The sequence below is a fragment of the Nerophis ophidion genome, linkage group LG17 (assembly GCF_033978795.1).
Source record: "Nerophis ophidion isolate RoL-2023_Sa linkage group LG17, RoL_Noph_v1.0, whole genome shotgun sequence".
In the NCBI taxonomy this organism is placed as follows: domain Eukaryota; kingdom Metazoa; phylum Chordata; class Actinopteri; order Syngnathiformes; family Syngnathidae; genus Nerophis; species Nerophis ophidion.
The window spans coordinates 10,417,016-10,489,104 of NC_084627.1; the positions used below are offsets into that span (position 1 = coordinate 10,417,016).

At 42.9% G+C, this 72,089-nt stretch overlaps 5 protein-coding genes and 1 long non-coding RNA gene across 7 annotated transcripts in view; 3 read left to right on the forward strand and 3 right to left on the reverse strand.

Annotated features, from left to right (window-relative positions):
* Positions 1-254: 254 nt before the first annotated feature.
* Positions 255-19,005, forward strand: wdr45 (WD repeat domain 45). The gene is made up of 10 exons (XM_061876199.1): positions 255-510; positions 11,727-11,801; positions 11,869-11,973; positions 12,034-12,139; positions 12,199-12,293; positions 12,369-12,448; positions 16,891-17,099; positions 17,158-17,259; positions 17,322-17,467; positions 17,544-19,005. Exons 1-10 carry the CDS (start codon positions 462-464, stop codon positions 17,651-17,653), a joined length of 1,077 nt encoding a protein of 358 aa, XP_061732183.1. The 5' UTR covers positions 255-461; the 3' UTR covers positions 17,654-19,005.
* LOC133536024 (EKC/KEOPS complex subunit Lage3) lies at positions 18,908-23,889 on the reverse strand. The gene is made up of 3 exons (XM_061876200.1): positions 23,738-23,889; positions 20,129-20,257; positions 18,908-20,055 (listed from the first exon to the last, which is right to left on the reverse strand). The coding sequence occupies exons 1-3, from the start codon at positions 23,779-23,781 to the stop codon at positions 19,947-19,949; spliced, it is 282 nt and encodes a 93-aa protein (XP_061732184.1). The 5' UTR covers positions 23,782-23,889; the 3' UTR covers positions 18,908-19,946.
* A 3,638-nt stretch (positions 23,890-27,527) lies between these two features.
* On the forward strand, positions 27,528-42,930 carry LOC133536028 (cGMP-dependent protein kinase 1-like). 2 transcript variants are annotated; one of them, XM_061876203.1, is made up of 20 exons: positions 27,531-27,846; positions 27,918-28,053; positions 28,817-28,883; positions 28,945-29,044; positions 31,774-31,887; positions 32,011-32,116; positions 33,919-33,982; positions 34,067-34,144; positions 34,221-34,315; positions 36,189-36,254; positions 36,316-36,390; positions 36,451-36,547; positions 36,611-36,750; positions 36,821-36,910; positions 39,499-39,640; positions 39,705-39,868; positions 39,937-40,059; positions 42,477-42,539; positions 42,613-42,679; positions 42,748-42,930. In XM_061876203.1, exons 1-20 carry the CDS (start codon positions 27,549-27,551, stop codon positions 42,841-42,843), a joined length of 2,181 nt encoding a protein of 726 aa, XP_061732187.1. In that variant the 5' UTR covers positions 27,531-27,548; the 3' UTR covers positions 42,844-42,930. The 2 variants fall into 2 exon arrangements, with proteins under 2 accessions (XP_061732188.1, XP_061732187.1); XM_061876204.1 differs by lacking the exons at positions 36,189-36,254; positions 36,316-36,390; positions 36,451-36,547; ... (6 more) ...; positions 42,613-42,679; positions 42,748-42,930 and having other exon boundaries at positions 27,528-27,846; positions 27,942-28,053; positions 34,221-34,319.
* Positions 30,954-36,387, reverse strand: LOC133536030 (uncharacterized). The gene is made up of 4 exons (XR_009802371.1): positions 36,127-36,387; positions 33,892-34,307; positions 32,018-32,133; positions 30,954-31,895 (listed from the first exon to the last, which is right to left on the reverse strand). It is a non-coding gene; the product is annotated as an uncharacterized LOC133536030 (long non-coding RNA).
* A 6,233-nt stretch (positions 42,931-49,163) lies between the features above and the next one.
* stc1l (stanniocalcin 1, like) lies at positions 49,164-52,833 on the forward strand. Its single transcript, XM_061876205.1, has 5 exons — positions 49,164-49,287; positions 50,841-50,983; positions 52,114-52,221; positions 52,300-52,403; positions 52,471-52,833. The coding sequence occupies exons 1-5, from the start codon at positions 49,164-49,166 to the stop codon at positions 52,763-52,765; spliced, it is 774 nt and encodes a 257-aa protein (XP_061732189.1). The 3' UTR covers positions 52,766-52,833.
* Positions 51,479-72,089, reverse strand: part of fgfr1b (fibroblast growth factor receptor 1b) — a 29,232-nt gene continuing 8,621 nt past the window's right edge. Inside the window, exons 5-17 of the mRNA XM_061876201.1 lie at positions 71,212-71,335; positions 70,979-71,151; positions 70,766-70,910; positions 68,199-68,389; positions 68,026-68,123; positions 67,832-67,953; positions 67,652-67,762; positions 67,408-67,589; positions 63,641-63,763; positions 63,504-63,574; positions 56,053-56,190; positions 54,622-54,727; positions 51,479-53,064 (exon numbers count right to left, since the gene is read on the reverse strand). Coding sequence (XP_061732185.1) covers positions 52,996-53,064; positions 54,622-54,727; positions 56,053-56,190; positions 63,504-63,574; positions 63,641-63,763; positions 67,408-67,589; positions 67,652-67,762; positions 67,832-67,953; positions 68,026-68,123; positions 68,199-68,389; positions 70,766-70,910; positions 70,979-71,151; positions 71,212-71,335 — 1,653 coding nt within the window. The 3' untranslated portion in view covers positions 51,479-52,995. The remainder of the gene's footprint in view (positions 53,065-54,621; positions 54,728-56,052; positions 56,191-63,503; positions 63,575-63,640; positions 63,764-67,407; positions 67,590-67,651; positions 67,763-67,831; positions 67,954-68,025; positions 68,124-68,198; positions 68,390-70,765; positions 70,911-70,978; positions 71,152-71,211; positions 71,336-72,089) is intronic.

Genomic DNA, 72,089 nt, shown 5'->3' on the forward strand with positions numbered 1-72,089 from the left:
TGAAATCAAATATTGAAAACTAATTTTACCTTTGAAACATCATTATACTATTGGCTATTGTCATGTGTTTTTAAAATGTATCGTTAGATAAACCATATTGGAAATTCAGTACAAAAACGCAAATGTATCAAAGTTGGTGGCCTAATGGTCGTACTAGACATATAAATTTTTATCAATTTAATACGTAATCATGATAGTATTAAAAACGAGAAAACTTTTTATTTGTATTTTTATTTTATTTTTTTCGCAAAATTAACCGGAAACAGAAGTGAACCGGAAGTACTGTGACGTCACCTCGCATAAACAAAACAACGCGTCGAGTTGCAACATCTTTGTTGCTTTCGCTGCTGGTCTTCACTTCGATACCAACAAAGGCCGTCTTTCGAGCCCTTAATCTATTTTCAACTGTCACAGCGAACAAGTTCGACGTCAAAAGGATTTCTAGAAGCTTGGAAGCAGACATGGCCCAGCAGCGAGGCGTCAACAGTCTGCACTTCAACCAGGACCAGAGTGAGTTGCCAGACGCTCATCGTCACTAAAGATGAATGTAACCCAGCATGTTTGCTTGAATGTAAGGACCAGAGTGAGTTGCCAGACGCTCATCGTCACTAAAGCTGAATGCAACCCAGCATGTTTGCTTGAATGTAAGGACCAGAGTGAGTTGCCAGACGCTGGTCGTCACTAAAGCTGAATGTAACCCAGTTTGTTTGTTTTAATGTAAGGACCAGAGTGAGTTGCCAGACGCTCATCGTCACTAAAACTGAATGTAACCCGGCATGTTTGCTTGAAAGTAAGGACCAGAGTGAGTTGCCAGACGCTCATCGTCACTAAAGCTGAATGTAACCCAGCATGTTTGCTTGAATGTAAGGACCAGAGTGAGTTGCCAGACGCTCATCGTCACTAAAGATGAATGTAACCCAGCATGATTGCTTGAATGTAAGGACCAGAGTGAGTTGCCAGACGCTCATCGTCACTAAAACTGAATGTAACCCAGTTTGTTTGTTTTAATGTAAGGACCAGAGTGAGTTGCCAGACGCTCATCGTCACTAAAACTGAATGTAACCCAGCATGTTTGCTTGAATGTAAGGACCAGAGTGAGTTGCCAGACACTCATCGTCACTAAAGATGAATGTAACCCGGCATGTTTGCTTGAATGTAAGGACCAGAGTGAGTTGCCAGACACTCATCGTCACTAAAGATGAATGTAACCCAGCATGTTTGCTTGAATGTAAGGACCAGAGTGAGTTGCCAGACACTCATCGTCACTAAAGATGAATGTAACCCGGCATGTTTGCTTGAATGTAAGGACCAGAGTGAGTTGCCAGACACTCATCGTCACTAAAGATAAATGTAACCCAGCATGTTTGCTTGAATGTAAGGACCAGAGTGAGTTGCCAGACGCTCGTCGTCACTAAAACTGAATGTAACCCGGCATGTTTGCTTGAAAGTAAACACCAGAGTGAGTTGCCAGACGCTCATCGTCACTAAAACTGAATGTAACCCAGCATGTTTGCTTGAATGTAAGGACCAGAGTGAGTTGCCAGACGCTCATCGTCACTAAAACTGAATGTAACCCGGCATGTTTGCTTGAAAGTAAGGACCAGAGTGAGTTGCCAGACGCTCATCGTCACTAAAGCTGAATGTAACCCAGCATGTTTGCTTGAATGTAAGGACCAGAGTGAGTTGCCAGATGCTCATCGTCACTAAAACTGAATGTAACCCAGCATGTTTGCTTGAATGTAAGGACCAGAGTGAGTTGCCAGACGCTCATCGTCACTAAAACTGAATGTAACCCGGCATGTTTGCTTGAAAGTAAGGACCAGAGTGAGTTGCCAGACGCTCATCGTCACTAAAACTGAATGTAACCCAGCATGTTTGCTTGAATGTAAGGACCAGAGTGAGTTGCCAGACGCTCGTCGTCACTAAAACTGAATGTAACCCAGCATGCTTGCTTGAATGTAAGGACCAGAGTGAGTTGCCAGACGCTCATCATCACTAAAACTGAATGTAACCCAGCATGTTTGCTTGAATGTAAGGACCAGAGTGAGTTGCCAGACGCTCATCGTCACTAAAACTGAATGTAACCCAGCATGTTTGCTTGAATGTAAGGACCAGAGTGAGTTGCCAGACGCTCATCGTCACTAAAACTGAATGTAACCCAGCATGTTTGCTTGAATGTAAGGACCAGAGTGAGTTGCCAGACGCTCATCGTCACTAAAACTGAATGTAACCCAGCATGTTTGCTTGAATGTAAGGACCAGAGTGAGTTGCCAGACGCTCATCGTCACTAAAACTGAATGTAACCCAGCATGTTTGCTTGAATGTAAGGACCAGAGTGAGTTGCCAGACGCTCATCGTCACTAAAACTGAATGTAACCCAGCATGATTGCTTGAATGTAAGGACCAGAGTGAGTTGCCAGACGCTCATCGTCACTAAAACTGAATGTAACCCAGCATGTTTGCTTGAATGTAAGGACCAGAGTGAGTTGCCAGACGCTCATCGTCACTAAAACTGAATGTAACCCAGCATGTTTGCTTGAATGTAAGGACCAGAGTGAGTTGCCAGACGCTCATCGTCACTAAAGATGAATGTAACCCAGCATGTTTGCTTGAATGTAAGGACCAGAGTGAGTTGCCAGACGCTCATCGTCACTAAAGATGAATGTAACCCAGCATGTTTGCTTGAATGTAAGGACCAGAGTGAGTTGCCAGACGCTCATCGTCACTAAAGATGAATGTAACCCAGCATGTTTGCTTGAATGTAAGGACCAGAGTGAGTTGCCAGACACTCATCGTCACTAAAACTGAATGTAACCCAGCATGTTTGCTTGAATGTAAGGACCAGAGTGAGTTGCCAGACGCTCATCGTCACTAAAACTGAATGTAACCCAGCATGTTTGCTTGAATGTAAGGACCAGAGTGAGTTGCCAGACGCTCATCGTCACTAAAGATGAATGTAACCCAGCATGTTTGCTTGAATGTAAGGACCAGAGTGAGTTGCCAGACGCTCATCGTCACTAAAACTGAATGTAACCCAGCATGATTGCTTGAATGTAAGGACCAGAGTGAGTTGCCAGACGCTCATCGTCACTAAAGATGAATGTAACCCAGCATGTTTGCTTGAATGTAAGGACCAGAGTGAGTTGCCAGACGCTCATCGTCACTAAAACTGAATGTAACCCAGCATGTTTGCTTGAATGTAAGGACCAGAGTGAGTTGCCAGACGCTCATCGTCACTAAAACTGAATGTAACCCTGCATGTTTGCTTGAATGTAAGCACCAGAGTGAGTTGCCAGACGCTCATCGTCACTAAAACTGAATGTAACCCGGCATGTTTGCTTGAAAGTAAGGACCAGAGTGAGTTGCCAGACGCTCATCGTCACTAAAACTGAATGTAACCCAGCATGTTTGCTTGAATGTAAGGACCAGAGTGAGTTGCCAGACGCTCGTCGTCACTAAAACTGAATGTAACCCAGCATGTTTGCTTGAATGTAAGGACCAGAGTGAGTTGCCAGACGCTCATCGTCACTAAAACTGAATGTAACCCGGCATGTTTGCTTGAAAGTAAGGACCAGAGTGAGTTGCCAGACGCTCATCGTCACTAAAACTGAATGTAACCCAGCATGTTTGCTTGAATGTAAGGACCAGAGTGAGTTGCCAGACGCTCATTGTCACTAAAACTGAATGTAACCCAGCATGTTTGCTTGAATGTAAGGACCAGAGTGAGTTGCCAGATGCTCATCGTCACTAAAACTGAATGTAACCCAGCATGTTTGCTTGAATGTAAGGACCAGAGTGAGTTGCCAGACGCTCGTCGTCACTAAAGCTGAATGTAATCCAGCATGTTTGCTTGAATGTAAGGACCAGAGTGAGTTGCCAGACGCTCGTCGTCACTAAAGCTGAATGTAATCCAGCATGTTTGCTTGAATGTAAGGACCAGAGTGAGTTGCCAGACGCTCGTCGTCACTAAAGCTGAATGTAACCCAGCATGTTTGCTTGAATGTAAGGACCAGAGTGAGTTGCCAGACGCTCATCGTCACTAAAACTGAATGTAACCCAGCATGTTTGCTTGAATGTAAGCACCAGAGTGAGTTGCCAGACGTTCATCGTCACTAAAGCTGAATGCAACCCAGCATGTTTGCTTGAATGTAAGGACCAGAGTGAGTTGCCAGACGCTGGTCGTCACTAAAGATGAATGTAACCCGGCATGTTTGCTTGAATGTAAGGACCAGAGTGAGTTGCCAGACGCTCATCGTCACTAAAACTGAATGTAACCCAGCATGTTTGCTTGAATGTAAGGACCAGAGTGAGTTGCCAGACGCTCATCGTCACTAAAACTGAATGTAACCCAGCATGTTTGCTTGAATGTAAGGACCAGAGTGAGTTGCCAGACGCTCATCGTCACTAAAACTGAATGTAACCCAGCATGTTTGCTTGAATGTAAGGACCAGAGTGAGTTGCCAGACGCTCATCATCACTAAAACTGAATGTAACCCAGCATGTTTGCTTGAATGTAAGGACCAGAGTGAGTTGCCAGACGCTCGTCGTCACTAAAACTGAATGTAACCCAGCATGTTTGCTTGAATGTAAGGACCAGAGTGAGTTGCCAGACGTTCATCGTCACTAAAGATAAATGTAACCCAGCATGTTTGCTTGAAAGTAAGGACCAGAGTGAGTTGCCAGACGCTCGTCGTCACTAAAACTGAATGTAATCCAGCATGTTTGCTTGAATGTAAGGACCAGAGTGAGTTGCCAGACGCTCGTCGTCACTAAAACTGAATGTAACCCAGCATGTTTGCTTGAATGTAAGGACCAGAGTGAGTTGCCAGACGCTCGTCGTCACTAAAGCTGAATGTAATCCAGCATGTTTGCTTGAATGTAAGGACCAGAGTGAGTTGCCAGACGCTCGTCGTCACTAAAACTGAATGTAACCCAGCATGTTTGCTTGAATGTAAGGACCAGAGTGAGTTGCCAGACGTTCATCGTCACTAAAAATGAATGTAACCCAGCATGTTTGCTTGAATGTAAGGACCAGAGTGAGTTGCCAGACGTTCGTCGTCACTAAAGATAAATGTAACCCAGCATGTTTGCTTGAAAGTAAGGACCAGAGTGAGTTGCCAGACGCTCGTCGTCACTAAAACTGAATGTAACCCAGCATGTTTGCTTGAATGTAAGGACCAGAGTGAGTTGCCAGACGCTCATCGTCACTAAAACTGAATGTAACCCAGCATGTTTGCTTGAATGTAAGGACCAGAGTGAGTTGCCAGACGCTCATCGTCACTAAAACTGAATGTAACCCTGCATGTTTGCTTGAATGTAAGCACCAGAGTGAGTTGCCAGACGTTCATCGTCACTAAAGCTGAATGCAACCCAGCATGTTTGCTTGAATGTAAGGACCAGAGTGAGTTGCCAGACGCTCATCGTCACTAAAACTGAATGTAACCCGGCATGTTTGCTTGAATGTAAGGACCAGAGTGAGTTGCCAGACGCTCATCGTCACTAAAACTGAATGTAACCCAGCATGTTTGCTTGAATGTAAGGACCAGAGTGAGTTGCCAGACGTTCATCGTCACTAAAGATAAATGTAACCCAGCATGTTTGCTTGAAAGTAAGGACCAGAGTGAGTTGCCAGACGCTCGTCGTCACTAAAACTGAATGTAATCCAGCATGTTTGCTTGAATGTAAGGACCAGAGTGAGTTGCCAGACGCTCGTCGTCACTAAAACTGAATGTAACCCAGCATGTTTGCTTGAATGTAAGGACCAGAGTGAGTTGCCAGACGCTCGTCGTCACTAAAGCTGAATGTAATCCAGCATGTTTGCTTGAATGTAAGGACCAGAGTGAGTTGCCAGACGCTCGTCGTCACTAAAACTGAATGTAACCCAGCATGTTTGCTTGAATGTAAGGACCAGAGTGAGTTGCCAGACGTTCATCGTCACTAAAAATGAATGTAACCCAGCATGTTTGCTTGAATGTAAGGACCAGAGTGAGTTGCCAGACGTTCGTCGTCACTAAAGATAAATGTAACCCAGCATGTTTGCTTGAAAGTAAGGACCAGAGTGAGTTGCCAGACGCTCGTCGTCACTAAAACTGAATGTAACCCAGCATGTTTGCTTGAATGTAAGGACCAGAGTGAGTTGCCAGACGCTCATCGTCACTAAAACTGAATGTAACCCAGCATGTTTGCTTGAATGTAAGGACCAGAGTGAGTTGCCAGACGCTCATCGTCACTAAAACTGAATGTAACCCTGCATGTTTGCTTGAATGTAAGCACCAGAGTGAGTTGCCAGACGTTCATCGTCACTAAAGCTGAATGCAACCCAGCATGTTTGCTTGAATGTAAGGACCAGAGTGAGTTGCCAGACGCTCATCGTCACTAAAACTGAATGTAACCCGGCATGTTTGCTTGAATGTAAGGACCAGAGTGAGTTGCCAGACGCTCATCGTCACTAAAACTGAATGTAACCCGGCATGTTTGCTTGAATGTAAGGACCAGAGTGAGTTGCCAGACGCTCGTCATCACTAAAACTGAATGTAACCCGGCATGTTTGCTTGAATGTAAGGACCAGAGTGAGTTGCCAGACGCTCGTCGTCACTAAAACTGAATGTAACCCGGCATGTTTGCTTGAATGTAAGGACCAGAGTGAGTTGCCAGACGCTCATCGTCACTAAAACTGAATGTAACCCAGCATGTTTGCTTGAATGTAAGGACCAGAGTGAGTTGCCAGACGCTCATCGTCACTAAAACTGAATGTAACCCGGCATGTTTGCTTGAATGTAAGGACCAGAGTGAGTTGCCAGACGCTCGTCGTCACTAAAACTGAATGTAACCCAGCATGTTTGCTTGAATGTAAGGACCAGAGTGAGTTGCCAGACGCTCATTGTCACTAAAACTGAATGTAACCCGGCATGTTTGCTTGAATGTAAGGACCAGAGTGAGTTGCCAGACGTTCATCGTCACTAAAGATAAATGTAACCCAGCATGTTTGCTTGAATGTAAGGACCAGAGTGAGTTGCCAGACGTTCATCGTCACTAAAACTGAATGTAACCCAGCATGTTTGCTTGAATGTAAGGACCAGAGTGAGTTGCCAGACGCTCATCGTCACTAAAACTGAATGTAACCCAGCATGTTTGCTTGAATGTAAGGACCAGAGTGAGTTGCCAGACGCTCGTCGTCACTAAAACTGAATGTAACCCAGCATGTTTGCTTGAATGTAAGGACCAGAGTGAGTTGCCAGACGTTCATCGTCACTAAAGATGAATGCAACCCAGCATGTTTGCTTGAAAGTAAGGACCAGAGTGAGTTGCCAGACCCTCGTCGTCACTAAAGCTGAATGCAACCCAGCATGTTTGCTTGAATGTAAGGACCAGAGTGAGTTGCCAGACGTTCATCGTCACTAAAGATAAATGTAACCCAGCATGTTTGCTTGAATGTAAGGACCAGAGTGAGTTGCCAGACCCTCGTCGTCACTAAAGCTGAATGCAACCCAGTATGTTTGCTTGAAAGTACAAGGGAACCTGGAAGGACAAGCGGTAGAAAATGGATGGGTTTCTAAAGTTCTCAAAGTCAAAGACTCCCAAACCGATGGAGAGAAGTAGCAGGCATCCTCTTTTTGTGTTTCATGTATGAAATTAATCACTAGCTGATATTAAACTGGTCCTAAAGGCACCTTGTTATTGTGGAATACTAACTATATGTCCCCATAGCAGTATTGGGCCGCTAATTGCAACTAATGTGCTAATCACTAGATGACTACTCGGGCATTAAAGGCCTACTGAAATGAGATGTTCTTATTTAAACGGGGATAGCAGGTCCATTCTATGTGTCATACTTGATCATTTCGCGATATTGCCATATTTTTGCTGAAAGGATTTAGTAGAGAACATCCACGATAAAGGTCGCAACTTTTGGTCGCTAATAGAAAAGCCTTCCCTGTACCGGAAGTAGCAGACGATGTGTGCGTGACGTCACGGGTTGTGGAGCTCCTCACATCTGAACATTGTTTACAATCATAGCCGCCAGCAGCTAGAGCTATTCGGACCGAGAAAGCGACAATTTCCCCATTAATTTGAGCGAGGATGAAAGATTCGTGGATGAGGAAATTTAGAGTGAAGGACTAGGAAAAAAAAAAAAGGCGATTGCAGTGGGAGCGATTCAGATGTTTTTAGACACATTTACTAGGGTAATTCTGGAAAATCCCTTATCTGCTATTGTGTTGCTAGTGTTTTAGTGAGATTAAACGCCAGAGTCTCTGAGGGAAGTCACGCAGCTGCAGCAGGACAGAAGCTCCGCTGATGTCTTCGGTAAGAGGCGACTTATTACCATAATTTTCTCACAGAAAACTGCCGGTCGACATGTAGTCGGGGTCCATGTTCGCTTGACCGCTCTGATCCATAGTAAAGTTTCATCTTCGGGAATTTAAAACAAGGAAACACCGGCTTTGTTTTTGTGGCTAAAGGCTAAAAGCTTCCCACCTACATCTTTCTTCTTTGACGTCTCCATTATTAATTGAACAAATTGCAAAAGATTCAGCAACACAGATGTCCAGAATACTGTGTAATTATGTGATTAAAGCAGACTACTTATAGCTTGGATCAGGCTGGAAAATAATGTCCGCTACAACCGGTGATATCAAACGCAGGCGTCATCATACCGCGACCTTTTCAACACGACACTTCGCGGGAAATTTAAAATTGCAATAGTGTAAACTAAAGCGGCCGTATTGGCATGTGTTGCAATGTTAATATTTCATCATTGATATATAAACTATCAGACTGCGTGGTCGCTAGTAGTGGCTTTCAGTAGGCCTTTAATCGCTAGCTAACTAGGGTGTTAATTGCTAGCTGGCAACTAGTGTGCTAATCACTAGCTGACAACCAATGTGCTATTCGCTATCTGAAAACTAGGTCACTAATTGCAAGCTAACAACTAGGGTGTTAATTGCTAGCTGGCAACTAGTGTGCTAAGCACTAGCTGACAACTTGGGCACTAATCGCTAGCTAACAACTAGGGTGTTAATTGCTAGCTGGCAACTGGTGTGCTAATCGCTAGCTAACAACTAGGGTGTTAATTGCTAGCTGGCAACTGGTGTGCTAATCGCTAGCTAACAACTAGGGTATTAATTGCTAGCTGGCAACTGGTGTGCTAATCAGTAGCTGACAACTCGGGCACTAAATGCTACCTAACAACTAAGGTGTTAATTGCTAGCTGACAACTAGTGTGCTAATCACTAGCTGACAACTTGGGCACTAATCGCTAGCTAACAACTAGGGTGTTAATTGCTAGCTGGCAGCTAGTGTGCTAATCACTAGCTGACAACTCGGGCACTAATTGCTTGCTAACAACTAGGGTGTTAATTGCTAGCTGGCAACTCGGGCGCTAATCGCTAGCTAACAACTAGGGTGTTAATTGCTAGCTGGCAACTAGGGTGTTAATTACTAGCTAACAACTAGGATGTTAATTGCTAGCTGGCAACTAGTGTGCTAATCACTAGCTGACAACTTGGGCACTAATTGCTAGCTAACAACTAGGGTGTTAATTGCTAGCTGGCAACTAGTGTGCTAATCACTAGCTGACAACCAATGGGCTGTTCGCTATCTGAAAACTAGGTCACTAATTGCAAGCTAACAACTAGGGTGTTAATTGCTAGCTGGCAACTAGTGTGCTAAGCACTAGCTGACAACTTGGGCACTAATCACTAGCTAACAACTAGGGTGTTAATTGCTAGCTGGCAACTGGTGTGCTAATCGCTAGCTAACAACTAGGGTGTTAATTGCTAGCTGGCAACTGGTGTGCTAATCACTAGCTGACAACTCGGGCACTAATTGCTACCTAACAACTAAGGTGTTAATTGCTAGCTGACAACTAGTGTGCTAATCACTAGCTGACAACTTGGGCACTAATCGCTAGCTAACAACTAGGGTGTTAATTGCTAGCTGGCAGCTAGTGTGCTAATTACTAGCTGACAACTCGGGCACTAATTGCTTGCTAACAACTAGGGTGTTAATTGCTATCTGGCAACTCGGGCGCTAATCGCTAGCTAACAACTAGGGTGTTAATTGCTAGCTGGCAACTAGGGTGTTAATTACTAGCTAACAACTAGGATGTTAATTGCTAGCTGGCAACTAGTGTGCTAATCACTAGCTGACAACTTGGGCACTAATTGCTAGCTAACAACTAGGGTGTTAATTGCTAGCTGGCAACTAGTGTGCTAATCACTAGCTAACAACCAATGTGCTGTTCGCTATCTGAAAACTAGGTCACTAATTGCAAGCTAACAACTAAGGTGTTAATTGCTAGCTGACAACTAGTGTGCTAATCACTAGCTGACAACTTGGGCACTAATCGCTAGCTAACAACTAGGGTGTTAATTGATAGCTGGCAACTAGTGTGCTAATCGCTAGCTAACAACTAGGGTGTTAATTGCTAGCTGGCAACTAGTGTGCTAATCACTAGCTGGCAACTGGTGTGCTAATCGCTAGCTAACAACTGGGGTGTTAATTGCTAGCTGGCAACTAGTGTGCTAATCGCTAGCTAACAACTAGGGTGTTAATTGATAGCTGGCAACTAGTGTGCTAATCGCTAGCTAACAACTAGGGTGTTAATTGCTAGCTGGCAACTAGTGTGCTAATCACTAGCTGGCAACTGGTGTGCTAATCGCTAGCTAACAACTGGGGTGTTAATTGCTAGCTGGCAACTAGTGTGCTAATCACAAGCTGGCAACTAGTGTGCTAATCGCTAGCTAACAACTGGGGTGTTAATTGCTAGCTGGCAACTAGTGTGCTAATCGCTAGCTAACAACTAGGGTGTTAATTGCTAGCTGGCAACTAGTGTGCTGATCACTAGCTTGCAACCAGTATGCTAATCGCTAACTAACAACTGGAGTGTTAATTGCTAGCTGGTAACCAGTGTGCTAATCGCTAGCTAACAACTAGGGTGTTAATTGCTAGCTGGCAACTAGTTTGCTAATCGCTAGCTAACAACTAGGGTGTTAATTGCTAGCTGGCAACTAGTGTGCTAATCACTAGCTGGCAACTAGTGTGCTAATTGTTAGCTAACAACTGGGGTGTTAATTGTTAGCTGGCAACTAGTGTGCTAAGCACTAGCTGACAACTCGGGCACTAATCGCTAGCTAACAACTAGGGTGTTAATTGCTAGCTGGCAACTAGTGTGCTAATCACTAGCTGACAACTCGGGCACTAATCGCTAGCTAACAACTAGGGTGTTAATTGCTAGCTGGCAACTAGTGTGCTAATCACTAGCTAACAACTAGGGTGTTAATTGCTAGCTGGCAACTAGTGTGCTAATCACTAGCTGACAACTTGGGCACTAATCGCTAGCTAACAACTAGGGTGTTAATTGCTAGCTAACAACTAGGGTGTTAATTGCTAGCTGGCAACTAGTGGGTTAATCACTAGCTGACAACTCGGGTACTAATTGCTAGCTAACAAATAGGGTGTTAATTGCTAGCTGGCAACTAGTGTGCTAATCACCAGCTGACAACCTGGGCACTAATCGCTAGCTAACAACTCGGGCACTAATTGCTTGCTAACAACTAGGGTGTTAATTGCTATCTGGCAACTAGTGTGCTAATCGCTAGCTAACAACTAGTGTGCTAATCACTAGCTGACAACTCGGGCACTAATCGCTAGCTAACAACTAGGGTGTTAATTGCTAGCTGGCAACTAGTGTGCTTCATCAGTATCCCTCCATGTGTCCATGTCAGGTTGCTTCTGCTGCTCCATGGAGTCCGGCGTGAGGATCTACAACGTGGAGCCTCTGATGGAGAAAGGTCACCTAGGTGAGCGTCTTGCCGGCGTCCCAACGGGCGCCACCTGTAACGCCGCCTTGTGTCCCACTGCGTGCAGATCACGAGCAGGTGGGGAGCGTGGCGCTGTGCTCCATGCTGCACCGATCCAACCTGCTGGCGGTGGTCGGGGGCGGAGTCAATCCCAAATTCTCCGAGATATCAGGCGAGTGAGGCAAAGCGGCTTTGATCCCAACAGGTTTTTGACGGCGGGTGTCTTTTCCAGTCTTGATCTGGGACGACGCCCGCGAGTCCCGAGACGCCAAAGACAAGCTGGTGCTGGAGTTCACCTTCACCAAACCCGTCTTGGCGGTCCGCATGAGACACGACAAGTGAGTCACACGCCGCTCGCTCGCCACAAACGCACCACGCCCACCGACTCTCTTCCCAGGATCGTCATCGTGCTGAAGAACCGCATCTACGTCTACACCTTCCCGGACCAGCCCGCCAAGCTATTTGAGTTCGACACCCGGGACAATCCCAAAGGTTCCGTAAAACTCCCGTCAGCCATCTTGGACTGGCTGCCGGCCATTTTGTAAGCGCCCACTGCTGTGTCTACAGGTCTGTGTGACCTGTGTCCCAGTCTGGACAAGCAGCTGCTCGTCTTTCCAGGTCACAAATGTGGGAGCCTGCAGCTGGTGGTGAGTTCCACGCCGCTTCTTTGTCCTTCCTCTCCACATAGAACGTGGACCGTATAAACCCTATATTGTAATATATATATTGCAGCCGCTTGCAATACTGATAAACATCACAATAAACTATCCATCCATCCATCCATCCATTTTCTGCCGCTTATTCCCTTTCGGGGTCGCGGGGGGCGCTGGCGCCTATCTCAGCTACAATCGGGCGGAAGGCGGCGTACACCCTGGACAAGTCGCTACATCATCGCAGGGCCATCACAGATAGACAGACAACATTCACACTCACATTCACACACTAGGGCCAATTTAGTGTTGCCAATCAACCTATCCCCAGGTGCATGTCTTTGGAAGTGGGAGGAAGCCGGAGTACCCGGAGGGAACCCACGCATTCACGGGGAGAACATGCAAACTCCACACAGAAAGATCCCGAGCCTGGATTTGAACCCAGGACTGCAGTATACGGCGGGTAAATAAACGGGTTACAAAGGCCACTAATTTGACTGCCGTCACATCATTTCTGGTTGTAATATTTGGTCAGAACTATTGCTGACCCGGAGTTTCCCCTCAAAGACCTACTGAAAGCCACTACTAGCGACCACGCAGTCTGATAGTTTATATATCAATGATGAAATATTAACATTGCAACACATGCCAATACGGCCGCTTTAGTTTACTAAATTGCTATTTTAAATTATCCTGTTGAAAACGTCACGGAATGATGACGCGTGACGTCACCGGTTGTAGCGGACCTTTTCTTCCAGTACAGATCTACTTTAATCACATAATTACACAGTATTCTGGACATCTGTGTTGCTGAATCTTTTGCAATTTGGTCAATTAAAAGCCTACTGAAGTGAGATGTTCTTATTTAAACGGGGATAGCAGGTCCATTCTATGTGTCATACTTAATCATTTCGCGATATTGCCATATTTTTGCTGAAAGGATTTAGTAGAGAACATCGACGATAAAGTTCGCAATTTTTGGTCACTTATAAAAAAGCCTTGCCTGTACCGGAAGTAGCAGACGATGTGCGCGTGACGTCACGGGTTGTGGAGCTCCTCACATCTGAACATTGTTTACAATCATGGCCACCAGCAGCGAGAGCGATTCGGACCGAGAAAGCAACAATTTTCCTATTAATTTGAGCGAGGATGAAAGATTCGTGGATGAGGAAATTTAGAGTGAAGGACTAGGAAAAAAAAAAAAAAGGCGATTGCAGTGGGAGCGATTCAGATGTTTTTAGACACATTTACTAGGGTAATTCTGGAAAATCCCTTCTCTGCTATTGTGTTGCTAGTGTTTTAGTGAGATTAAATAATACCTAAAAGTCGGAGGGGTGTGGCCACGGGTGTGTTGACGCCAGAGTCTCTGAGGGAAGTCACGCAGCTGCAGCAGGACAGAAGCTCCGCTGATGTCTTCGGTAAGAGGCAACTTATTACCATGATTTTCTCACAGAAAACTGACGATTTCCCCATTAATTTGAGCGAGGAGGAAAGATTTGTGGATGAGGAAAGTTAGAGTGAAGTACTAGAAAAAAAAAAAACAGGGCAGTGGGAGCGATTCAGGTGTTATTAGACACATTTACTAGGATAATTCTGGAAAATTCCTTATCTGCTTATTGTGTTACTAGTGTTGTAGTGAGATTATACTGTCGTACCTGAAAGTCGGAGGAGTGTGGCCACAGGTGTGGTGACCGGCAGTGTCTCTAAGGGAAGCCACGCAGCTGCCTCTTTGAGAAGTGCACGAGGAACAACGCAAGCTTCGCTCATGTCTACGATAAGAGCCGACTTATTACCACAATTCACTCACCGAAACCTGCCGGTTGACATGTGGTAGAGAACCATGTTTGCTTGACCGCTCTGTTCCATAGTAAAGCTTCACCTTCGGGAAAGTAAACAAGGAAACACCGGCTGTGTTTGTGTGGCTAAAGGCAGCCGCAATACACGGCTTCCCACCTACATCTTTCTTCTTTGACGTCTCCATTATTAATTGAACAAATTGCAAAAGATTCAGCAACACAGATGTCCAGAATACTGTGTAATTATGCGATTAAAGCAGACTAATTATAGCTGGGATCGGGCTGGAAAAAAATGCCCGATACAACCTGAGACGTCACACGCACACGTCATCATACCGACGTTTTCAACAGGATCCTTCGCGCAAAATTTAAAATTACAATTTAGTAAACTAAAAAGGCCGTATTGGCATGTGTTGCAATGTTAATATTTCATCATTGATATATAAACTATCAGACTGCGTGGTCGCTAGTAGTGGCTTTCAGTAGGCCTTTAGGGAAGACTATGCAGAATAAAACTAAAACTGAACAGGCTACTAAGTAAACAAAAACAGAATGCTGGACGACAGCAAAGACTTGATGTGGAGCAAAGACGGCGTCCACAATGTACATCCCAACATGACATGACAATCAACAATGTCCCCACAAAGGAGGATAAAAACAACTCAAATCTTCTTGATTGCTAAAACAAAGTAGATGCGAGGAATATCGCTGAAAGGAAAACATGAAACTGCTACAGGAAAATACCAAAACTAGAGAAGAAGCCATTAAAATAGGAGCACAAGATAAGAAATAAAACACTACACACAGGAAAACTGCAAAAAAAGTGAAAATAAGTCAGGGTGTGATGTGACAGGTGGTGACAGTACACCTACTTTAAGAGAAGAGCTATAGTCATGCATGCTTGGTTATGCTTCAAAGTCATATCCAACAACGACGACTTTTTACTGTCAACTGAGTTTCGTTTTTGAATGATTTCTACTGGTGTGCCTCCGCGTTTTTTCCACGCAAAAAATGTGCCTTGGCTGAAAAAAGGTTGAAAAACACGGCACTAAGCGGGATCGTGATTACGTCACGTTATCGATGGGAAAATGCATTTTTTAGACCATATGATATGCCTGAGTGGCTAGGAGACCCCGAGAGTAACAAGCGGTAGAAAATGGATTGATGGATGATCGAGAAAGGACGGATGAAAACAATTATAATGATAAAAAAAGAAAAAAACTAAGGATGTCCGATAATGGCTTTTTTGCAAATTTTCCCATATTGTCCAACTCTTAATTACCGATTCCGATATCAACCGATACCTATACATACAGTCGTGGAATTAACACATTATTATGCCTGATTTTGTTGTGATGCCCCGCTGGATGCATTAAACTGTGACAAGGTTTTCCAAAATAAATGCCAACATGGCACTGCCATATTTATTATTGAAGTCACAAAGTGCATTATTTTTTTTGTAACATGCCTCAAAACAGCAGCTTGGAATTTGGGACATGCTCTCCTTGAGAGAGCATGAAGAAGTTGAGGTGGGGGGGGCGTATATTGTAGTGTCCCGGAAGAGTTAGTGCTGCAAGGGATTCTGGGTATTTGTTCTGTTGTGTTTATGTTTTGTTACGGTGCGGATGTTCTCCAGAAATGTGTTTGTCATTCATGTTTGGTGTGGGTTCACAATGTGGCGCATTTTTGTAACAGTGTTAAAGTTGTTTATACGGCCACCCTCACTGTGACCTGTATGGGTGTTGACCAAGTATGGATCGCATTCACATGTGTGTGTGAAAAGCCGTAGTAATTTTGAGACTGGGCCGGCACGCAAAGGCAGTGCCTTAAAAGTTTATTGGCACTCTGTACGTCCATGTACACAGCAGCGTATTAAAAAGTCCTAAATTTTACTTTTTGAAATCGATACCGATAATGTTGAAACCAATACCGATAGCTTCCGATATTACATTTGAAAGCATTTATCAGCAGATAATATCGGCAGTCCGATATTATCGGACATCTCTAGTACCGTATATGATTCATTAGTATCGCGGTACTATCCGGGCTACAATATACACCCCCGCCCCCACAACTCCTCCCCCTATTGTAGCCCGGAAGAGTTAGGGCTGCATTGGATTGTGGGTATTTGTTCTGTTGTGTTTATATTGTGTTACGGTGCAGATGTTCTCCCAAAATGTGTTTATCAATCTTGTTTGGTGTGGGTTCACAGTGTGGCGCATATTTGTAACAGTGTTTAAGTTGTTTATATGGCCACCCTCAGTGTGACCTGTATGGCTGTTGACCAAGTATGCCTTGCATTCACTTGTGTGTGTGAAAAGTCGTGGATATTACGTGATTGGGCCGGCACACCAAGGCAGTGCCTTTAAGGTTAAATGGCGCTATGTTTTTCTCCCTACGTCCGTGTATACAGCGGCGTTTTAAAAAATCATAAATTTTACTTTTTAAAACCGATTCCGATAATTTTGAAACCGATAATTTCCAATATTACATTTTAGAACATTTATCGGCCGATAATATCAGCGGTCCGACATTATCGGACATCCCTTAAAAAAACATTCAAAACCCGGCCCACGGGCCGCAGTTTGGGGCACCACTGATCCATCTCATGCACCTGTAATGTGGACCCGCCTCATCCTCCAGGATTTGTCCAACACCAAGCCCGGAACCTCGTCCGCCCCGTTCACCATCAACGCCCACCAGAGCGAGATCGCCTGCGTGGCGCTGAACCAGCCCGGCAGCGTGGCCGCCTCCGCCTCCCGCAAAGGAACGCTGATCCGTCTCTTCGACACCACCACCAGGGACAAGCTGGTGGAGCTGCGCAGAGGCACCGACCCCGCCACGCTCTACTGGTAAGGAGGCGGAGTCACCGTGCGGCGCCGACGTTAACGTCCGCTTCCTATTTTGCAGCATCAACTTCAGTCACGACTCCTCCTTCCTGTGCGCGTCCAGCGACAAAGGGACGGTCCACATCTTCGCTCTCAAAGACACCAAACTAAACCGCCGTTCTGCGTAAGACCCCCTTTGACCCCGCCTCCTCGCCCACACCTGACTGTGTGTGTGTGTTACTGCAGGTTGGCGCGCGTGGGCAAAGTGGGCCCTGTGATTGGTCAGTACGTGGACAGTCAGTGGTCTCTGGCCAGCTTCACCGTGCCCGCCGAGTGCGCCTGCATCTGCGCCTTCGGGAAGAACACGTCCAAGAACGTCAACTCTGTCATCGGTGAGGACGCCTGTTCTTTTCGATGTTTTTTTTTTTTTTTCGCCCGACCTGAAACGTGTGTTGTGTCGCCCGGCAGCCATTTGTGTGGACGGAACCTTCCACAAGTACGTCTTCACGCCCGACGGGAACTGCAATCGGGAAGCCTTCGACGTCTATTTGGACATTTGCGACGACGACGACTTCTGAGGCCGACGGGGAACGTCATTGGTCGTCATGGTAACGGGCGGACTGAGAAGTAAACACTCGATGTGCCGACTGAGTGAATTTTGACGGCGCCACGAGTCGCTCCACTGTGAGGGTGGTATTTTGAGTGTCATCAGTACAACATCCTGGTACTGACAGTGTACTGCATTTTAAGGAAGTACCGTATTTTCCGGACCATAGGGCGCACTGGTTTAAAAGGCATACTGCCGATGAAGGGTCTATTTTCAATCTGTTTAATATATAAGGCGCACCGGATTATAGAGCTCAATAAAGGATTCATATTATGTGTCATGATAGATTTTTGAGGGTCGTGTGTAATGTTCTATATTTTCAATGGAACATATAACATGTTGGTGAAGTTTGCTTGAGTCATATTGCAGTCTACACGCATCTCTTATGTGTGACTGCCATCATATTGCAGTCCACGTGTATCTCTTATGTGTGACTGCCATCATATTGCAGTCCACGTGTATCTCTTATGTGTGACTGCCATCATATTGCAGTCTACACATATCTCTTGTGTTTGATTGCCATCATATTGCAGTCCACAAGTATCTCTTATGTGTCACTGCCATCATATTGCAGTCTACATGCATCTCGTATGTGTGACTGCCATCATATTGCAGTCTACGCATATCTCTTGTGTGTGACTGCCATCATATTGCAGTCCACGCATATCTCTTATGTGTGACTGCCATCATATTGCAGTCCACACATATCTCTTATGTGTGACTGCCATCATAGTGCAGTGCACACGTATCTCTTATGTGTGACTGCCATCAAATTGCAGTCTACACGTATCTCTTATGTGTGACTGCCATCATATTGCAGTCTACACGTATCTCTTATGTTAACTGCCATCATATTGCAGTCTAGCCTTTCTCATATGTGTGACTGCCATCTATTGGTCACACTTATTTCACCCCAAAAAATAGTTTATAGGTCGGTCAACAAAACCAGAATTATTCTGTACATTAGGCGCCCCACACTATCTCGTATGTGTGACTGCCATCTACTGGTCACACTTATCATTTCACCAAATAAAATAGTTTCGAGGTCGGTAAGCAAAACCAGAATTTTTCCGAACATTAGGCGCGCCGGGTTATAAGGCGCACGGTAGAGTTTTGAGGGGGAAAAAGTATTTTAAGTGCACCTTATAGTCCGGAAACTACGGTACACAAGTGCACCAATCGAAATGCAGCCTCCGTTGTCCACAAATCACAACGCAAACGTTGGTAGATCGTACAACAACAAACTTTATGTAGCTATAATAAAGATGACTCATCAAGTATCAACTTTTGACCATGCATTAAAAATGAAATTGAGCCAGTCTATACATTTTTTGTCGTCTCTCGCCCCCTGCTGGTGTGTTACTGTCACCGCGTTCACTTTCACATGAACCGCGATGACGTTGTTGTAAACAAATAAGTTCATTGGTCAATGTTTTTAAATCAGAGAGCAGGAAGGACAAATTAAAGGGAGGTGCATGGAGGTTAATTTGTGTCTCGATTACAAAACGTTTTTTGGGGGTTTAAATTATGTAAACTGAATTTTTCACATCAAATGAAGCTGACAATTTCATTGAATGAAATGTGTGTGAACCTCTAAAGGCTTAGTGGCCACATGTGTGGACAGCACCTTTGTATCTCTTATTTCCAAAATTGTGTACACTACTGAATTGGGGTCTTATGGCCACTTATGTGGACTTATACTGCCATCTGGTGGTGTCAGAAGAGTATAACATACAATGGAATTTGGGGGAAAAAAGTGTAAAAATAAAGAATTAGCATGTTACTCAACATGAAGTACACTAGTTTGTGTACTTATGGACTAAGTACATCATATCAAAAGATGATTCTTAGTTTTTTATTCTCACTAGGGTCCAATAAGCCCAAATAGCAAAGAGAAATAAAAAAAAGCATTTAAACAAACAGCTTGGGCCTTAAGAGGTTAAAAAAAAGTGCTATTTTTAAATTAATTGCAAAAATATTTGTTGCTTCAAAACTCACTTTAGGACAACAAAGAATGAAGCAATCAATCCTGTCTCAGAACCAGCCAATCGGGTGAGGTTTGAACCAACATATATTTGTGCTCCGAATTATAAAACACATTTTTCTCACACATTTCTATTCAATGACTTACAGCCTAAAAAATTTGGTTCACAAAATGTAAACAAAAGAAACATTATTTCAGTGTCAGAACAAAGCTTTAGTAGTGATGACACAAAGTAACCTCCACAGAGGGCAGAGTTTGGAGGACACGACCTTCCTTTGGCTCAAGTGTCCATGGGAAACATCTGCATGGTCTCCGTCACCAGGGTCAGGTTGTCCAGGAAGGAGTTGACGGACACACGGAGGATCCGAGCTTCGTCGGCGCTCCACCTCCTGAAACAGGACAAGATGCGGGTCAAGGCCAGCGATTGGCTGATGGGAGATGACGTTGGCGAAGATTCCTCACGCGGACAACGTCCTTCCAGACACCGACAGAATCTTGCTGATGCCTCCTTTCCTCGGCTCGCGGTCTGGATTCAGGGAGCGCAGCGCGATGGTGGCGTGGTGTGAGGACGGGAAGGGAACTTCGAGAGAACTGAGGGGAGGTGAAGGAAAGCTGCTGAAGATTGATTGATTGAATCAAACTTCTATTAGTAGATTGCACAGTAAAGTACATATTCCGTACAATTGACCACTACATGGTAACACCCCAATAAGTTTTGCTTAAGTCGGGGTCCACGTTGCTGCACTGAAGCAGACAAACAGGTGAGTCAGAGGGTCATAAAGTCTGTACAAAAAAATCATCTGGCGTCCCTGAAGGATTTACACAACTCCCGTTGCCTCAACAGAGCAAAAAACATCACCAAGGACAGCACACACGCCTGTTCCACCTGTTCCATCTGCTACCATCAGGAGCCAGAACAAACAGGCTTAGAGACAGCTTCTAGAACTCTAACTTATAATAAATAATTCACTCCTATACAATATCCTGCCCTAATACCCGACTGTGCAATATTACCCTTCAAGTGAAATACATCTGACACTGATTGTTATTTATTACTGTGGTACTCTTGTCTTGCTCTGTATATTGTACAGTATTTTGTGTTTAGTATATTGCACAGGATTGCTTATTTTTAGTGGATATTAGTCTGTTTATTTCAATTTTTATTTTATTTTTTACCATCCATCATCTTCCGCTTATCCGAGGTCGGGTCGCGGGGGCAGCAGCCTAAGCAGGGAAGCCCAGACTTCCCTCTCCCCAGCCACTTTGTCCAGCTCCTCCCGGGGGATCCCGAGGCCTTCCCAGGCCAGCCGGGAGACATAGTCTTCCCAACGTGTCCTGGGTCTTCCCCGTGGTCTCCTGCTGGTCGGATGTGCCTTAAACACCTCCCTAGGGGGGCGTTCGGGTGGCATCCTGACCAGATGTCTGAACCACCTCATCTGGCTCCTCTCCATGTGAAGGAGCAGCGGCTTTACTTTGAGTTCCTCCCGGATGGCAGAGCTTCTCACCCTATCTCTAAGGGAGAGCCCCGCCACCCGATGGAGAAAACACATTTCGGCCGCTTGTACCCGGGATCTTGTCCTTTCGGTCATAACCCAAAGTTTATGACCATAGGTGAGGATGGGAACGTAGATCGACCGGTAAAATGAGAGCTTTGCCTTCCGGCTCAGCTCCTTATTCACCACAACGGATCAATACAGTGTCCGCATTACTGAAGACGCCGCACCGATCCGCCTGTCGATCTCAAGATCCACTCTTCCCTCACTTGTGTTGAACTCCTCAACTTGGGGCAGGGTCTCCTCCCCAACCCTGAGATGGCACTCTACCCTTTTTTGTGCGAGAACCATGGACTCAGACTTTCGTTTTTTATTACCTATTCATATTTCATCCCATATTTGTTCCCACTACCACACCTTAAATTGGAGTCCTTAATCTCGTTACATGCAAAATATAATGACAATAAAGTCCGTTCTATTCTATTCCAACCCATCCATCCATTTTCTACCACTTATTCCCTTTTGGGGTCGCTGGCGCCTACCTCAGCTACAATCGGGCGGAAGGCGGGGTACACCTTGGACAAGTCGCCACCTCATCGCAGGGCCAACACAGATAGACAGACAACATTCACACTCACATTCACACACTAGGGACCATTTAGTGTTGCCAATCAACCTATCCCCAGGTGCATGTCTTTGGAAGTGGGAGGAAGCCGGAGTACCCGGAGGGAACCCACGCATTCACGGGGAGAACATGCAAACTCCACACAGAAAGGTCCCGAGCCTGGATTTGAACCCAGGACTGCAGGACCTTCGTATTGTGAGGCAGACGCACTAACCCCTCTGCCACCGTGAAGCCCTTATTCTAATCAATTCATGGTAAATATATTTATTTACCATGAATTGGTAAATAAATATATTTAGATAGATATTTGTCATCATGCAGGGTTGACGTAATATGTTGGCTTTTTAAAGGCCTACTGAAACTACCGACCACGCAGTCTGATAGTTTATATATCAATGATGAAATATTAACATTGCAACACATGCCAATACGGCCTTTTTAGTTTACTAAATTGCAATTTTAAATTTCCCGCGAGGTATCCTGTTGAAAACGTCGCGGAATGATGACGCTTATGTTGACGCGTGCTTGTGACGTCATTGGGTGGAGCGGACATGTCAGCCTAGCACCACATACGGCTAAAAGTCGTCTCTTTTCATCGCATAATTACACAGTATTTTGGACATCTGCGTTGCTGAATCTTTTGCAATTTGTTCAATTAATAATGGAGACGTCAAAGAAGAATGCTGTTGGTGGAAAGCGGTGGATTGCAGCTGCCTTTAGCACCAAGACACAGCCGGTGTTTATTTGTTGTGAAGCTTTAACACAGAACAGTCAAGCGAACCTGTTTCTCCACGTCAACCAGCAAGTTTTTGGATGGGAAAATTGTGATATTAAGTCGGCTCTTACCGGAGACTTCAGTGGATTATGGGACCTCCTCCTGCAGCTCAAAAAGGCAGCTGTGATCTTGGCTTCTCTCAGCGACACTGGTGTTCATCGCAGCCATCCGACTTTCAGGTATGACTTTACAATCTCACTAAAACACTATTAAAACAATAAGCAGATAAGGGATCTTCCAGAATTATCCTGGTAAATGTGTCTAATTACATCCCACTTCCGCCGCCTGGAGCCGTCGCTTTTTTTTGTGTGCTTCACTCTAACTTTCCTCATCCACAAATCTTTAATCCCCGCTCAAATTATGGGGGAAATTGTCGCTTTCTCGGTCTGAATAGCTCTTGCTGCTGGAGGCTATGATTATAAACCATGTGAGGAGCCTTACAACCCGTGTCGTCACGCGCACATCGTCTGCTACTTCCGGTACAGGCAAGGCTTTTTTATTAGCGACCAAAAGTTGCAAACTTTATCCTCGATGTTCTCTACTAAATCCTTTCAGGAAAAATATGGCAATATTGCGAAATGATCAAGTATGACACAAAGAATGGACCTGCTATCCCCGTTTAAATGAGAAAATCTCATTTCAGTAGGCCTTTAAGTCCATTCTATTATATTCAAATCAATGGTAAATATATTTATTTACCATGAATTGGTAAATGAATATATTTAGATAGATATTTCATCATGCAGGGTTGGCGTAATATGTTGGCTTTTTAAACAATGTGAACAAGTGTAATTTGTACTAAATAAGTTTAACAGGAGTCAGTGTGGCAAAAGTGGTCAATGTTTAGCCACTTGGACGCCCCCTGGTGGTGGTCAGTGGAGTGCTTCACCACATTAGCCACTAAATAAAGCGGTTTATCGCTTTTTACACACACGTCGTCATTTCAGGATTTTATATGAGTCTAACATTTGATGTATTATTGTATTTAGTCCAAATGCGTTCTGGAGTAACTTGTGCACATCCACAACTTAGGCGGTTATCTTTCTATGCGATGGAGTCACTTTAGCTTTTAGCAGCTATAAACGAACGCACCTGCTTAGAATACGACACAAACTGACATTCAAACAAAACAAATATACTCAGGATAATTGTGGTCCAGGAATGAAGTGAAAGGATACAGTTCCAGATTTTCTGTTTTGTGGTGGTTTTCGTGCCCCGCCATGTTTGGTGTTTGTGATTCTTCTTCTGGGAGAAATGATGGTCGAAAGTGCGCGCTGCTGCCGCCGTCAGTGCGCGCTGCTGCCCCCAGCGGTGCACCACACTCATTGCATGTTTACTCTTTACTACGGAAGCCCGTGGCTGCCTTTAAAAATACACTAACGGTAATATTTCTAAAATTATCACGAGATAAGAAAATCGAAATGATAAATTACAAGGTCATAATAATGACACAAAAAGCCATATTTGTGAGAAAGAAAGTTCAAATTGTGAGATAAGAAATGTGAAATTATCAGATAAAAAGTCATAATTAGGAGCTATAATTTCATATTTATGTGCTAAAAAATAGATATTATGAGATAAGAAAGTTATAAATATGAGATTAAAAAAAGTTGCAATTAGGAGATACAACGACAAACTGCATTGCTGCACTCTGTCATCATTTTGACTTTTTAATCCATAAATTTGAGTTTTTATATCATTATAACTTTTTATCTTATAAATTCATATTCCTTATCTCAAGATTTGAACTTTTTTTTCCCCTCATAAATATGGCTTTTTACATCATAATTATGACTTTTTAATTCCATCCATCCATCCATTTTCTACCGCTTAATCCCTTTTGGGGTCGCGGGGGGGCGCTGGCGCCTATCTCAGCTACAATCGGGCGGAAGGCAGGGTACACCCTGGACAAGTCGCCCCCTCATCGCAGGGCGACTTTTTAATTCATCATTTCGAATTTCTTATCTCGTGATAATTTTTTTTTAAAATTACCGTTAATGTATTTTTAACGGCGGCCACGGGCTTCCGTAGACTTGTAAAAAGTAAACATGCAACTAGTAAGATGTAATTATGAGATTTTTAAAAAAACGTCGAAATTATGAGATAAAACCCACAATTAAAAATGTGTAATTATTAGATAAAAAGTAGAACTTATGAAATTAAAAAGCCATAATTAAGCTAAAAAAAATTGTATATGAAACAAAAAGTAAGTGTGAGATAAAAAAAAGGCATAATTATAAGATAAAAAGTCGAAATTATGAGACAAAAAGTCACAAAAATGAGATGTAATTATGAGACAAAAAAATCGGAATTATGAAATTAATTAAAAATAATAATGACAAAAATACACTAACGGTAATTTTTTTTTAAAAGATCACGAGATAAGAAAATTGAAATGATAAATCACAAGGTCATAATCATGATAAAAAAAGCCATATTTATGAGGAAGAAAGTTCAAATTGTGAGATAAGAAATGTGACATTATGAGATAAAAAGTTACAATTAGGAGCTAAAACGTCATATTTATGAGATAAGAAAGTCTAAATTCTGAGATAAAAAAGAAAGTTATAATTATGAGATAAAAAGTTGCAATTAGGAGATACAACAACAAACTGCATTGCTGCACTCTGTCATCATTTTGACTTTTTATTCCATAAATTTGAGTTTTTATATCATTATTATAACTCTTTATCTTATAAATTCATATTCCTTATCTCAAGATTTGAACTTTTTTTCCCTCATAAATATGGCTTTTTATATCATAATTATGACTTTTTAATTCCATCCATCCATCCATTTTCTACCGCTTAATCCCTTTTGGGGTCGCGGGGGGCGCTGGCGCCTATCTCAGCTACAATCGGGCGGAAGGCGGGGTACACCCTGGACAAGTCGCCACCTCATCACAGGGCGACTTTTTAATTCATCATTTCGAATTTCTTATCTCGTGATAATTTTTTTTTTAAATTACCGTTAGTGTATTTTTAACGGCGGCCACGGGCTTCCGTAGACTTGTAAAAAGTAAACATGCAACTAGTAAGATGTGATTATGAGATTTTTTAAAAAACGTTGAAATTATGAGATAAAACCCACAATTAAAAATTTGTAATTATTAGATAAAAAGTAGAACTTAGGAAATTAAAAAGCCATAATTAAGCTAAAAAAAATTGTAAATGAAACAAAAGGTAAGTGTGAGATAAAAAAAGGCATAATTATAAGATAAAAAGTCGAAATTATGAGACAAAAAGTCACAATAATCAGATGTAATTATGAGACAAAAAAAATCGGAATTATGAAATTAATTAAAAATAATAATTACAAAAGTACACTAACAGTATTTTTTTTTAATTGTCACAAGATAAGAAAATTGAAATGATAAATCACAAAGTCATAATCATGATATAAAAAGCCATATTTATAAGGAAGAAAGTTCAAATTGTGAGAGAAGAAATGTGAAATTATGAGATAAAAAGTTATAACTAGGAGCTAAAACGTCATATTTATGAGATAAGAAAGTCTAAATTCTGAGATAAGAAAGAAAGTTATAATCATGAGATAAAAAGTTGCAATTAGGAGATACAACAACAAACTGGGGCTTCACGGTGGAAGAGGGGTTAGTGTGTCTGCCTCACAATACGAAGGTCCTGCAGTCCTGGGTTCAAATCCAGGCTCGGGATCTTTCTCTGTGGAGTTTGCATGTTCTCCCCGTGAATGCGTGGGTTCCCTCCGGGTACTCCGGCTTCCTCCCACTTCCAAAGACATACCTATCCCCTCCCACTTCCAAAGACATACCTATCCCCTCCCACTTCCAAAGACATACCTATCCCCTCCCACTTCCAAAGACATGCACCTGGAGATAGGCCCCTCCCACTTCCAAAGACATGCACCTGGGGATAGGTTGATTGGCAACACTAAAATTGGCCCTAGTGTGTGAATGTGAGTGTGAATGTTGTCTGTCTATCTGTGTTGGCCCTGCGATGAGGTGGCGACTTGTCCAGGGTGTACCCCGCCTTCCGCCCGATTGTAGCTGAGATAGGCGCCAGCGCCCCCCGCGACCCCGGAAAAGGGAATAAGCGGTAGGAAATGGATGGATGGAGGACACTAATGTGTGAATGTGAGTGTGAATGTTGTCTGTCTATCTGTGTTGGCCCTGCGATGAGGTGGCGACTTGTCCAGGGTGTACCCCGCCTTCCGCCCGATTGTAGCTGAGATAGGCGCCAGCGCCCCCCGCGACCCCGGAAAAGGGAATAAGCGGTAGGAAATGGATGCTGCACTCTGTCATCATTTTGACTTTTTATTCCATAAATTAGATTTCTTTTCGTCTCATTATTGTGACTTTTCATCTCATATCTATGACTTTTTATTGCATAATCCGACTTTTTATAGCGTAATTGTGATTTTTTTAAATCTCATAATTATGACTTATGTCATTAAAATAAAAAATCTCATAATTATGAGTTTTAAATTGAATAATTTCAACTTTTCGTCTCATAATTACGAATTTTTTCCCCACTTATTTCGACTTTTTATTGGCATAATTAGGACTTTTTATCTCATAATTTCCACTTTCTTATCTCCTTGTTTAGATTTTCTTGTCCTATAATTTCGACTTTGTATCTGATAAACAGGACTATCAATCATCTCATAATTATGACTTTTCATCTCATAATTTCTACTTTCTTATTTCATCATTAGGTTATTGTTTTAATTAGTGGTGAAAGCAGGCTTCCACAACCTGGCATGTGTGAGTTTTTATGTATAAAATGATTATTGTGACCTTGTTTGAATTCAAAAAGAAATCCATCCAGGACCTGAGCGTGTGTCTTTTATTGTGAAGGGGTGCTGTCAAGACCAGCTGTGCGCGTGCACGTCTGGTCCGTGTGACTCTGCTCCCTTCACAACCTTGCAGAAGACCCAGCGAGGGGATTTCAGCAGGTAAAGAACAAGCATCCGTCATGAAATGATCTTTAGTGAAGCTGCATTGAAATATTGATGAAGTTTTTGGAATCAGAACAAGTCTCGGTCTGGTTTTTGCTTGTCCAACATGGCGTCTCTGAACGTGCAGTGCACGCGCTCATGGCGGCGCCAAAGAGCGGCGGCCTGCTGCGTGACCTCCAGGTGGCGCTGCGGGTCAAAATCGAGGAGTTGTGCCAGAGAGACGCGCTCATCGACCAGTTGGAACTGGAGCTGGACGCCAAGGACGACCTGGTCCGGCATCTGCAGGCCGAGCTGGACCGCCAGCGCAGCGCCACCCAGCGCGTCCCCGCCCCCGCGGAGGCGCCAATCACAGGTGAGCTGCCTTGGGGGCGGAGCTATGAAGGGCCGTTGTTGAAAAGGTGGATGTGGTCCCGCTACGCCCAGCAGGTGGCGCTCCGCAGCCCGCAGGGCCGGACGAACCTCAGCGCACCAAGAGGCAAGCCATCTCGGCAGAACCCAGCGCCTTGGACCCGTCCCAGCTCAGTCACGTCACGCTCACCAGCTACTGCAAAACCAAGACGTAGGCAAAGACCCACACCCCCGCTTCCACAAGAACCAAGAAAATTGTCATGATCCGCCTCCCGGATCATACATAGTTTTTGTTCTTGAGTTTTCTGATTATTTTTGGACTCTTCCGATCCCTAGTTCGTGCACTTCCTTGTTTGTTCGGTTACCATGGTTTCTTATTTGTTCCACCTGCTCTGCTTTTGTCACATATTTGTGTTTTGATTGTTACTTTAGTATTTAAGCCTCAGTTCGTTCTTGGTTTGTTGTTTGCCTGTATGTTTCTACTATTTGCTAAGTCTCCTGTCACGTCGGGAACGCATTTTGTGATGCGTGTTGAGTCACCCCGAGATGCACGAGTTCCAGGACAAGCAGGAATTGCAGGTAAGACACTGGTACAAAACTGACGGAAGCTAACGCTAACTAGCATCGAGTCCAAAGTAACATGCCAAGCGCACGCGAAGCTAAGGCGAGACTTAGCAATGGCAAAGACATAAAATATACCAACGTGACTGTGACCACGAACCAAGAATGAACTGAGGTCGAAGGCAGGCTTGAATACTAAAGTAACAATCAAAACAGAGGTGCGTGACAAAAGCAGAGTAGGTGGAACAAATAAGAAACCATGGAAACCGAACAAACAAGGAAGTGCACAAACTAGGGATCGGAAGAGTCCAAAAGTAATTAGAAAACACACAAAAAGTACTCAAGAACAAAAACTATGTATGATCCGGGAGGCGGATCATGACACAAATCCTGAAACTGCTGCGCGTGTTCAGGTCCAGCGAGCTGATCCAGAAGGCTCTGATGGACAACGACTTCATGAAACACCTGGAACACGGACAGGTGAGAGCCCTTTGTACTGTAGGTCCACTTTGGCGCTGACATATGTTGGATCCGGGTCCAGATCCTGACCATCCTGGACTGCATGCGACCCACCAGCTTGGCCAAAGGATGCTGCGTGATCCAGGAGGGCGACGACGGGTCTATGGTCTACGTTCTAGAGGGTCAGACTCTGGTCTATGTTCCAGTCGCCGCAAAGAGTCAGAATTCAGGACCCAAATACCACTTGTGTCTCAGATGGAATACTTGAATAAGTACACTTCAATAAGAAGGCTACACTGTGCACTTAGATCCTCAGTATGTACTCAAAATATTTAGTGTAAACGTGCCAGTGTAACGCACTTATGTACTCAAAAGACTTAGTGAAAGTACACAAGTGTCACTTACTTATGCACTCAAACGACTTAGTGTAGTACACAAGTGTAACACACTTATGTACTCAAGACTTAGTGCAAGTATGCCAGTATAACACACTTATGCACTCAAAAGACTTTGTGTAAGTACACAAGTGTCACCTACTTTTGCACTCAAACGACTTAGTGTAGTACACAAGTGTAACATTTATGTACTCAAAAGACTTAGTGTAAGTATGCCAGTATAACACACTTATGCACTCAAAAGACTTAGTGTAAGTACACAAGTGTCACCTACTTTTGCACTCAAACGACTTAGTGTAGTACACAAGTGTAACATTTATGTACTCAAAAGACTTAGTGTAAGTATGCCAGTATAACACACTTATGCACTCAAAAGACTTAGTGTAAGTACACAAGTGTCACCTACTTTTGCACTCAAACGACTTAGTGTAAGTATGCCAGTATAACACGTATGTACTCAAAAGACTTTGTGTAAGTATGCCAGTATAACACACTTATGCACTCAACAAACTTTGTGTAAGTACAGAAGTGTAACCTACTTATGCACTCAAAAGACTTAGTGTAAGTACACAAGTGTCACTTACTTATGCACTCAAACGACTTAGTGTAAGTACACAAGTGTAACACACTTATGTACTCAAGACTTAGTGCAAGTATGCCAGTATAACACTTATGCACTCAAAAGACTTTGTGTAAGTACACAAGTGTAACCTACTTATGCACTCAAAAGACTTAGTGTAAGTATGCCAGTATAACACACTTATGCACTCAAAAGACTTAGTGTAAGTACACAAGTGTAACCTACTTATGCACTCAAAAGACTTAGTGTAAGTACACAAGTGTCACTTACTTATGCACTCAAACGACTTAGTGTAAGTACACAAGTGTAACACACTTATGTACTCAAGACTTAGTGCAAGTATGCCAGTATAACACTTATGCACTCAAAATACTTTGTGTAAGTACACAAGTGTAACACTTATGTACTCAAAAGACTTAGTGTAAGTATGCCAGTATAACACACTTATGCACTCAAAAGACTTAGTGTAAGTACACAAGTGTCACCTACTTTTGCACTCAAACGACTTAGTGTAAGTACACAAGTGAAACACTTATGTACTCAAAAGACTTTGTGTAAGTATGCCAGTATAACACACTTATGCACTCAACAAACTTTGTGTAAGTACAGAAGTGTAACCTACTTATGCACTCAAAAGACTTAGTGTAAGTATGCCAGTATAACACTTATGCACTCAAAATACTTAGTGTAAGTACACAAGTGTCACCTACTTATGCACTCAAACGACTTAGTGTAAGTACACTAGTGTAACACATTTATGTACTCAAGACTTAGTGCAAGTATGCCAGTATAACACACTTATGCACTCAAAAGACTTTGTGTAAGTACACAAGTGTCACCTACTTTTGCACTGAAACGACTTAGTGTAAGTACACAAGTGTAACACACTTATGTACTCAAGACTTAGTGCAAGTATGCCAGTATAACACACTTATGCACTCAACAAACTTTGTGTAAGTACAGAAGTGTAACCTACTTATGCACTCAAAAGACTTAGTGTACGTATGCCAGTATAACACTTATGCACTCAAAAGACTTAGTGTAAGTACACAAGTGTCAACTACTTATGCACTCAAACGACTTAGTGTAAGTACACAAGTGTAACACATTTATGTACTCACAAGACTTAGTGCAAGTACGCCAGTGCAACACACTTATGCACTCAACAGACTTAGTGTAAGTACACACGTGTAACCTACTCATGTACTCAAAATACTTAGTGTAGTTATGCTAGTGTAACACACTTATGTACTCAAAAGACTTAGTGTAAGTACACACGTGTAACCTACTTATGTACTCAAAAGACTTAGTGTAAGTATAGTGTAACCTACGCATGTACTCAAAAGACTTAGTGTAGTAATGCTAGTGTAACGCACGCATGTACTCAAAAGACTTAGTGTAAGTATACAGCGTAACCTACTTATGCACTCAAATAACTTAGTGTAAGTATACAAGTGTCACCTACTTATGCACTCAAACGACTTAGTGGAAGTACATAAGTGTCACCTACTTATGCACTCAAACTACTTAGTGTAAGTATGCCAGTATAACACACTTATGTACAAAAGACTTAGTGTAAGTATGCCAGTGTAACACACTTATGCACTCAACAGACTTAGTGTAAGTACACGTGTAACGCACTTATGCACTCAAAAGACTTAGTGTAAGTATGCCAGTGTAACACACTTATGCACTCAACAGACTTAGTGTAAGTACACAAGTGTAATGCACTTATGCACTCAAAATACTTAGTGTTAATATGCCAGTGTAAAACACTTATGCATTCAAAAAAATTAGTGTAAGTACACAGGTGTAACCTACTTGTGCACTCAAAAGAAAGACAGCCTCAGCCTGCATGTGTTTTGTAGAAGAAGTGTTAGTGTGATGCTACTTAGTGTACTGTAAAAGGTAAAGAAATAATGGAGTGTGTTGACAGAGGGCATGGTGGAGGTCACCAAGGGAGGCAAAAAACTTTGCACCATCGGACCCGGCAATGTCTTTGGAGAGCTCGCCATCTTGTACAACTGCACACGGACGGCCACAGTCACAGGTAGTCACCTGCGCACACACACACACACACACACACACACACTCACGCACATTGGTCCTATACCTACGTGTGTGTGTGTGTGTGTGCGTGTGTGCGTGCGTGCGTGTGTGTGTGTGTGTGTAGCACTGACCGATGTGAAGTTGTGGGCCATCGACCGTCAAGGGTTCCAGACCATCATGATGAGGACAGGTCTCATCAAACACTCTCAGTACACTGACTTCCTGCGCAGGTAATCTTGAGGCTTTGCTGATGACATCACACAACATCACATGACATCTTATTACATGTAGCACATGACATCCTTTTTACGTCACATGCCATCACATTACATCTTATGATGTCACATGACATACAATGACATCCCATGATATGACATTTCCTCTTATGACGTCATGTGACACCACAGCCCTTTCAGACACTCGTGAGTTAGGGCTATATAAGTCAACTTTGATTGATTGATTGATTGATATGGCGTCACATGACATCCAATGACATCACATGACATAACATGACGTCACATGACATCCAATGACATAACATGACATCCAATGACGTCACATGATATCCAGTGACATAACATGACATCTTATGACATCACATATCCAATGACGTCACATGATATCCAGTGACATAACATGACATCTTATGACATCACAGGATATCCAATGACATCACATGACATCCAATGACGTGACATGACAACCAATGACAGCACACAACATCACATGAAATTACATTACATCCATGGTATATTATGTCACATAACATCCAATGACATCACATGACGTCACACGACATCCAATGACATAACATCCAATGACATCACATGACATCCAATGACATCACATGATATCCAATGACGTCACATGATATCCAATGACGTCACATGATATCCAATGACATAACATGACATCTTATGACATCACATGATATCCAATGACGTCACATGACATCCAATGACATCACATGATATCCAATGACGTCACATGACAACCAATGACGTCACATGATATCCAATGACATAACATGACATCTTATGACATCACATGATATCCAATGACGTCACATGACATCCAATGACATCACATGATATCCAATGACGTCACATGACATCCAATGACATCACATGATATCCAATGACGTCACATGACAACCAATGACATAACACAGCATCACATGACATCAGATTACATCCATTGCATATTATGTCACATGACATCACATAACGTCACATAATATCCAATGACATAACATGACATCTTATGACGTCACATGATATCCAATGACGTCACATGACAACCAACGACATCACACAGCATCACATGACATCAGATTACATCCATGGTATATTATGTCACATGACATCCAATAACATCACATGACATCGTATGACATCACATGATATCCAATAACGTCACATGACATCCAATGACATCACCTGACGTCACATGACATCCAATGACGTCACACGGCATCACATAACGTCACATGACAACCAATGACATCACACAGCATCACCTGACGTCACATGACATCCAATGACGTCACACAGCATCACATAACGTCACATGACAACCAATGACATCACACAGCATCACCTGACATCACATGACATCCAATGACATCACCTGACGTCACATGACATCCAATGACATCACATGACAACCAATGACTTCACACGGCATCACATGACGTCACATTACATCCATGGCATATTATGTCACATGACATCCAATGACATCACAAGACATCTTATGACATCACACAAAATCACATGACATATGTCACGACATCCAATGACATCACATGACATTTTATGACATCCCACGACATCACGTCATCTTATGATGTCACATGATACCCAATGACATGACATCCAGTGACATCACATGACCCCACATGATATCCAATGACATACCATCCAATGACATCTTATGACATCGCATGATATCCAATGACATCATATTACATCACATGACATCTTATGACGTAACATGACATCACCTAATGCCGTTGCTCTTTTGCTGCTAGCGTTCCATCTTTCCAGAGTCTCACAGAGGACGTTCTCAGCAAGCTGGCTGATGTTCTTGAGGAGGTGAGTGTCAACCTGCCTCACACATTCTCACGTGGTCATGTTACACCGTGCGTGTGTGTGTGTGTGTGTGTGTGTGTGTGTCAGACCCACTACAGCGATGGCGACTACATCATCCGCCAAGGTGCCACAGGAGACACATTCTTCATCATCAGTGAGGGTCAGGTGAGGTGTGCCTCCTCCTTCTTCCTGCTCCCGGCTGCACGTGGGCGTGATGGCGTGTCCTTCCTCCCCCTGAAAGGTGAACGTATCGCAGCAAAGCGCCTCCAGTGGCGAGCAGGCGCCGGTGAAGACGTTGTCCAAAGGGGACTGGTTCGGCGAGCAGGCGCTGAAAGGGTGACGCACACACACTGACATGGCGCACACACACACACTGACATGGTGCACACACACACACTGACATGGTGCACACACACTGACATGGCGCACACACACTGACATGGTGCACACACACACACTGACATGGTGCACACACACTGACATGGTGCACACACACACACTGACATGGTGCACACACACACTGACATGGCGCACACACACACTGACATGGCGCACACACACTGACATGGCACACACACACACTGACATGGTGCACACACACTCTGACATGGCGCGCACACACTGACATGGTGCACACTCACACCGACATGGCGCGCACACACACACTGACATGGCACACACACACACCGACATGGCGCACACACACTGACATGGCGCACACACACTGACATGGCGCGCACACACTCTGACATGGCGCGCACACACTGACATGGTGCACACTCACACCGACATGGCGCGCACACACACACTGACATGGCGCACACACACTGACATGGTGCACACACACTCTAACATGGTGCACACACACTCTGACATGGCGCGCACACACTGACATGGTGCACACACACTGACATGGTGCACACTCACACCGACATGGCGCGCACACACACACTGACATGGCACACACACACACCGACATGGCGCACACACACTGACATGGCGCACACACACTGACATGGTGCACACACACTCTGACATGGCGCGCACACACACACTGACATGGCACACACACACACACCGACATGGTGCACACACACACACTGACATGGTGCACACACACGCTGACATGGCGCACACACACGCTGACATGGCGCACACACTGACATGGCGCACACACACACTGACATGGCACACACACACACTGACATGGCACACACACACACACACACACACACACTTACATGGCGCACGCACACGCTGACATGGTACACACACACACACACCAACATGGCGCACACACACACCGACATGGCGCACACACACACCGACATGGCGCACGCACACACCGACATGGCGCACGCACACGCTGACATGGGGCACAGACACTGACATGGCACACACACACACTGACATGGCACACACACACACTGACATGGCGCACACACACACCGACATGACGCATACACACACACTGACATGGCGCACACCCACACCGACATGGCGCATACACACACACACTGACATGGCACACACACACGCTGACATGGCGCACACACACACACTGACATGGCACACACCCACACCGACATGGCACACACACACACACTGACATGGCACACACACACTGACATGGCACACACACACTGACATGGCGCACACACACCAACATGGCGCACACACACCAACATGGCGCACACACACACACTGACATGGTGCACACACACACGCTGACATGGCACACACACACTGACATGGCACACACACGCTGACATGGCACACACACACACTGACATGGCACACACACACTGACATGGCGCACACACACACCGACATGGCGCACGCACACACCGACATGGCGCACGCACACGCTGACATGGCGCACGCACACGCTGACATGGGGCACAGACACTGACATGGCACACACACACACTGACATGGCACACACACACTGACATGGCGCACACACACACCGACATGACGCATACACACACACTGACATGGCGCACACACACACTGACATGGCGCACACCCACACCGACATGGCGCATACACACACACACTGACATGGCACACACACACACACTGACATGGTGCACACACACACACTGACATGGCACACACACACACACACACACACACACACTTACATGGCACACACACGGATGATGTCGGACTGTGGAACCTCTGGCCTTTTGTGTATGTGTTTCAGCGAGGACGTCCGCACCGCCAGCGTGACCGCCATCGGCGCCGTCACGTGTCTGGTGGTGGACAGAGAGTGAGTGGCGTGGTGTTGGTCTTCTTGTGAGGCGCGGGTGTGACGGCGGTGTGTGCCGCAGGTCCTTCAAGCAGCTGATTGGCGGCCTGGAGGAGGTCAACAACAAGCAGAGCGAGGACGACGAGGTCAAGGCCAAGTGAGTGGCGGCCATTGTCGACGTACCTTCTTCAGAAACATTCAGAGTGTGTCGGCGCAGGCGCCAGGCGGAGGACGACTTCTTCTCCAACGTGACGCTGGGGGACTTCAGCGTGGTCTGCACCCTCGGCATGGGGGGCTTCAGCCGCGTGGAGCTGGTGGGCGAGCGCACGCCGTGACGAGCTGGGCCCGCTCTGACACCGTTGACCTTGTGCGTTCAGGTGCAGCTGAAGAGCCAGGCCGGCCGCTCGTTCGCCCTCAAGGTTCTGAAGAAGCGTCACATCCTGGACACCAGCCAGCAGGGCCACATCCTGTCGGAGCGCCGCATCATGATGGAGGTCCACAGCCCCTTCATCATCAGGTCACATGATCACACATAGCGGGACGCCGTCCACCGAGGAGGTGATGAGAGGGTTGCTTGTGTGACGCAGGTTGTACCGGACCTTCCGGGACCCCAAGTACTTGTACATGCTGCTGGAGGCGTGTCTGGGCGGCGAGCTGTGGACGGTGCTGCGAGACAGGTGAGCGTTTTAGGACCTTGTTTTGGAATTGTTCCTATTTAATAAAGAAAGGTTACAGAGAAGGCAAATTTGATCATCGCCATTATGTGTAGTTTCTGTCATTTTAACCTCCACCCATTGGGGCCCAATCAGGGGTGTCCCAATTACGGCCAAGGGGTCGAGTGCAGCCCCCTGGTTTCTTCTAACGCAGGGGTGTCCAAACTTTTTCCACTGAGGGCCGCACACTGAAAAATCAAAGCAGGCGGGGGCATTTTCATAACTTTTATTTTAAAAACCAATACAATATATGTATAAAAAATATACATTTAGGCCTCCAGTCAGTTATGATCGCGCGGACCCCAAAGGGTTTTGGTAAAAAAAAATATTAAAAATGTGTCATTATTCAGTATTATTATTTTTATTATTATTTTAAATATCTAGATCAACATTAGTAAAAAAAAAAGGAAAAAACACAAAATATTCAATATTTTCACCCAATAACTTTTTTTAGGTGGAATATTTGAGATTATATAATAATTGGAGCCTTAATTTTGGATTTTGATTCATTATTAACTTTTGAGCAATGACACTTAAAAACAAATCACACTAAAATAATTGGAGATCCAAGTGTCCTACTCATTAAAGTGTCAAAAAAATAAATTTTACATTTTTTTTACTGTTTACTTTTAGCACAATAATCTCGAGATCAACTTCAGATATATCCGTCAATTTTAAGTTTTATTGTTGCTTAGGTTTTTTTTTGTTTTTTTTTGGGCCCTTCTTTAAAAAAAAACAGCTCAATTTTTTATATGTCAAAACACAAAATATGCAACATTTTCCCTAAAAAATATCTCAAAGTGGAATATTTAATATGACATAAGTGAAGCCTTGAATAGGTCAATAATTCAAAATGACATTGATTTTGATTCATTATTATTTTTTCAAGAAAGAAACAGCCTGCATGGCAGTTTTGTGTTATTAAAGCATTTCAACATTTTCTTGTTACAGTTCACCTGTTTGCGCTTTTATACCACTTTTTTTATGTTTTTTATTTTTTTTAATTGTATTTTTAAAATGTGCCGTGAGGCGGTTAAGAATGACCTGCGGGCCCCAAATGGCCCCCGGGCCGCACTTTGGACACCCCTGTTCTAATGAGTCTGCAAGATGTCATCAATTATTAAGGAACCTAGCCCTCAGGTAACTGCATCCATTTAAAAAAAGTCTGAAAAGCTTAAAGTTACTTTTTGTCTTCAATTGATGGATACAATGAGTTTTTCAAGTCAGTCACCTTTAAATACATTCTATGTAAAATCAAACACATTATTTACTTGTATGACCTAATGTAAATAACCTTCCCTAGTCATGGTGCAACAATAACAAAAAATCCAACCGACACAAAATGTCAACAGACATGGTCACTGAACTTTGTGGATATTATATATAGATGTATATATATATATATATAAAAAAACACCCATTCACCATAAACAAATTCAAAACTACACCCCCCATTTTAAACCTGTTACAAAGCATGATGGGGAAAATGCAAAATAATCTCCACAATAATGTGTTTGGCACATTTTAGCTGCTTGATATTTCTGATTGATTACAAAATGTTAAGGAGGTTGTCAAGGAAATAAGCACGGTAGGATATACAGTACACACACACATATATATATATATATATATATATATATATATATATATATATATATATATATATATCTTGCTTTTTGTCTTCCATTTTTCGGCGAAAAAAAGGGATTGTACTCCTAACGAACTCCTCCTACTACATGTATACATATATGTATATATACATATATATACCTTTTTTTGCCGAAAAATGGAAGGCGAAAAGCAATGTGTGTGTGTGTGTATATATATATGTGTGTGTGTGTATATATATATATATTTGTATTTATGTAAACATATATATGCATACATTTGTTTATATATTTAAACATATATATGTGTATATATTTGTAAACACATATGTATGTGTGTGTGTATATATATGTGTATAGACTGAAGACAAAAAGCAAGATATATATATATATGTATTTGTATATATATGTAAACATATGTGTGTGTGTATATATATATGTATGTATATGTGTATATATGTAAACATATATGTATGTATATATATGTATATACATATAAATATATATATAAATATATATATATATCAATCAATCAATCAATGTTTACTTATATAGCCCTAAATCACTAGTGTCTCAAAGGGCTACACAAAGCACAACACAAACCATTACGACATCCTCGGTGGGCCCACATAGAACCTTGGAGAGGAGGAAAGCAATGGATGTGGAGCGAGTCTAACATGATACTGTGAAAGTTCAATCCATAATGGATCCAACACAGTATATATATATAAATACATGTATGTATAAGGCGCAGCAATACAACATAAGGTGCAGCAATACAACATAAGGTGCAACAATACAACATAAGGTGCAACAATACAACATAAGGTGCAACAATACAACATAAGGTGCAGCGTTACAACATGAGGCGCATAAGAAACACTTACTCAAATTGCTGAAGAAATGACCAAAAATGTTACCATGGCAACCTACCTGCGCCCGCAGGGGATCGTTTGACGACGGCACCACCAGGTTCTACACGGCGTGCGTCGTCGAGGCCCTGGCAGAGCTGCACACCAGAGGGATCATCTACCGAGACCTGAAGCCTGAGAACATCATCCTGGACCACAGGGGCTACGCCAAGCTGGTGAGGCTCCGCCCACCGCGGGGATATAGTGCCCGAGAAGTGACGCCCTTTCTGTGCGGCGCAGGTGGACTTTGGCTTCGCCAAGAAGGTGGGTCTGGGCAAGAAGACGTGGACCTTCTGCGGGACCCCCGAGTACGTGGCCCCCGAGATCATCCTGAACAAAGGTCACGACAGCTCGGCCGACTGCTGGTCGCTGGGAATTCTCATCTTCGAGCTGCTCAGCGGGAGGTGTGTCGCCGCCACGCCCTTTTCTGCTCGCCACGCGCCAATCCTGGTTCCTTCTCCTCGTCCTCCAGCCCGCCCTTTTCTGGTTCCGACCCGATGAACACGTACAACATCATCCTGCGGGGCATCGACATGGTGGAGTTCCCCAAGAAGATCACCAAGAGTGCCACCAACCTCATCAAGCGACTCTGCAGGTCCTGCACAAAGATGGCTGCGACTGCTCATGGCGGCAACTTCCTGTTTAGGAATAATCACAAGCAATAATATCCATTGGCTGACAGAAAACAGTAATAGCAATACAACATTACATAATACAGTACAGTACTAGTACCTGTACTATTTATTAACATTGACTAAGGGGGTCTACAATGAGGTGGTGACTTGTCCAGGGTGTACCCGGCCTTCCGCCCGAATGCAGCTGAGATAGGCTACAGCACCCCCCGCGAGCCCAAAAGGGACAAGCGGTAGAAAATGGATGGATGGACCAATGGGGTCATAGTACAGTACAGTACTAGTACCTGTATTATGTAATTACATTAATCAAGAGAGTCGTAATGCAGTACAGTACTAGAACCTGTATTATATAATAACATTGACCAACAGGGACATAATACAGTAAAGTACTAGTACCACCAATGGAGTCCTAATACAGTAAAGTACTAGTACCACGAATGGGGTCATAATACAGTAGAGTACTAGTACCTGTACTATATAACATTGACCGACGGGGTCATAACACAGTACAGTACTAGTACCTGTATTATATAATAACATTGACCAAGGGGGTAATAACACAGTAAAATACTAGTACCTGTATTATTTAATAACATTAGTACTAGTACCTGTATTATTTAATAACATTGACCGACTAGGTCATAATACAGTACAGTACTAGTACCACCAATGGAGTCCTAATACAGTACAGTACTAGTACCACCAATGGAGTCCTAATACAGTAAAGTACTAGTACCACGAATGGGGTCATAATACAGTAGAGTACTAGTACCTGTACTATATAACATTGACCGACGGGGTCATAACACAGTACAGTACTAGTACCTGTATTATATAATAACATTGACCAAGGGGGTAATAACACAGTAAAATACTAGTACCTGTATTATTTAATAACATTAGTACTAGTACCTGTATTATTTAATAACATTGACCGACTAGGTCATAATACAGTACAGTACTAGTACCACCAATGGGGTCATAATACAGTAGAGTACTAGTACCACCAATGGAGTCCTAATACAGTACAGTACTAGTACCACCAATGGAGTCCTAAAACAGTACAGTACTAGTACCACGAATGGGGTCATAATACAGTAGAATACTAGTACCTGTACTATATAACATTGACCGACGGAGTCATAACACAGTACAGTACTAGTACCTGTATTATATAATAACATTGACCAAGGGGGTAATAACACAGTAAAATACTAGTACCTGTATTATTTAATAACATCAGTACTAGTACCTGTATTATTTAATAACATTGACCGACTAGGTCATAATACAGTACAGTACTAGTACCACCAATGGAGTCCTAATACAGTACAGTACTAGTACCACCAATGGAGTCCTAATACAGTAAAGTACTAGTACCACCAATGGAGTCCTAATACAGTACAGTACTAGTACCACCAATGGAGTCCTAATACAGTACAGTATTAGTACCACCAATGGAGTCCTAAAACAGTACAGTACTAGTACCACCAATGGAGTCCTAATACAGTAAAGTACTAGTACCACGAATGGGGTCTTAATACAGTAGAGTACTAGTACCACCAATGGGGTCATAATAATACAGTACAGTACTAGTACCACCAATGGTGTCATAATACAGTAGAGTACTAGTACCACCAATGGGGTCATAATAATACAGTACAGTACTAGTACCACCAATGGTGTCATAATACAGTAGAGTACTAGTACCACCAATGGGGTCATAATAATACAGTACAGTACTAGTACCACCAATGGGGTCATAATACAGTAGAGTACTAGTACCTGTACTATATAACATTGACCGACGGGGTCATAACACAGTACAGTACTAGTACCACCAATGGTGTCATAATACAGTAGAGTACTAGTACCACCAATGGGGTCATAATACAGTAGAGTACTAGTACCACCAATGGGGTCATAATAATACAGTACAGTACTAGTACCACCAATGGTGTCATAATACAGTAGAGTACTAGTACCACCAATGGGGTCATAATACAGTAGAGTACTAGTACCACCAATGGTGTCATAATACAATACAGTACTAGTACCACGAATGGGGTCATAATAATACAGTAGAGTACTAGTACCACCAATGGTGTCATAATACAGTAGAGTACTAGTACCACCAATGGGGTCATAATAATACAGTACAGTACTAGTCCCTGTATTATATAATATTATTGACCAATGGGGTCATATTACAGTACAGTAGTAGTACCTGTATTATATAATATTATTGACCAATGGGGTCATATTACAGTACAGTAGTAGTACCTGTATTATATAATATTATTGACCAATGGGGTCATAAGCACTGCCCCTTTCATGTGACATTATGTGTGTGTGTGTGTGTGTGTGTGTGTGTTAGGGACAACCCGTCTGAGCGTCTGGGCAACCAGAAGAACGGCGTGAAGGACATCCAGAAGCACAAGTGAGTCACGTGACACTCCCACCCAGTGAGAGAAGTCACGGTTGTCATGGCGACACCTCCGTCCTCCATTCAGGTGGTTCGAGGGCTTCAACTGGGACGGCCTCCGCCAAGGCACCATGGACTCGCCGTTCACGCCCAGGGTGAGCGAGGGAGGTCAGCTGGCGTCCATGGCCGCCGCCGCCGTGTTGACGTGTTTCCTTCCCGCCAGGTGGACGGCCCGCTGGACCACAGCAACTTTGACGACTTCCCCGTGGACACGGAGGAGCCTCCAGACGAGGAGTCGGGTTGGGACCTGGAGTTCTAAACACATCTTCCGCCAACAGTGCTTTTATTGTGAAGGGTCCTGGTCATTAAAAGTTGCTTTTTTCCAAAGTACATTAAGTGACATGATACGCTGCTCTTGTGTGTGTGTGTGTGTGTGTGTGTGTGTGTGGAAGTTAATGAGTGTAAGAGATGGTTATCTACATGGTTGACCTGAGGTCACCACTTCCTGTTGTACACGCCGATAAGACACTTTTTCCACACATAACCCTCGCCACCATCACTGGTCACATGACCTCTCTGCTACTTCAAAAGATCAAAGGTGATGCGAACGCTACAACTTTCAAGACATTTTATTATTTACACTGATACACTATTATATAGATTCACTATTATATACACTGATTTACACAATACACACTATATTATATACACTGATTTACACTATATGCACTATATTATATACACTGATTTACACTATACACACTATATTATATACACTGATTTACACTATATGCACAATATTATATACACTGATTTACACTATATGCACTATATTATATACACTGATTTACACTATACACACTATATCATATACACTGATTTACACTATATGCACTATATTATATACACTGATTTACACTATACACACTATATTATATACACTGATTTACACAATACACACTATATTATATACACTGATTTACACTATACACACTATATTATATACACTGATTTACACAATACACACTATATTATATACACTGATTTACACTATACACACTATATTATATACACTGATTTACACTATACACACTATATCATATACACTGATTTACACTATATGCACTATATTATATACACTGATTTACACTATATGCACTATATTATATACACTGATTTACACTATATGCACTATATTATATACACTGATTTACACTATACACACTATATCATATACACTGATTTACACTATATGCACTATATTATATACACTGATTTACACTATACACACTATATCATATACACTGATTTACACTATATGCACTATTATATACACTGATTTACACTATACACACATTATATACACTGATTTACACTATATGCACTATATTATATACACTGATTTACACTATACACACAATATTATATACACTGATTTACACTATACACACTATATCATATACACTGATTTACACTATACTGTACATACTACATCATATACACTGATTTACACTATACACACATTATATACACTGATTTACACAATACACACTATATTATATACACTGATTTACACTATACACACTATATTATATACACTGATTTACACTATATGCACTATATTATATACACTGATTTACACTATACACACTATATTATATACACTGATTTACACTATATGCACTATATTATATACACTGATTTACACTATACACACTATATCATATACACTGATTTACACTATATGCACTATATTATATACACTGATTTACACTATATGCACTATATCATATACACTGATTTACACTATATGCACTATATTATATACACTGATTTACACTATACACACTATATCATATACACTGATTTACACTATATGCACTATATTATATACACTGATTTACACTATACACACTATATCATATACACTGATTTACACTATATGCACTATATTATATACACTGATTTACACTATACACACATTATATACACTGATTTACACTATATGCACTATATTATATACACTGATTTACACTATACACACTATATTATATACACTGATTTACACTATACATACTACATCATATACACTGATTTACACTATACACACATTATATACACTGATTTACACAATACACACTATATTATATACACTGATTTACACTATACACACTATATTATATACACTGATTTACACTATATGCACTATATTATATACACTGATTTACACTATACACACTATATTATATACACTGATTTACACTATATGCACTATATTATATACACTGATTTACACTATACACACTATATTATATACACTGATTTACACTATATGCACTATATTATATACACTGATTTACAAAATACACACTATATTATATACACTGAATTACACTATATGCACTATATTATATACACTGGAGTGTACACTATACACACTTTATTATAAACACTGATTTAAACTAAGCACACTATATTATATACACTGATTTACACAATACACACTATATTATATACACTGATTTACACAATACACACTATATTATATACACTGATTTACACAACACGCATTATATTATATACACTAATTTACACTATACACACTATATTATATACACTGATTTACACAATACACACTATATTATATACACTGATTTACACTATATGCACTATATTATATACACTGATTTAAACTATACACACTATATTATATACACTGATTTACACAATACACACTATATTATATACACTGATTTACAATATATGCACTATATTATATACACTGATTTACACTATACACACTATATTATATACACTGATTTACAATATATGCACTATATTATATACACTGATTTACACAATACACACTATATTATCCATCCATCCATCCATTTTCTACCGCTTATTCCCTTTCGGGGTCGCGGGGGGCGCTGGCGCCTATCTCAGCTACTATATTATATACACTGATTTACAATATATGCACTATATTATATACACTGATTTACACAATACACACTATATTATATACACTGATTTACAATATATGCACTATATTATATACACTGATTTACACTATACACACTATATTATATACACTGATTTACAATATATGCACTATATTATATATATATGCACTGATTTACACTATACACACTTTATTATAAACACTGATTTAAACTATACACACTATATTATATACACTGATTTACACAATACACACTATATTATATACACTGATTTACACTATACACACTATATTATATACACTGATTTACAATATATGCACTATATTATATATATATGCACTGATTTACACTATACACACTTTATTATAAACACTGATTTAAACTATACACACTATATTATATACACTGATTTACACAACACACACTATATTATATACACTGATTTACACTATACACACCATATTATATACACTGATTTACACAATACACACTATATTATATACACTGATTTACACTATAAACACTGTAGATTCCTAAAGTAGCCTTAAGCTTGACGCTCCTCTACTATCACATTCACTCCGCTTGCTGCGGCAACAACAAAACAAAACTCCAGACGTTCTTCTTGGTTTGTATGGTTTACTTGTGATCTTAATAATTCAAAACATAAAACAGTCACGGTGTGGGAACAAATGAATGACAAAATAAAGAGAGTTTGTTGCAGTACGAGTTAGAAAAAGTATGAATGAGAATAAGTATGAGTGAGGTCAAAAAACTGTGTGGCTCGATTCCACCGCACCTGACAGCAATTACCCATGACACCCTGCGACCAAAAACCCCCTTACCACACAGATCCTTCAGCCATATATGCACTTAAAACAGTTACGTCATCACATCATTTTGACAAATGTAATAATTACAACTAAAGTGAGCTTTATATAATTATTCTAACGCATTCAATATATCGATTTTCTTAACATGCAAATAAAGTAAATAGTCCCCTTTTGGCTGAATAAACATAAAGCACCTTCCATAAAATGTAAATTAACTTAAACAGTATTTAGGCTCCTACAAACACTATATTATATACACTGATTTACACTATACCAAGGGTCGGCAACCTTTACCACTCAAAGAGCCATTTCGGCCCGTTTCACAAAATGAGGAAGACAATGGGAGCCGCAACTATTCTGCTGGTGGTCACCCAGATGACAAGAATAAGGGCATGCTATGAAGCCGTTGCTTTAAACACCTTCTACAACATGTACAAACTGCTTGCCAGGTCAGCAATATGTTATGAGAGACTTATGCGGATGCACGCACAGGAATGAAAGGCATACTGGGTGACAGAGAGTACACTGACGGTTGTGATATAAACAACTTTAACACTCCTACTAATATGCGCCACATTGTGAACCCACACAAAAGAAGAATGACAAACACATTTCGGGAGAAAATCCTCACAGTAGCACAACATAAACGCAACACAACAAATACCCAGAATCCTTTGCATCCATGATAATTCCTGACTATATTATACACCCCGCGAGCACCAAACCCCGCCCACCTCAACCACGCAGGGAGGAGGGTGTTTGGTGCTCGCGGGGTGTATAACATAGTTAGGATTTAAAGGCAGTGCCTTTAAGGCACACCCCCGGCTGGAAATCGGGAGAAATTCGGGAGAATGGTTGCCCCGGGAGATTTTCGGGAGGGGTACTGAAATTCGGGAGTCTCCCGGAAATATCAGGAGGGTTGGCAAGTATGGTTACAAAGTAAACAAAAACAGAATGCTGGACGACAGCAAAGACTTACTGTGGCGCAAAGACAATGTACATCCGAACATGACACAACGATCAACAATGTCCTCACAAAGAAGGATAAAAACAACTGAAATATTCTTGATTGCTAAAACAAAGCAGGAGAGGAGAATATCGCTGTAAGGAAGACATGAAACTGCTCCAGGAAAATACAGAAAAAACAAAAAAAGCCACCAAAATAGGAGCGCAAGACAAGAAGTAAAACACTACACACAGGAAAACAGCAAAAAAGTCCAAATAAGTCAGGGTGGGATGTGACAGGTGGTGACAGTACACCTACTTTGAGACAAGAGCTATAGTCATGCATGCTTGGTTATGCATTAAAGTCATATCAAACAATTGCGACGACGACTTTTTACTGTCAACTGAGTTTATGATTTCTGCTGGTGGTGTACCTACGCATTTTTTCAACGCAAAAAATGTGCCTTGGCTCAAAAAAGATTGAAAAACACTATTATTGACAACAAATGAACGTCACACCCCCTCTCCATCCACATATTGCAAAAAAAAAAATGCAACAAACACAGTGAAATATGCGGCATAGCTCGGTTGGTAGAGCGGCCGTGCCAGCAACTTGAGGGTTCCAGGTTCGATCCCCGTTTCCACCATCCTAGTCTCTGCCGTTGTGTCCTTGGGCAAGACAGTTTACCCACAAGTTCCCAGTGCCACCCACACTGCTTTAAATGTAAGTTAGATTTTGTAAAGCGCTTTGAGTCACTAGAGAAAAGCGCTATATAAATATAAATATAATTCACTCAAACAAAAACACACAAAAAAACACCTACAATCTGATATATCTGATTTATCACTAAGCTTCAGAACTTTGTTGTAAAAAATCTCCCTCCGCGTCTGTCCCGGACACTCTGTGGAAACGCTCCCCACCCACACTGCTTGGCGCCTCGTCTAATCTGCTGTGATTTACATTACCATAGTAACTAATTTAGATTACCATACTAACTAGTATTTCATGCAAAATTGCAGATTCCGGCCATTGAAATACTTGGTATAATTCAAGACTGGTGTTGTAACGATACCAATATTTTGGTCCTGGTACCGATACTAAAATTATTTCTGTACTTTTCTAAATCAAGTGGACCACAAATAAATGGCATTATTGCCTTTATTTGAACAACAAATCTTAGGGTACATTAAACATGTTTATTATTGCTGTTCAATCAATCAATGTTTATTTATATAGCCCCAAATCACAAATGTCTCAAAGGACTGCACAAATCATTACGACTACAACATCCTCGGAAGAACCCACAAAAGGGCAAGGAAAACTCACACCCAGTGGGCAGGGAGAATTCACATCCAGTGGGACGCCAGTGACAATGCTGACTATGAGAAACCTTGGAGAGGACCTCAGATGTGGGCAACCCCCCCCCCCCCTCTAGGGGACCGAAAGCAAGTCCTTAAATAAAATAGTGAACATACTAAACATACTAGACAACTTTTGGCCCTGCGATGAGGCGGCGACTTGTCCAGGGTGTACGCCGCCTTCCGCCTTAATGCAGCTGAGACCCCCCCCGCCACCCAGAAAGGGACAAGCGGTAGAAAATGGATGGATGGATAGTTTACTAGTGTAAATGTTATAGTTTATAATTGAGGTCTGTGTTGGTGTTGAGTGAGCATGTGGTTCTGCTCTAGTACACACACACACACACACACGCACACACACACACACGCACGAACGTGAGCAGAATCCCAACGACGTGGAAGTTCCCAGTCTCCCCTCACGAACATTCTTCCGTCCCGTAACGGCAGCAATTACCCGCTGTGATTGGTGGAGGGCCAGCGGACCCCCCCTATAAAGACCGGGCGTACACCGAGACCACCTCATCGCAAGCATCCTCCTCATGAAGATGTCAGCCTCCTACGCCGCGCCGCTGCTGGTCCTGGTGCTCGCCTCGGCCTCGTGCTTCGACCTCTTGCCCGAGGAGGCCGCCCCCCGCAGGGCCCGCTTCTCCTCCAACAGCCCGGGTGAGAACACTTAATATTATTTCATCTCCTCTCTACAAACCCCGTTTCCATATGAGTTGGGAAATTGTGTTAGATGTAAATAGAAATATAAATTAGAATTTGATGCCAGCAACACGTGACAAAGAAGTTGGGAAAGGTGGCAATAAATACTGATAAAGTTGAGGAATGCTCATCAAACGCTTATTTGGAACATCCCACAGGTGTGCAGGATAATTAGGAACAGGGGGGTGCCATGATTGGGTATAAAAACAGCTTCCCCAAAAAATGCTCAGTCTTTCACAAGAAAGGATGGGGCGAGGTACACCCCTTTGTCCACAACTGCGTGAGCAAATAGTCAAACAGTTTAAGTACAACGTTTCTCAAAGTGCAATTGAAAGAAATTTAAGGGATTTCAACATCTACGCTCCATAATATCATCAAAAGGTTCAGAGAATCTGGAGAAATAACTCCACGTCAGCGGCATGGCCGGAAACCAACATTGAATGACCGTGACCTTCGATCCTTCAGACGGCACTGTATCAAAAACCGACATCAATCTCTAAAGGATATCACCACATGGGCTCAGGAACACTTCAGAAAAACCACTGTCACTAAATACAGTTTGTCGCTACATCTGTAAGTGCGAGTTAAAGCTCTGTCTCCCGTCGAAAATGTGTGGCGGATTATGAATCCAATCAATCCAATCCACTTTATTTATATAGCACATTTAAACAACAATAACGTTTCCAAAGTGCTGCACAGCCATGTTAAAAACAATATTATGCTCCACCAATGACTGAATAAAACAAATAAAATAAAATAAAACCAATAAAAACAATATAAAAAAAATATGATTAAAAACTATTTTAAAGGGTAAAATCAATTAAAACAGTAAAATAAAAATCAAAGTGTATAAAAAACACTAGAGGACAACAGAGGACAGAGGACCACACAACTCACGTAGTGTTAAAAGCCAAAGAATAAAAGTGGGTCTTAAGACGAGACTTAAAACACTCCACTGTGGAAGCAGTTTGAACATGGAGCGGCAGAGTGTTCCAGACCTCAGGGCCGACCACAGAGAAGGCCGTGTCTCCCCTGGTCTTAAGTCTGGTCTTGAAGCGTAAAATACGACAGCGGAGACCCCGGAATGTTGAACGACTGAAGCTCTACAAAAAATAAGAATGGGAAACAATTCCACTTTCAAAGCTTCAACGATTACTTTCCTCAGTTCCCAAACGTTTATTGAGTGTTGTTAAAAGAAAAGGTGATGTAACAGTGGTGAACATGCCCTTTCCCAACTACTTTGGCACGTGTTGCAGCCATGAAATTCTAAAATAATTATTATTTGCAAAAAAATAATGAGTTTGAACATCAAATGCGGGTTGAAAAAGATTTGCAAATCATTGCATTCCGTTTATATTTACATCCAACACAATTTCCCAACTCATATGGAAACAGGGTTTGTACTTCTCATTTCATCTGACATGAAGGTCTAAGGAGGTTTTGGGTGCGTTTGTACTTAAAGTTAAACTAAAAAAAAGCGCGTTTTGTGTTTTTGTGCGGCGCTGACGCAGCCGACGTGGCGCGATGCCTGAACGGCGCCGTGGCGGTGGGCTGCGGCTTCTTCTCCTGTCTGGAAAACTCCACCTGCGACACGGACGGGATGCACGAGATCTGCGAGCTCTTCCTCCACTCGGCGGCGACGTTCAACACGGAGGTGGGCGTGTCTTTGAGCGTTCAGATTGTGATCAGTATCAGCATTGGTATGCACAATATTGCCCCAGTAACCAGCAGGTATTGGATGGATACCCACAATTGTAACACAACCCAAAAACTAACCACAGAAGAATAAGTGAAGTGAATTATATTTATATAGCGCTTTTCTCTAGTGACTCAAAGCGCTTTACATAGTGAAACCCAATCTCTAAGTTACATTTAAACCAGTGTGGGTGGCACTGGGAGCAGGTGGGTAAAGTGTCTTGCCCAAGGACACGACGGTAGTGACTAGGATGGCAGAAGTGGGGAGCGAACTTGGAACCCTCAAGTTGCGTGCATGGCCACTCTACCAACCGAGCTATACCGCCGTGCTTCTTATATTTTAGATATATAAACATATTACAAGAGAAAGTAACCAGATATTAACAAGTAGATGACAGGGTTTCCACTAAATTGCCAAGATACCTGTCCTGCAGGGGGGCGTGGTCAATATGACATCATCACAGTATTTGCTACAAGGCGTGTTTTTTTTTTTTAAATGTTTACATTCAAACAAATCTGTTATTAATTTACCTGTTATGGCCCAAGGTGTTTGTTTACATGATTTTTTAATTTCTCTTTGTATATTGTAGCGTCCCGGAAGAGTTAGTGCTGCAAGGGGTGCTGGGTATTTGTTCTGTTGTGTTACTGTGCGGATGTTCTCCCGAAATTTTTGTTTGGTGTGGGTTCACAGTGTGGCGCATATTTTCAACAGTGTTAAGAGTTGTTTATACGGCCACCCTCAGCATGACCTGTATGGCTGTTGACGAAGTATGCCTTGCATTCACTTGTGTGTGTGAAAAGCCGTAGATATTACGTGATTGGACCGGCACGCAAAGGCAGTGCCTTTAAGGTTTATTGGCGCTCTGTATTTCTCCCTAAAGGTGAGGCCTTTAATCCCAGGAACACCAAACCTACCATCAAGCGTGGTGGTTGTAGTATTTTGCTCTGGTGCTTTAAATGGGATAATGAAAAAGGAGGATTACCTCCAAATTCATCAGGACAAGCTAAAATCATCAGCCTGGAGGTTGGGTCCTGGGCGCAGTTTGGTGTTCCAAGAGGGATTAGACGTAAAAATCTGTATGTTTGCAGGGTAAAACCTTTGTCAAGAAGAGTCTGCACTGCATCGCTCAGGGAATCGGCAACAAGGTTTTCCAAACCATCCGCCGATGTAACATCTTCCAGAGGATGATCGCCGAGGTCAGCGGGAGGGACATGTTTTTAAGCTCCGCCCTCAAACCCCGCCCCCCCTGACTGACTTGTGTTTGCGTGCCTCAGGTGGAGGAAGAGTGCTTCAGCAGCCTGGACATCTGCACGGTCGCGCGCACCAACCCGGACGCCTTCGGGGAGGTGGTGCAGGTGCCCGCCCACTTCCCGAACAGGTAAGGACACGCCCCCCTCAGTCAATGAAGACTCCTCCTATTGACCTCTGACCCGTGCTGCGTCCAGGTACTACAGCACGCTGCTTCAGACGCTGCAGGCGTGCGACGAGCAGACGGTGGCGGCGGTGCGAGCCGGCCTGCTGGCCCGTTTGGGGCCAGACATGGAGACTTTCCTCCAGCTGGTCCAGAGCAAAGAGTGCGAGGCCGGCCAGGCCGCCGCCACCTTCAGCGACCCGGCCAGCTGGAGGAACGTTCCTGTCTTCAACGTCCAGCCCGGCTTCCGGGGTCGCGACCCCACCCACCTCTTTGCCAGGAAGCGCTCGCTGCAGGGCCAGGAGGCGGGGCCAAGCGGCCACCAGTAGAAGAAGGAATCCAGATATTTATTGTCTCCAGGACGCCTTCGTGCCGGACACGGAGCGTCCTTTAAGACGTGACCTCATTTGCATAAATTAAAAGTTTGAAGCATCAAGCGTGTTTTCTGTTCCCTGTCAATCAAACTCTCACCAAGACAAGAAAAAATTTGATTGACACGTCGCTCCCTCATATTGACACTTATTTACAACATTGCCAGTACAGACAACAAAGACGGCGTCTACGTGGCCCGGGTCCAGTGGGAGGAGCCAAGCAGAGGGTTGTGGCTGAGGGACAAGTCCAGATAGTCCTGAAGGAGGAGCTGAACGTTAGCTATTTGATCACGCCAGATGCTAACGTCAACAAACCTTTAGACATGCTGGTGGCGCTAGTGGTGATAGCACAGTTAGCTTAGCATCAGCAATGCTAGCAGTGTTAGTAGCATTAGCAACATTAGCAGTGCCAGGAGCCAGCGGTATTAGCCCAACATAAGCAATGCTAGCAATATAAGCAGTATTAAAGTGCGGGTCGATATCGCCGATACCAGATCTGTCTGCTCTGGTATCGATTCTCAAATCAAAATATCGATACTTTTGATTTATCTGGGATAATGTGAATCATTAACAGGAACACAGTGTGAAAAAGTAATTAAATGAGGAATGTAAATAGTAAATGGGTTATACTTGTATAGCGCTTTTCTACCTTCAAGGTACTCAAAGCCCTTTGACACTATTTCCACATTCACACACACTGACGGTGGGAGCTGCCATGCAAGGCAGCTAGCTCACCAGGATCCCATCAGGAGCAAGGGTGAAGTGTCTTGCCCAAGGACACAACGGACGTGACTAGGATGGTAGAAGGTGGGGATTGGACCAGTAACCCTCAGATTACTGGCACAGCCACTCTACCAACTTCGCCAGTTACATTAACAAATGTGTTAATGTAACTGAATTGCGACTTACTGTTTTTCTAGTACTAGTTTCTTCTTAATTTATTTACTTTAACGGTTTTTTATGTTACTGTCAGAATAACTGTACGCAAGTTATCACAAAACTTACTGTTCCCATGAGTTCACGGCGAGGAGAGAAAAACTGTCTTTGATCTTACCAAGCAAAAGGCTTGTAAAACGCCACTGTGTACGATGGGAAGCGACATGAAGGTGTCGGTTTCTTTGCTCTATTGTGATCCACGGGAAGATCTTGTCTTGACCCGAGATCTACAAAGCGGAGAGGAAGCAGGACCTGACGCAAGCTCCGGGCATCTTTTCTTTGAACTGTTTTGTGACCGCGTGCAACAGCTTTTTACGACCCCATCTCCCCTTGGAAACAGCTGTTGCTATGTAATCAGGGAACGTCCAAATAAAACCATTTTGTCAGAGCGTGGTGGAAGACTGTACAAGAGTACAACCCAGACGTTTCCCCTCATGAGCCAAATTGAATCCTGTCTCTGTTTAATTCCTTGCTTCTTGTCTGTTTATTAGACGTCATCGGGGTTTAAACCTGACAGTTACTTATTTCCTTTTGTTATGGTTTCAAACACCATTTTTTACTTTGTATAATTTTGTTCAGTTTTTTTTTTGGGTTGTATTAGCTTGGCTATATCGTTATTCACGCCAATGCCTCAATATACTTCAAAGTTAAAAATGAATACATATATTGATAAATACATTACTAACATATTAATGATAATAATAATAAATATTGTATGATAAACAATATATAATGAAAGAAAATCGGTAGTACCGCACATCACTAATTGGCAGTGTTAGCAAGAGCAGCCTTGTGACAATATTAGCAAGGTTAGCAGTATTAATGATGCTTGCTGGTATTCTAGAAGACTGAATGTGATGGCGTCTCCTCGGGGTTACCTGATTAGCTACCAGAGCTAGCGTTCTGTCCAGATCTTCCACCAGCCTCTGGAAAGTTGGCCGACAGGACGGGACGGCGTGCCAGCAGTCTCGCATCATGACGTAGCTGCCGGAGATGGACATGTCTTGTTTTACTGTCGTGATGCTCAATGGTGGATAGAAGGCGACTACACACTTCTTCTTCTTTCAGCTTCCACTTTTACACTTCTAAAAAGGTGTGAAGCTTCCGTAATCAATGTCAGGTGAGTGCATCTACTGGCAAAATAACTTATTAGTGATACATCACGAAGCTTTAGAACTTTGTTGCGAAAATCTCCTTCCGCGTCTGTGGAAACGCTTTCCGCCCACACTGCTTGGTGCCTCGTCTGAGCTGCTGTGATGTAGATTACCATAGTAACTCATTAGATGACCATAGTAACTAATTAGGTTACCATAGTAACTAATTAGATTACCATAGTAAATGGTATATCATCCATAAGCACATATTCCAACCATTGAAATACTTTGTATAGTTGAAAACTTAGAAAAGATGAGTGCACATCATAATGGCAGCTACACTTTCCATCTTAAAGATCTAAAAAAATTAAAGCTCCAAGCAGCGAGGGACGAGACCGATTGGACTTCTGCCCCCGCGACCCAAGCCCGGATAAGCGGTACAAGATGGATGGATGGATTATTACACAGAGAAAAAGTTGTATACACATGTATTATACATCAGTCTCTTAGATTTGTCACAAACTCTTTCATCAACTTTTAATCAGAAGCGTTCAATCTCTCTCCTGTGCTTATTGGAAGCCGACTGACAAACGGCCTCAGAGATCATGTTTGAAAAAAAGCGAAATTTTTTACCCAACTTTGTATTGAAGGGGGAATTGCAAGCTTCGTGTGGATTTTAGCTGGGGGTTGTCAGTGTATGAAAAATAGGTCTAAGTGAGACCTACATCGAGGTTTTTGTTTCATGTGTCTACGACATTCCTACTGGGAGTTAGAGGCAATTTTGTCTGCGTTTTCCTCCAACGGGGCGCTAGAGCGCAATTTTGAGTGTTGGAGTTCGTTTTTTTTGGTTGGATCGCAATTTTCGCCAGTCCTGATGTGTGTATCCAATTTGGTGAGTTTTGAAGCAAGTTAAGGGAGTCAAATTACAGCTCAAAGAGGCGGCGGTATAATAATAAAGAATAATAATAAAACGCTAGAAAATCAATAAGGTCCTCTGTCCCAAAGGGACATCGGTCCCTAATTATTTGGAAATGTCCGGCGGGCCAGATTGAAAAGGTTAACGGGCCGCACGTGGACCCCGGGCCTTAATTTGCCCAGATCTGGTCCACACAAACGATAAAGTGTGGTGTTTCCTGCTTTTAGATCTGCTTGTGTGTGTGTGTGTGTGTGTGTGTGTGTGTGTGTGTGTGTGTGTGTGTGTGTCTGTGTACTCACATCTCATGCGTGCACTCCAAAGGCTTTTCCATGCGATGACCTTCCTTCAGGAGCTTGAAGAGGTTCTCCACAGGAACGCCGGGATAAGGAGAACCTCCCAGTGTGAAAATCTCCCAAAGCAGGACACCGTAAGACCACCTGCGCCATACGAGACCACTTTAACACTGGAATGTCCACGACGGTGAAAAAACACACACACATAAAAAACAGAAGAAGACCACATCCACTATAGTAGACAGAGAAAAACCACACTCACTATACAAAGACCACGTCCACTATATTGGACAAAGAAAGACCATGTCTATCATAGAAAGACCCCGCCGACTGTAGCGGACATGGAAAACCACATCCACTACACGAAGACCAGGTCCACTACAAAGGACAGAAAGACCATTTCTATTATGAGAAGACCACGTCCACTACAGAAGACATGAAAAGACCAAGTCTCTTAAAAGACCAGGTCCACTATACTATATTGAAAATAGGCAGACCATGTCCACTACAGAAGACATGAAAAGACCATGTCTCTTATAAGACCAGGTCCACTATACTGTAATGAACATATAGAGACTATGTCCATTAGAGTGGACAATGAAATACCATTTAACTTATAGGAAGACCACGTCCACTACAGAAGACATAAAAATACCATTACCTTATAAGACCAGGTCCACTATACTGTATTGAACATAGAAAGACTACGTCCACCAGAGTAGACAATGAAATACCATTTATCTAATAGGAAGACCACGTCCACTACAAAAGACATGAAAAGACCATGTATCTTATAAGACCAGGTCCACTATACTACATTGAACATATAGAGACCACGTCCACTAGAGTGGACAATGAAATACCATTTACCTTATAGGAAGACCACATCCACTACAGAAGACATGAAAAGACCATGTATCTTATAAGACCAGGTCCACTATATTGTATTGAACATTGAAAGACCACGTCCACTAGAGTGGACAATGAAACACCATTTATCTTATAGGAAGACCACGTCCACTACAGAAGACATGAAAAGACCATGTATCTTATAAGACCAGGTCCACTATATTGTATTGAACATTGAAAGACCACGTCCACTAGAGTGGACAATGAAACACCATTTATCTTATAGTAAGACCACGTCCACTACAGAAGACATGAAAAGACCATGTCTCTTATAACATCAGGTCCACTATACTACATTTATAAGACCAGGTCCACTATATTGTATTGAACATTGAAAGACCACGTCCACTAGAGTGGACAATGAAACACCATTTATCTTATAGTAAGACCACGTCCACTACAGAAGACATGAAAAGACCATGTCTCTTATAACATCAGGTCCACTATACTACATTTATAAGACCAGGTCCACTATACTACATTGAACATATAGAGACCACGTCCACTAGAGTAGACAATGAAATACCATTTACCTTATAGGAAGACCACGTCCACTGCAGAAGACATGAAAAGACCATGTATCTTATAAGACCAGGTCCACTATATTGTATTGAACATTGAAAGACCACGTCCACTAGAGTGGACAATGAAACACCATTTATCTTATAGTAAGACCACGTCCACTACAGAAGACATGAAAAGACCATGTCTCTTATAACATCAGGTCCACTATACTACATTTATAAGACCAGGTCCACTATATTGTATTGAACATTGAAATACCACGTCCACTAGAGTGGACAATGAAACACCATTTATCTTATAGTAGGACCACGTCCACTACAGAAGACATGAAAAGACCATGTATCTTATAAGACCAGGTCCACTATATTGTATTGAACATTGAAAGACCATGTCCACTAGAGTGGACAATGAAACACCATTTACCTTATAGGAAGACCACGTCCACTACAGAAGACATGAAAAGACCATGTATCTTATAAGACCAGGTCCACTATACTGTATTGAACATTGAAATACCACGTCCACTAGAGTGGACAATGAAACACCATTTATCTTATAGTAAGACCACGTCCACTACAGAAGACATGAAAAGACCATGTATCTTATAAGACCAGGTCCACTATACTACATTGAACATATAGAGACCACGTCCACTAAAGTGGACAATGAAATACCATTTACTTTATAGGAAGACCACGTCCACTACAGAAGACATGAAAAGACCATGTATCTTATAAGACCAGGTCCACTATATTGTATTGAACATTGAAAGACCACGTCCACTAGAGTGGACAAAGAAACACCATTTATCTTATAGGAAGACCACGTCCACTACAGAAGACATGAAAAGACTACGTATCTTATAAGACCAGGTCCACTATACTACATTGAACATATAGAGACCACGTCCACTAGAGTGGACAATGAAATACCATTTATCTTATAGGAAGACCACGTCTACTACAGAAGACATGAAAAGACCATTACCTTATAAGACCAGGTCCACTATACTGTATTGAACATAGAAAGACCACGTCCACCAGAGTAGACAATGAAATACCATTTATCTTATAGGAAGACCACGTCTACTACAGAAGACATGAAAAGACCATTACCTTATAAGACCAGGTCCACTATACTGTATTGAACATAGAAAGACCACGTTCACCAGAGTAGACAATGAAATACCATTTATCTTATAGGAAGACCACGTCCACTACAGAAGACATGAAAAGACCATTACCTTATAAGACCAGGTCCACTATACTGTATTGAACATAGAAAGACCACGTTCACCAGAGTAGACAATGAAATACCATTTATCTTATAGGAAGACCACGTCCACTACAGAAGACATGAAAAGACCATGTCTCTTATAAGACCAGGTCCACTATACTACAATGAACATATAGAGACCACGTCCACTAGGGTGGACAATAAAACACCATTTATCTTAAAGGAAGACCACGTCCACTACAGAAGACATGAAAAGACCATGTATCTAATAAGACCAGGTCCACTATATTGTATTGAACATTGAAAGACCACGTCCACTAGAGTGGACAAAGAAACACCATTTATCCTATAGGAAGACCACGTCCACTACAGAAGACATGAAAAGACCATGTATCTTATAAGACCAGGTCCACTATATTGTATTGAACATTGAAAGACCACGTCCACTAGAGTGGACGATGAAACACCATTCATCTTATAGGAAGACCACGTCCACTACAGAAGACATGAAAAGACCATGTATCTCATAAGACCAGGTCCACTATACTACATTGAACATATAGAGACCACGTCCACTAGAGTGGACAATGAAATACCGTTTATCTTATAGGAAGACCACGTCTACTACAGAAGACATGAAAATACCATTACCTTATAAGACCAGGTCTACTACACTGTATTGAACATAGAAAGACCACGTCCACCAGAGTAGACAATGAAATACCATTTATCTTATAGGAAGACCACGTCCACTACAGAAGACATGAAAAGACCATGTATCTTATAAGACCAGGTCCACTATACTGTATTGAACATTGAAAGACCACGTCCACTAGAGTGGACAAAGAAACACCATTTATCTTATAGGAAGACCACATCCACTACAGAAGATATGAAAAGACCATGTATCTTATAAGACCAGGTCCACTATACTGTATTGAACATTGAAATACCACGTCTACAAGAGTGGACAATGAAATACCATTTACCTTATAGGAAGACCACGTCCACTACAGAAGACATGAAAAGACCATGTATCTTATAAGACCAGGTCCACTATACTACATTGAACACTGAAAGACCACATCCACTAGAGTGGACAAAGAAACACCATTTATCCTATAGGAAGACCACGTCCACTACAGAAGACATGAAAAGACCATGTATCTTATAAGACCAGGTCCACTATATTGTAGTGAACATTGAAAGACCACGTCCACTAGAGTGGACGATGAAACACCATTCATCTTATAGGAAGACCACGTCCACTACAGAAGACATGAAAAGACCATGTATCTCATAAGACCAGGTCCACTATACTACATTGAACATATAGAGACCACGTCCACTAGAGTGGACAATGAAATACCATTTATCTAATAGGAAGACCACGTCCACTACAGAAGACATGAAGAGACCATGTCTCTTATAAGACCAGGTCCACTATACTACATTGAACATATAGAGACCACGTCCACTAGAGTAGACAATGAAATACCATTTATCTTATAGGAAGACCACGTCCACTACAGAAGACATGAAAAGACCATGTATCTTATAAGACCAGGTCCACTATACTGTATTGAACATTGAAAGACCACGTCCACTAGAGTGGACAAAGAAACACCATTTATTTTATAGGAAGACCACATCCACTACAGAAGATATGAAAAGACCATGTATCTTATAAGACCAGGTCCACTATACTGTATTGAACATTGAAATACCACGTCTACAAGAGTGGACAATGAAATACCATTTACCTTATAGGAAGACCACGTCCACTACAGAAGACATGAAAAGACCATGTATCTTATAAGACCAGGTCCACTATACTACATTGAACACTGAAAGACCACGTCCACTAAAGTGGACAAAGAAACACCATTTATCCTATAGGAAGACCACGTCCACTACAGAAGACATGAAAAGACCATGTATCTTATAAGACCAGGTCCAGTATATTGTATTGAACATTGAAAGACCACGTCCACTAGAGTGGACAATGAAACACCATTTATCTCATAGGAAGACCACATCCACTACAGAAGACATGAAAAGACTATGTATCTTATAAGACCAGGTCCACTATACTACATTGAACATATAGAGACCACGTCCACTAGAGTGGACAATGAAATACCATTTACCTTATAGGAAGACCACGTCTACTACAGAAGACATGAAAATACCATTACCTTATAAGACCAGGTCTACTATACTGTATTGAACATAGAAAGACCACGTCCACCAGAGTAGACAATGAAATACCATTTATCTTATAGGAAGACCACGTCCACTACAGAAGACATGAAAAGACCATGTATCTTATAAGACCAGGTCCAGTATATTGTATTGAACATTGAAAGACCACGTCCACTAGAGTGGACAGTAAAACACCATTTACTTTATAGGAAGACCACGTCCACTACAGAAGACATGAAAAGACCATGTATCTTATAAGACCAGGTCTACTATACTACATTGAACATATAGAGACCACGTCCACTAGAGTGGACAATGAAATACCATTTACCTTATAGTAAGACCACATCCACTACAGAAGACATGAAAAGACCATTACCTTATAAGACCAGGTCCACTATACTGTATTGAACATAGAAAGACCACGTCCACCAGAGTAGACAATGAAATACCATTTATCTTATAGGAAGACCACGTCCACTACAGAAGACATGAAAAGACCATGTCTCTTATAAGACCAGGTCCACTATACTACAATGAACATATAGAGACCACGTCCACTAAAGTCGACAATGAAATACCATTTACTTTATAGGAAGACCACGTCCACTACAGAAGACATGAAAAGACCATGTATCTTATAAGACCAGGTCCACTATACTGTATTGAACATTGAAATACCACGTCCACTAGAGTGGACAATGAAACACCATTTATCTTATAGGAAGACCACGTCCACTACAGAAGACATGAAAAGACCATGTCTCTTATAAGACCAGGTCCACTATACTACATTGAACATATAGAGACCACGTCCACTAAAGTGGACAATGAAATACCATTTACTTTATAGGAAGACCACGTCCACTACAGAAGACATGAAAAGACCATGTCTCTTATAAGACCAGGTCCACTATACTACATTGAACATATAGAGACCACGTCCACTAAAGTGGACAATGAAATACCATTTACTTTATAGGAAGACCACGTCCACTACAGAAGACATGAAAAGACCATGTATCTTATAAGACCAGGTCCACTATATTGTATTAAACATTGAGAGACCACGTCCACTAGAGTGGACAATGAAACACCATTTACCTTATAGGAAGACCACGTCCACTACAGAAGACATGAAAAGACCATGTCTCTTATAAGACCAGGTCCACTATATTGTATTAAACATTGAGAGACCACGTCCACTAGAGTGGACAATGAAACACCATTTATCTTATAGGAAGACCACGTCCACTACAGAAGACATGAAAAGACCATGTATCTTATAAGACCAGGTCCACTGTACTGTATTGAACATTGAAAGACAACGTCCACTAGGGTGGACAATAAAACACCATTTATCTTATAGGAAGACCACGTCCACTACAGAAGACATGAAAAGACCATATATCTTATAAGACCAGGTCCACTATACTGTATTGAACATTGAAATACCACGTCCACAAGAGTGGACAATGAAATACCATTTATCTTATAGGAAGACCACGTCCACTACAGAAGACATGAAAAGACCATGTATCTTATAAGACCAGGTCCACTATACTACATTGAACATATAGAGACCACGTCCACTAGAGTAGACAATGAAATACCATTTATCTTATAGGAAGACCACGTCCACAACAGAAGACATGAAAAGACCATGTATCTTATAAGACCAGGTCTACTATATTGTATTGAACATTGAAAAACCACGTCCACTAGAGTGGACGATGAAACACCATTTATCTTATAGGAAGACCACGTCCACTACAGAAGACATGAAAAGACCATGTATCTTATAAGACCAGGTCCACTGTACTGTATTGAACATTGAAAGACAACGTCCACTAGAGTGGACAATGAAACACCATTTACCTTATAGTAAGACCACGTCCACTACAGAAGACATGAAAAGACCATGTATCTTATAAGACCAGGTCCACTATACTACATTGAACATATAGAGACCACGTCCACTAGAGTGGACAATGAAATACCATTTATCTTACAGGAAGACCACGTCTACTACAAAAGACAGGAAAAGACCATTACCTTATAAGACCAGGTCCACTATACTGTATTGAACATAGAAAGACCACGTCCACCAGAGTAGACGATGAAATACCATTTATCTTATAGGAAGACCACGTCCACTACAGAAGACATGAAAAGACCATGTCTCTTATAAGACCAGGTCCACTATACTACAATGAACATATAGAGACCACGTCCACTAGGGTGGACAATAAAACACCATTTACTTTATAGGAAGACCACGTCCACTACAGAAGACATGAAAAGACCATGTATCTTATAAGACCAGGTCCACTATATTGTATTGAACATTGAAAGACCACGTCCACTAGAGTGGACAAAGAAACACCATTTATCTTATAAGAAGACCACGTCCACCATAAGAAGACCACGTGTACAATAGTAGACGTGGAAACCACATTACCGATATGAAGACCACGGTGGACATGGTCTTACGGTGGACATGGTCTTACGGTGGACATGAACCCCCACACCCACTAGAGAGTGTTACTCCCACAGGTCAGCATGCTAAGGCGCAGACTCACACGTCACTTTGGTGCGTGTAGACGCGGTCAAACAGCGCTTCGGGCGCGGTCCACTTGACGGGCAACAGACCCTGAGGAACAGAAAGACAACTTTAGGACCATTTCATTGGTGGAGGTCCTGGACCGTTCCGTCTCACGTTGGTGGTCTTCTTGTAGTAGTCCACGTGGTGCACGTCTCTGGCCAGGCCAAAGTCGGCGATCTTCATCACGTTGTCGTGGGTGACCAGCACGTTGCGGGCCGCCAGATCTCGGTGGACGCACTGAGTGAGACGAGTGTTTGAAGGCTTGGCCAGAGGGGGGCGCTCACTTGTCATTATGCTCAGAGCCATGTATAAAGAGGGCGTGGCCAACTAAACAACAGGCGCCATGTTTGCTACCAAGGACCTGTGCGACTCTGCATGCAATTGCTGTCCTTTTTCTGACAAAATAAACCAGAATAATATGTGTCTAGATCAGGGGTCCCCAAACTTTTTGACTCGGGGGCCACATTGGGTTAAAAATTTTTTAGCTGAGGGCCGGGCTGTAAAATATATATCAGGTCAGGAAATAACACAGAGGCTATTTCATCCCTACGAACCTGTTTCGTAGGTTTCCCTGCTCTTCAGGGGATTTTATAACAACATAGGCTCCAGCAGCCCCCGCGACCCCGAAAGGGACAAGCGGTAGAAAATAGATGCATATATAATAAAAGCCTCTGAAGAGCAGGGAAACCTGCGAAACAGGGGATTTTATACAAACCCCGTTTCCATATGAGTTGGGAAATTGTGTTAGATGTAAATATTTTTTTTATTTATTATTATTTTTTTTTTTTTAAGTTTATTTCGGTCATATAATCAATCAAATCAAATCAATCAACCATTGTGTGTGATCAGTTTTACAGTACATGTTATATGTATACAATAATGCACATTTACACATAAAAGAAAAGAAAAAGAATGACCAAAAAAGGAATAGGCTGAAGCCAAAGCTTATATTTGCCTATCCTATACCTTCACAGAAAATTAGATTGCCTGGAACATCAACATAAAAAAATAAATAAATCAAAAATCAATGGGATGAAAGTAATTGTGACTATATTTTATAATTTTCAATTATTTCACCTTTCAATGTTTTCTTAAACCTTACCAAAGAATTGCATGTCTTCAGCTCATCACTGAGCTTGTTCCACCATTTAACTCCTAAAACTGTAATACATTTGTATTTTATATTTGTTCTCGCTTTACCCATTTCAAATCGATATCCCCCGTAAATGATAGTTTTCTCCTCTTAAATGAGATGTAAATATAACAGAATACAATGATTTGCAAATCATTTTCAACCCATATTCAGTTGAATATTAAACAAAGACAACATATTTGATGTTCAAACTGACAGACTTTTTTTTTGTGCAAAAAATCATTAACTTTAGAATACAAAGAAGTTGGGAAAGGTGGCAATAAATACTGATAAAGTTGAGGAACGCTCATCAAACACTTACTTAGAACATCCCAGAGGTGTGCAGGCTAATTGGGAACAGGGGGGTGCCATGATAAGCAGCTTCCATGAAATGCTCAGTAATTAACAAATAAGGATAGGGCGAGCATCAGCGCTTTGTAAGCAATTTGTTGAACAATTCTAGAACATTTCTCAACGAGCTATTGCAAAGAATTTAGGGATTTTACCATCTACGGTCCGTAAAATCATCAAAAGGTTCAGAGAATCTGGAGAAATCACTGCATGTAAGCGATGATATTACAGACCTTTGATCCCTCAGGCGGTACTGCATCAAAAAACCGACATCAGTGTGTAAAGGATATCACCACATGGGCTCAGGAACACTTCAGAAAACCACTGTCAGTAACTACAGTTGGGTCGCTACATCTGTAAGTGCAAGTTAAAACTCTACTATGCAAAGCAAAACCCATTTATCAACAGCACCCAGAAACGCTGCCCGCTTTGCTGGGCCTGAGCTCATCTATGATGGACTGATGCAAAGTGGAAAAGTGTTCTGTGGTCTGACGAGTCCACATTTCAAATTTTATTTGGAAACTATGGACGTGGTGTCCTCCGGAACAAAGAGGAAAATAACCATCCGGATTGTTATAGGCGCAAAGTTCAAAAGCCAGCATGTGTGATGGTATGGGGGTGTATTAGTGCCCAAGGCATGGGTAACTTACACATCTGTGAAGGCACCATTAATGCTGAAAGGTCCAAGCAGGTTTTGGAGCAACATATGTTGTCATCCAAGCAACGTTATCATGGACGCCCCTGCTTATTTCAGCAGGACAATGCCAAGCCATGTGTTACAACAGCGTGGCTTCGTAGTAAAAGAGTCCGGGTACAGTGCAGTCCAAACCTGTCTCCCGTCAAAAATGTGTGGCGCATTATGAAGCGTAAAATACGACAGCAGAGACCCCGGACTGTTGAACGACTGAAGCTCTACATAAAACAAGAATGGGAAAGAATTCCACTTTCAAAGCTTCAATAATAAGTTTCCTCAGTTCCCAAACGTTTGTTAAAAGAAAAGGTGATGTAACACAGTGGTGAACATGTCCTTTCCCAACTACTTTGGCACGTGTTGCAGCCATGAAATTCTAAGTTAATTATTATTTGCAAAAAAAAAAAAAAAAAGAGTTTGAACATCAAATATCTTGTCTGTGTAGCACAGGGGTGCCCATTACGTCGATCGCGATCGACTGGTCGATCTCGGAGGGTGTGTCAGTCGATCTCAAGCCAGGCATTAAAAAATAGACATAAAAATGAGCAATCATCAATCATACCAAGACTTCACTTTCGTCAGTTGTTTGACATTCTCGGCACCCGAGGATCTTGTGAGATGACGCTGGCTGCTGCCAGCTCATATTTAAGAAAAAAATCACTAACAGGGCGGACGCAGAGAAACACATTTTATTTCTAGAGACTCCGTACCTACTGTCAAAACTCTAAAGACCGACTGCACAGTTCCTGTCTTCACCATAAAAGACCTGTTTCATCCTGCCTGTGCTAACAAAATAAGAGTCTCAGAAAGCTAGCGTGCACAAGCTAGCAAGCTACGGAGTTTGATGCCAATGTATTTCTCCCCCGCCCTCACTTGCTTGCCCACCCGCACACTCACTGACGTCACTCACCTGCTGCCAGACATTAAAGGGCCACACACATATGCTACTCTCATAACAAAGTGTTTAAAAACCAGTATGCAAGTTGGACAAATGAGATGCCAAATCCAACCACTTTCATGTGGTATTGGACAGAAAGGAGGACTTTTTTTTTCCTCCATTTGAAAATGCGGACGTTATCAGCACCACTGTCTGATTCCAATCAATGCAAGTCATCAGAATCAGGTAATACACCAACTTATATTCTTGTCTTCATGAAAGAAAGGAATCTATGTGTGTTAAACATGCTTGTATTATCATTAAACACCATTAACTTGTTAACAAAAATGTCTCTTTCATAAATAAATGAATATAAATTATAAATAGGAATGAGGTAGATCTCCTCGACTTGGTCAATTGAAAAGTAGCTCGCCTGCAGAAAAAGTGTGAGCGCCCCTGGTGTAGCATATTCAACTGAATATGGGTTGAAAAAGATTTGCAAATCATTGTATTCTGTTTATATTTACATCTAACACAATTTCCCAACTCATATGGAAACAGGGTTTGTAATAAAATATATAATACAATCCCCTGAAAAGCAGGGAAACCTGCAAAACAGGCTTGTAGGGATGAAATAGCCTCTTAATGGATTAGAAAGGACAGATTTAAAAAATAAATTAAAATACAATAATAAAATTCTAATTCAAATATTTTAACTTGGGACTTCCCGCGAGCTGGATCCGGTCCGCGGGCCGTAGTTTGGGGACCCCTGTACTAGACGGCCTGAAAGCGAGGGGGCCATACACACCACTCTGATCACACCGTCTCACCTTCTTGGACGCCAGGTAGGACATTCCTCGGGCCACCTGGTACGCCGCCGACACCAGCTCTCGTAGCTCCACGCCGCCCGGTGCCGCCTTGCCCGAGTACTCTGAGGCGGGAGGCCGGCGAGCGCGTAGATACTCTCGGAGGTTCCCCAGCGCGGCGTACTCCACCACCACGTACAGCGGGCCTGCCACAAACCCGGGCGGCGGCGTTCAGCTGATGTGCGGCGAGGGAGGGCGGCTGGCTCACCGTCACGCGTGCAGGCGCCGATCAGGTTGATGATGTTCTTGTGGCGACCGATCGTCTTCATCATTTCCATCTCGGAGATGAGGTCCAGCCGGTCCTTCTCGCCGGCGTCCGCTGCGCACAACAGGAAGTGGATGTCAGCGCCGGCTGAGAAACGGAAGGAAGCGAGACGTCTTCATCGACCTTTCAGCATCTTCACCGCCACCTTGGTGACGCACGCCGGCCGCTCCTCGTCCAGGCCCGCCACCTCCGCCAAGGCCACCTGTCCGAAGCAGCCCTCCCCCAGCGGCTTGCCCAGCACCAGCCTGACCACATGCACGCACACCTCACTGGCTCCGCCCATTCCTTAGAGCGCCTGCTCAAATCTGGTTGTTTACCTGTCGCGGGCAATTTCCCACCGAGGGTTGTAGGGAACCTGCTGGCCGCTGAACTGAGGCCTCTTGGACTGCCAGGGGGACGATGACGCCAGGGACACCTGCGGGGGGGGGGGGGGTGGCAGGCTGTTAACGTGGCGTGCGTGCTAGCGAGACGCTGCTGGCGCCCACGTCACCTGTCTCTTCAGGGCGACGCTCTTTGCCAGCTTGTGGACCGCCAGCTGGCTGCTGACCGCGCTCTTCCTGGGGACGGAGCAGAACTTGCAGATGACGGCCGTGAAGACCAGGGTGAGGAAGATGAAGAAGCCCAGACAGGAGAGGAAGGTGAGCAGGTAGTTGGAGGAGGAGGGCGGGGCGGGGGGCGGATCTAATTGGGAGACAAGAGACCAATCAGCAGGTACATTGATGTTAGCACCATTAGCGATGCTACATTAGCCATGCTAGCACCATTAGCGTTGCTACATCAGCTATGCTAACAGCATGGACGATGATACATTGATTGTGCTTTGTACTTTAGCATTGTTAGCACTATTACTGACGCTAGCCCCATTAGCGTTGCTACGTCAGCTATGCTACATTGACTATGCTTTGTACTTTAGCATTGTTAGCACCATCAGTGACGCTAGCACCATTAGCATTGCTACATCAGCTATGCTAACAGCATGGACGATGCTACATTGACTGTGCTTTGTACTTTAGCATTGTTAGCACTATTAGTGACGCTAGCACCATTAGCGTTGCTACGTCAGCTATGCTAACAGCATGGATGATGCTACATTGACTGTGCTTTGTACTTTAGCATTGTTAGCACTATTAGTGACGCTAGCACCATTAGCGTTGCTACGTCAGCTATGCTATGCTATGCTATGGGGCGGTATAGCTCGGTTGGTAGAGTGGCCGTGCCAGCAACTTGAGGGTTGCAGGTTCGATTCCCGCTTCCGCCATCCTAGTCACTGCCGTTGTGTCCTTGGGCAAGACACTTTACCCATCTGCTCCCAGTGCCACCCACACTGCTTTAAATGTAACTTAAGTATTGGGTTTCACTATGTAAAGGGCTTTGAGTCACTAGAGAAAAGCGCTATATAAATATAATTCACTTCACTAACAGCATGGACAATGCTACATTGACTGTGCTTTGTACTTTAGCATTGTTAGCACTATCAGTGACGCTAGCACCATTAGCGTTGCTACGTCAGCTATGCTAACAGCATGGACGATGCTACATTGACTGTGCTTTGTACTTTAGCATTGTTAGCACTATTAGTGACGCTAGCACCATTAGTGTTGCTACATCAGCTATGCTAACAGCATGGACGATGCTACATTGACTGTGCTTTGTACTTTAGCATTGTTAGCACTATTAGTGACGCTAGCACCATTAGCGTTGCTACGTCAGCTATGCTAACAGCATGGACGATGCTACATTGACTGTGCTTTGTACTTTAGCATTGTTAGCACTATTAGTGACGCTAGCACCATTAGCGTTGCTACGTCAGCTATGCTAACAGCATAGACGATGCTACATTGACTGTGCTTTGTACTTTAGCATTGTTAGCACTATTAGTGACGCTAGCACCATTAGCGTTGCTACGTCAGCTATGCTATGCTATGCTATGGGGCGGTATAGCTCGGTTGGTAGAGTGGCCGTGCCAGCAACTTGAGGGTTGCAGGTTCGATTCCCGCTTCCGCCATCCTAGTCACTGCCGTTGTGTCCTTGGGCAAGACACTTTACCCATCTGCTCCCAGTGCCACCCACACTGCTTTAAATGTAACTTAAGTATTGGGTTTCACTATGTAAAGGGCTTTGAGTCACTAGAGAAAAGCGCTATATAAATATAATTCACTTCACTAACAGCATGGACAATGCTACATTGACTGTGCTTTGTACTTTAGCATTGTTAGCACTATCAGTGACGCTAGCACCATTAGCGTTGCTACGTCAGCTATGCTAACAGCATGGACGATGCTACATTGACTGTGCTTTGTACTTTAGCATTGTTAGCACTATTAGTGACGCTAGCACCATTAGTGTTGCTACATCAGCTATGCTAACAGCATGGACGATGCTACATTGACTGTGCTTTGTACTTTAGCATTGTTAGCACTATTAGTGACGCTAGCACCATTAGCGTTGCTACGTCAGCTATGCTAACAGCATGGACGATGCTACATTGACTGTGCTTTGTACTTTAGCATTGTTAGCACTATTAGTGACGCTAGCACCATTAGCGTTGCTACGTCAGCTATGCTAACAGCATAGACGATGCTACATTGACTGTGCTTTGTACTTTAGCATTGTTAGCACTATTAGTGACGCTAGTACCATTAGCGTTGCTACGTTAGCAACATGAACAACGCTACATTGATTATGCTCGGTGCTTTAGCATTGTTAGCAATCCTACTCGGTGGCCTAGTGGTTTGAGTGTCTGCCTTGAGCTGGGTAGGTTGTGAGTTCAAACCCCAGCCAAGTACCTAAGACTATACAAATGGGAGCCATTACCTCCCTGCTTGGCACTCAGCATCAAGGGGTCGGAATTGGGGGTTAAATCACCAAAAATGAATCCCGGGCGCTGCCCCCGCTGCTACTCCCTGCTCCCCTCACCTCCCAGGGAGTGAACAAGGGGATGGGTCAAATGCAGAGGACAAATTTCACCACACTTAGTGTGTGTGTGTGTTTGTGACAATCATTGGTACTTTAACTTTACCTTTAACATGATTGATGCAGGTGGAGCCTACTATCTACCTTTGAGCACGGTGAGCCAGGCTGAGTGTTGCGTGACGCCAACGGAGTTAGTCGCCACACACGTGTACTCGGCGGCGTCGGCGGTGCTTATGTTCTTTAGCGTGAGAACCTCCATGTTTTCTTCGGTTGTGTTCAAGTTCACCGTCTGACAAAAAAAACACAAAGCTTGTCGTTACGATGAGCCAACCAGCTCGCTATCTGTCCTCGTGTCACCTTGACGACGAGTCGGCTCGGGCTTCCGTCGGCTTGGCGGCCGTGTTTGACCCACTGCACGTGAGGCTGCGCGTCGCTGAAGACGCGGCACGTGAACGCCACGTCGCTGCCGACCACCGCCGTCTGATTGGCCGGCATGCCGGCCTGGAGGAGGGGTCTGGAGGCGGGGCGCTCTGTGGCCGAGAGCGTCCACGTTACCAGAGAGGCGTGGTCACGTGAAGGCGGGGTCTTACCGATGACGTCCAGTCGGTACACGTGTCGGATGCTGCCGTGCTCGTTCTCCACCACGCACGTGTAGTTGGCTCGGTCGGACGGGACCAGCGAGTCCAATTTCAGCGTCCACGCGTGGTCTCTGATCTGCAAGCGCCAGACACGTGACACGAGGAAAAGCCACCAAAATAGGAGCGCAAGACAAGAAGTGTGCAGGTAAAAAGGTGTCTAAAGCTTAAACCAAAAATAAACACAAGGTGAGTGCCCCTAAGAAAAGGCATTGATGCTTATGGATGGCGGTTCAGAACGTAACTAAAACTGAACTGGCTACAAAGTAAACAAAAACAGAATGCTGGACGACAGCAAAGACTTACTGCGGAGTAAAGATGACATCCGAACATGACATGACGATCAATGTCCCCACAAAGGAGGATAAAAACAACTGAAATATTCTTGATTGCTAAAACAAAGTAGATGCGGGAAATATCGCTCAAATGAAGACTTGAAACTGCTACAGGAAAATACCCAAAAAAGAAGAAAAGCCACCAAAATAGGAGCGCAAGATAAGAAGTAAAACACTACACAGGAAAACAGCAAGAAAGTCCAAATAAGTCAGTGTGATGTGACAGGTGGTGACAGTACACCTACTTTGAGACAAAGGCTAAACTCATGCATGCTTGGTTATTCTTTAAAGTCATATCCAACTATTGCGACAACGACTGAGTTTCGTTTTTTAGTGATTTCTGCCGGTGGTGTGCCTCCGCATTTTTTCCAAAGCAAAAAATGTGCCTTGGCTCAAAAAAAGTTTCTAAGGTACAGCCCCTGCGCTCCTCTATTCATTTGGTAGTTCCCTAGTTAACATCACTGAGGCTGCGTCTGAAGGGAGGGGTCATGCAAGCCG

Bases quoted from the DNA above. Each gene is read 5' to 3' on its own strand.
- LOC133536028 (XM_061876203.1), top strand. From the start codon at position 27,549: ATGAAGTTTTTGGAATCAGAACAAGTCTCGGTCTGGTTTTTGCTTGTC. The intron at 27,847-27,917 runs GTGAGCTGCCTT...CGCTACGCCCAG, and splicing joins CGCGGAGGCGCCAATCACAG to CAGGTGGCGCTCCGCAGCCC. The intron at 36,548-36,610 runs GTGGGCGAGCGC...TTGTGCGTTCAG, and splicing joins GCTTCAGCCGCGTGGAGCTG to GTGCAGCTGAAGAGCCAGGC.
- LOC133536024 (XM_061876200.1), bottom strand. From the start codon at position 23,781: ATGGCGGGGCACGAAAACCACCACAAAACAGAAAATCTGGAACT. The intron at 20,258-23,737 runs GTATCCTTTCAC...ACCTCCCCTCAG, and splicing joins AAAACAGAAAATCTGGAACT to TTCTCTCGAAGTTCCCTTCC. The intron at 20,056-20,128 runs GTGAGGAATCTT...GTCCTGTTTCAG, and splicing joins TCTGGAAGGACGTTGTCCGC to GAGGTGGAGCGCCGACGAAG.
- stc1l (XM_061876205.1), top strand. From the start codon at position 49,164: ATGAAGATGTCAGCCTCCTACGCCGCGCCGCTGCTGGTCCTGGTGCTC. The intron at 50,984-52,113 runs GTGGGCGTGTCT...GTATGTTTGCAG, and splicing joins CGGCGACGTTCAACACGGAG to GGTAAAACCTTTGTCAAGAA. The intron at 52,404-52,470 runs GTAAGGACACGC...TGCTGCGTCCAG, and splicing joins CCCGCCCACTTCCCGAACAG to GTACTACAGCACGCTGCTTC.
- wdr45 (XM_061876199.1), top strand. From the start codon at position 462: ATGGCCCAGCAGCGAGGCGTCAACAGTCTGCACTTCAACCAGGACCAG. The intron at 11,802-11,868 runs GTGAGCGTCTTG...CACTGCGTGCAG, and splicing joins GATGGAGAAAGGTCACCTAG to ATCACGAGCAGGTGGGGAGC. The intron at 17,468-17,543 runs GTGAGGACGCCT...GTCGCCCGGCAG, and splicing joins GAACGTCAACTCTGTCATCG to CCATTTGTGTGGACGGAACC.